The sequence below is a fragment of the Mytilus edulis genome, chromosome 3 (genome assembly GCF_963676685.1).
Source record: "Mytilus edulis chromosome 3, xbMytEdul2.2, whole genome shotgun sequence".
Taxonomy (NCBI): domain Eukaryota; kingdom Metazoa; phylum Mollusca; class Bivalvia; order Mytilida; family Mytilidae; genus Mytilus; species Mytilus edulis.
The window spans coordinates 55,105,455-55,166,402 of record NC_092346.1 but is presented as its reverse complement, the minus strand read 5'-3'; the positions used below and the strand labels follow the sequence as shown (position 1 = coordinate 55,166,402).

Sequence of the window (60,948 nt, the reverse complement as noted above, 5' to 3'; positions counted from 1 at the left end):
AAACTTGCAGCAAAGATGTTATACCACTAAGATGAGGTGCAAATTTTTTTATGTACACCAGATCCGGATTTCGACAATAAATGTCTCTTTAGTGATGTTAGGGATCGAAACTGTATTTGGAAGGCCACATAATTTATCTCAATTTAGGATAGACTCTTGAATTTAAAGAGTCAAAGTAGGATGAACGGATCATATAAACTGGAGGGTAAATATGATACAAGCGCAAACGAAAAAATATAAACAAGTCTAAATTGAAAACTACGTTCAAACCTATGATTGCGTTGGATAAAAACCGCAATTTTTATACGTGTGCATGTAAAACAAATTTCGTTGTAGAAGGGTCTAAATACAGCACAAACAACATTTTCCAAAAGACCGAAAAAGTATAGAATGAAATTCAAAACAGTGTGTCTGTGGCCATTGATTGACACATTAAATTCATCCATTAACTGGGACAATTTAGGTGAACGTTTGTATGTAACGACCACTGCTGTACTTTTTAAAGACACTTAAACTATGGGGTCACCAAAGGTTCTCAACACCTTAATAAAGTAATTCGAAAAATTAATCAGAAATAACACGATGTTTTTTTTATTTATATCAATTATATAAATCAAAACATAAAGGTTATTCCTGATTAATTTTTCGAATTATTTTATAATTAAAGGCGTTAAGAAACCTTTGGTGGCCCCACAGTTTAAATGTCTATCGTAGGTACGTCGTGAACAGTGGTCGTTACAGACAAACGTTCACGTAAATTGTCCCAGTCAATGGATGAATTTAATGTGTCAATCAATGGCCACAGCCACACTGTTTTGAATTTCATTCTATTTTAACAAAACGCATTTGACTAACAGGTCGAACAACTGATGTTCTTAAACCCTGCTGACTGCCATTGGCGATTGCCAAATAAATTGATCACAATATATATATATATATAACTTCAATAGTCGTAGTGTTACTTTGTCACGGAAGGCGAATCTAGAGATAGACATGAGACACGTGTTTTTTAAGCGTGTGTAGATGTTATATTATTATTTTTATACACAAAGTTTTACATTGTATATATATATATTCAATAGCTTTTATTGGATTTGTACTATATATAGCTGTAAGTAAATGCGAGAACTCCCGCAGGTCTGTAATTAGTGTTTTTCTGTTATTGGTGTGTATAAATACACATTAATGTCCTGTGTTTTTGTTAGACGTATTTCTATGTGTATACATCTGATGGGTTTAGTCTTTTTTGACTGATTTTAGCTCACCCTACCCCAAGGGCAAAGTAATATTTTCTCATCACTTGGCGTCCGTCGTCGTCATCGTTAGCTTTTTAAATTTTGAACTTCTTCTAGAGAACAACTGAATGGACAAAACCGAACTTGTCATAAATGTTCCTTATGAGGTGCAGACCAAGTGTTGTTACTTTGTAGCCGATCAAACATTTAAGATGTCCACCAACTGGGGACTTCGTTTAACAACGAACCCTTATTACAATACAAACACATGTCTTCTTTTAGAGATCTCCACTAAATGGAATGAAACCCAATCTTATTAAAAACCGATCTCTCATCGCTCCCGTTTTCTGATCACTCACGCGACATAGCAGAAAACGGGAGCGATGAGAGATCGGTTTTTAATTAGATTGAATGAAACCAAACATGGTATGAATGTTCCTTATGAGATTCCGACCAAGTGTTGTTACTTTGAAGCCGATCCATCATTCAAGATGGTTTCCAGTTGAGGAAATTAGTTTAACAAAGGACCCATTTGAAATACATTTAAAAAGTCTTCTCTTGAAGAACCACTGGATGGAATGAATGAAACCCAAAAAGCATGATATTCCTTATGAGGTGCTGACCAAGTTGTAACTTCGTAGCAAATTCACCAACGCAGCTGCCAAGTTGAATGATGCCAGAATCTGGTCGAACACAAATGGTCCCCGTTTCTAGGCATTTGATGAATATTTCTATTTCTGCCAAAACGGCTGTGTTATCTGCAGCTTTATTAAAACCAACAAGATATATAGCAAAACAATTTTCATTACAAAAATGATAAAAATCTACATTCAAGACTTAAATCGTCTTTAATTTTCATGTCAAGTGCCTATATTTCATTGCAATCCAGCATTACCTTGAAGCTTTTTTTATGCAGAAATATATAATGTCAAAAGTACAGTTTGAAAAACTAAGTTAAACGATTTTAGCATTTGCGTCATTCGTATTATATTTAGACATGACAACACACAAGCAAGAACATGAGGCATGGTACAGATAATAATGTGACTGAATGTATATATATATATATATTTCAGGAAAATTTTATTTCTTAAAATAAGTTAAAAACTCCCCTTTTTAAAATTTAAAACAACACTCACCTGCTTTGTGTGCAATACATTGTATTTAAAAGGCCATGTCAAGGGATATTTTTTTACACTCCAAATAATCTGCAGAGATGTCCAAATTGCTTTGTACGTTCATGATGTTCATGATGTATAATTACTGTGTAACAGGTAAGACAATTATTACAAAATCTATTTCTTTACGGTGCATTACATCTGAGCTTATTACAGTTTTCACATATTTAATGGATGATGATGATACGTTGCAAATGTTAGATGTAAAAGCAGTTTCTTCATGTTATACTCTGGCTTGGTCTGTAGGAAATGGATATAAAAAGTATGTACGAGGGACCTTTTTCATCTGTACCTAGTATTTTTTTTTATTTCTAGAAATGCTAAGTAGTTGACAAATTTGTTTATCAATATCGCCTCTTCGTTTATAGAAAATGTTGGCATTCATTTGCTTCAAGTTTGTATAACCAAGTTTTAATTTACTATTATTATTAGAAATTTGATTAGTTATAGGGTAAGATATGAGTTAGATATTACTATCTATAAACCACTTTCCCTCTCATGTTTTGATACTTTGTTTGTATGCATATTATCTAATTTCATTGGAATTTATTTGTTGTTATTCCGAGTTCAATTGTTTAAAGCTAGACAGTATATATATTAACAATTTTGGAGGTTTATTCAATGCACTTAATTGTCTAAGATCCTTACATTAATAACTTTTCCTATAACACAATCTATAGGCGCTTAGCAAACCGTACTCAAAAACGCAGTTGCGTACACATCGATAATTTGACAAAAATAAAAAAAATATGGTAAATCTAGTTAGAATAAATCTGAAGAAATAAAATAGATTAGAAAAGTATTATACAAGTGTGTTTATGAGGTGTTTATAGTCAATTGTAGCTATATTCCGTTAAAAACCATGCATGTTTCATAGATAGTTTCGAGTTTTCTCCCTTTCTCTGATAATGGGAAATTTTCAAAATTGCATCTATAGAATAAATAGAAACCGTACTGGTGAAAGTTATTATTAATAGATGGAAATCATTGAAACTTTAGATGAAGACTACTTCTGAACTTGATCAACTCATTTGAAAATGAGACGTCAATGGATCAACAGTATTCTTTTATTTGCATTATGCAACTATTCAATAGGTATGTTCATAGAATCTTCATAATTATCATATAATTTATAAATATTTTTGAACTTCTTGAAAATCATCAGAGTTCTTACTCTTAACTTTTTTTTAATTCGAAATTCTATTAAATTGCTTTAATGTGTACATATAGATTTAAATCTGTTTATCAACTCCGTTGACATAGACTGTATAAGCTTCATTTACTCTTGTAATATTTCTTTGAGCACATAAAATGTTAATGTGTTTCTTGTTAATTAAATCAAGGAGTTATACGTCCATGATTAAATATAATAAAAAAGTTGTGATTTTTCCACAATTTAATATTTTTATATCAGGGGTACGGACAAAACACTGTCTTGGAAAGGATAGACGACTCCGGCCCTACAATGACTTGAATGAAGGATGTTGTAATAGTGGAATTTATAATAAAACTGTTGGAGCAGACAACTTTGCATGTTGTGACGGTAATAAAAGATTGTGATATTTTACATTTGTTTTTCATTTTTTATTTATGTACGTTATATAAATGTTGCAGATTTAATTTCCATCCTTTTATTCCGGTATACTTGTTGAATAAGCAACCAAAACAGTCAATTAAAATGCACATTGGAAATGAAAATTATACTGGAAAATTGCATAACTAAGCTCTCGCAAATCAACATTTCATGTAAAATTTTATAAATATAAAAAAAAGAAGATGTGGTTTGATTGCCAATGAGACTGTCCACAAGAGACCAAAATGACACAGTAATTAACAACTACAGATCACTGTACGGCCTTCAACAATGAGCAAAGCCAATACCGCATAGTCAGCTATAAAAGGCCCCGAAATGTCAATGTAAAACAATTCAAATGAGAACACTAACGGCCTTATTTATATAAAAAATGAACGAAACACAAATATGTAACACATAAACAAACGACAAAGTTTATATCAAAGGTTACATATCTTTTTTTTTAAACGGATATCACAGGTTTAGATATCACAAGAGCAAGGTCTTGGAAATCTGTATGCTCTTTTCTCTTGAAATGGGATCATTTTAGTTATTGTCCTTGGATAGAACAAATATGTATTGCGGCAAGAGATATTGTAATGTACTTTTATTTTGAATTTACACCGTTTTTTGTTTCTATAATATCTAGCTTTATTCTTTTCCTCATATTGCAAGTATGTTCGCATGCAGTTGTCTTTTTGTAGCGCATTGTTACTGTCTCATTGACTCCACGCTTCTATTCATGTTGTATATACAATGTCTTGTTCCAAAATTTTGGGGTGGATAAGTTTGCCTACCAACCTTTAATTCTGATAACATTAAATGTTCTCAGTATTTGAGCAGAGCAGAAACGTTTCTTGAAATTTCATATTTAAGATCCAATTATGATTTGTCCTTGTTTTAAAAAGCGTAATTTTAGAGAGCTTTAATTTGATGAAAGATTTTATAATTCTGGTGTTCAAAGTGAAACTAAAATAATTCAGAAGGGTCAAAGCAGGAGGACGATTGTGGGATGTGTTGTTTGTTAAAGAAATTTCCGGGTCAGTATGGAACAACAAAATTGGATGTTTTTAAAGCACCACTTACCTGTACAAATGTTCTAGATTACGCGGTTGCTAGGAAAGTTAAAACCTTCACAAATATTGTGCCGAATGCATATCTCTTTCCTGTATCAACAACTATAACAATTTTACTTGTTAAATTTGAACAATATAAAAAATGCAGTTTCCACGATCAATCATGTAAAAAATATTTTTGCAGCGTGTTTTTGAAACTGAGAAAGACTCAAATATATGACTATAACCTTTTACAATTACAGGCAGTTATCAGGTTTATAATATACGCACACATTTCTGCTGTGAGAATCAACTAAGAAGAATCCAGGACGAAAATCAAAGTTACGAATGCTGCCAAAATGAATTAAGAGACAAAAAGATAGGTGTTTGCTGTGAAAATGTTTATTACGAACACGGTAGGATATGTTATTTTTATGCCCCACCTACGATAGTAGAGGGGCATTATGTTTTCTGGTCTGTGCGTCCGTTCGTTCGTCCGTCTGTCCCGCTTCAGGTTAAAGTTTTTGGTCAAGGTAGTTTTTGATGAAGCTGAAGTCCAATCAACTTGAAACTTAGTACACATGTTTCTTATGACATAATCTTTCTAATTTTAAAGCCAAATTAATTTTTTGACCCCAATTTCACGGTCCACTGAACATAGAAAATGAAAGTGCGAGTCTCAGGTTAAAGTTTTTGGTCAAGGTAGTTTTTGATGAAGTTGAAGTCCAATCAATTTGAAACTTAGTACACATATTCCCTATGATATGATCTTTCTAATTTTAAAGCCTAATTATATTTTTTACCCATTTTCACGGTCCATTGAACATGAAAAATGATAGTGCGAGTGGGGCATCCGTGTACTTTGGACACGTTCTTGTTTTTATATGTTTTAATGAAAATACCAAAAAGTTATAAATTGAAATTAGGTAAAACAAACTACATGTACAAATATGATTTATGTTAGCATCGTGAGATAGATTTATCTCTCCAATTCTCCTCATAACGGTAGCTCTATATGAAGGTGACATCAGAAACGATCGAAATGTTTAGTGCATTAAAAGCTAGGTTCACACTGCCGATCAGATCAACTCGATGATCCCGATAGTCCAAATTTCCACGACCAAGCGCGACCAAATTCTTGATCAAGCCTTTTTACGACACCTACCCGACTGCTATCCGACTGTACACAACCTTAACCGGACCATTTACGACTCCTTAACGACTCTATCACGACTCAAACCCGACCACTTTATTAATCGAATACATATTCGATGATTCCGACCAATTCACGATCTCTACACGATCTTTACACGACTAGCTAGACCAAATCAACTTTACTCGATCTTAGCAAGATCTCGGCCAGACCAGATCGACTTGATCGGAAAGGGGTCGTAGGGATAGTCGGGTATTGGTCGGGGATGTACAATTTCAGTATTAAAACATTTGATTTTTTTTTATATCACCCGCTGCAGCGGAAGGAGGCATAAAAGTGTTACCCTTGTCCGTCCGTAAATACGTATTCGTACGTCCCATCAATTAGTTTCCGGTCTTCAATTTTATTTTGCCTCAACCAAATTTTATGAATAGCATTTACCATAAAACACAGATCAAGTGCGAATTTTTGTTGTGTCACTTTTACCGTTGTTGAGTAATGACTCTTTATAACGTTATATGTAAACTGAGTCATTGTCTGTGTCAAATGGACACGTTCCCCGTTTATTTGGTTATATTCAGTAGTTCACCTAAGGTCTGAGTAAAATTATACATGTAAAATATCTACATGGAAATAAAGCAGTTGAATTGTTTAGCAAAATGGTTAGAGCTCAGATAGACAGCTTAATAGGTGTGACAGAGCTTGAAGAGAGCGTAGAAAACGAAGAAAAACGGGTGGACAGCAAAGGGTGCCGAAAAATCTAGATGATGCAGTGATGACAAGGCGACCACTGTGTAGGAGTATAAATTGTTATAAACTACGAGGAAAATTTAAAACGGGAAGTCCCTAATCAAATGGCACAATCAAAAGTATGAGAGACTTGCAGGAGCTGAACAAAGAGGACCCAATGGTTATAAAAACTTCCTGAAAGTAAAGTAAGACGCTGATTTGTTATGGGAGTTTTACTGCTCTTTTCTTCAAAATGAGCTAGTCACTGTATTAGAACTGATGTAAGATAGCAATATACATAAATATTACCATCCCCTTTTTCTTGCTTTCTCACAAATTTAGCCTACTGTTTGTGTCATATATATGTGCATATGTATGTAATCAGTATTTTTTGTATAGATCTGATACCCAGTAGTTGAATTGTTCAAGATATTTCTTTTTGGTGTATCCATGGCAACAACCTGCCATTTTTACTAATTATATTGCAAAAAGGGGTTAAAGATGTCACATATTTTCCCAAGATTTGACCAAAAATCAAATTTCAATCCCCTGGAGTACACCTTTTCTGAAACTGTTTGCGTATATCTATCACGAATTCAAATAAAAATCATTTGTCTTTCGTCTCATTTTTTTTTAATAAAATTGTATCAAAAAGTGTATGAAACATTCGACCCTTCGGTGAAATATAGTTGTTAACTTCTGTGTCATTTGGTGCCCTGTGGAGAGTTGTCTTGCATCTTCTTATTTCTATACTGCAAAAATTTCTGGACAAAATTTCTGGACATACGGAAAATACGGACAGTCAAACAAAAATAGCCCATTAAACAGCTTAAATACAATATTGATGTTCTTAAAAACTAACTTTGAAGGCTAAATAAGTCATCAACTGTCTGATAATAAATTTTAATGCACAATTATTCTAGCCTACTGTTTGTGTCATATATATGTGCATATGTATGTAATCAGTATTTTTTTGTATAGATCTGATACCCAGTAGTTGAATTGTTCAAGATATTTCTTTTTGGTGTATCCATGGCAACAACCTGCCATTTTTACTAATTATATTGCAAAAAGGGGTTAAAGATGTCACATATTTTGATCATATTTGAAAAATTCTGTGGGGCCAAAATGCAGAATCTACCTTTCCTTCCGAAACACCTGCATGAGATCATCCCAGGTTTTATTTGGTTTCGTGTTGCTAAGTTTTTAGTTTTCTATGTTGTGTTATGTAGACTTCTGCTTGGCTTCTCGTCGGCTTTCATTTTTCGCTATGGCTGTGTCGGTTTGACCTTTGAGTTTGGTTGTTCCTTTGGTGTCTGTGTTTTCTCTTTTAAAACTTTACACCTCCTTGCAAAAGTACAGACGCGTACTGTACATGGAGATATTTGTGTACATTTAAAAAATAAATAGTGACAATATATTTTTGCAGAAGCAAAGTTATGAGAGTTAATCAGAGCTGCACTCATTTTTTAGAGAATTGTGTAGTAATCATGTAAACTCGTGTTCGGTCGAATAGAGATCGGAGGGTGGTCGAATGTGGTCGCATAGAGATCGGGTATTGGTCGAGTTGGTCTGGGATGAAAAAAATATAGAAATCGTAGTGATCATGAAGCGATCGGGCATTGGTCGAGTTAATCTTGACCATATATCGGACAGTTTGTCGCTGATCGGGAAATTATTGGATATTAGTCGAGCAAAGATCGAAATGATCGAGTACTGATCGGTAAACTATTTGTATTCCGACCAAACTCGATCTCTACACGATCCTTTCCCGATCAATTCGACGGCTACTCGACGAATTCTCGATCTCTTCTCGAGTGACTGGCTTCTCGATCCTTACTCGAATGTTTTTGACATGTCAAAAACTCTCGGGTAGAAAGTCAGATCGATGACGACCAAGGTAGACCACCCCGAACATTCATGTCGATTGAGACAGACCAGTGTCCCGATCGCTTAATTTGTCTTGATCGAGGTTGATCGAGTTGGTCTGATCGGCAGTGTGAACCTAGCTTAAAGCTAGTAGTAATGTTCAACATTTTTTGAGCAATCGACCTCCCTCATACATGGCACAACGGTGTATCAGCGCAACATAAGAATACACTTGCAAAAATCTGTTGGAAAGGGCTTAACTCATCAGATTGTCGCGACGCCCAACAAAAAACCTAAGAAGTAATATGAAAAAAAAGTAACGATCTAAATTTAAAGTTTTAAAGAGTACCAGAAGTAACTGAAAGTATCCAAAATAAATATTAAGAGTACATTTCCAACGGATTATGTGTATACATGAACATAAAAACTTCTAAGCATGAACTTTTTGCAATGTGAAAATAAATGTATGGACAGGATGTAGGTTTTTTTTTAACTGTATGTTGGTACATAAATATAGTTATGTTTTGATTTATCAAAAGCAAAATCATTGTTAGTACCGATAAAAACAATATTCAAATATATTACTATAGTATTGAATTGATAACTTTTAAGAAAAAGTTTTATTTGAAAGACCAATAAATTTTCATGGACCATATTTTGATTTCTGGCCTCTATAAACAACATCACCGTACACATTAAGATTTGGTATCCCGTTTGTAATTGGGTTTCTACAGTGAAAGTTCAGGCATGTAGCAAACGTTTTTTTTTTTAATTTCTAGGTAATTGGGATAATTGAGATGTAGTATATCTTTTATCAATTGTCATTAAAAAAAAGGGAGAAAAGGGCATCATTGATTTCTATAGCGGAAGTTAAAAATTAAAGGACTGGCTAACATCTTTATAAAAAAAAAGTGACATAAAAACCAAAAGTGGAAGAAAGACGGAAATAACATGACCAAAAGAAAAGACGAAAAGACGATATCTAGATATGAATCACAACATTTTTATGTCTTGTTTAAAGTTTAATCTTGTATATTTGCAAACATGCTACAAAGTCAGACATACCGTTAAGACAATAGCCAAAGATTAATACAATTATTGAACTTGCAAATCTTCAGTTGGATGTTCTTGGTATGGATTAGTGTTTTATTGAATTTGTATATTGTTGTTTTTTCGACAATTTAGTTGATATTGTATGTTATATCATCGTGATTAATTTATACATTTAGGAAGAAAGGAAGAATGTTGTGGACAACTATTAAATAAAAGAAACCAGTATTTTTGTTGCAAGGATAAAAGTTCTATTTCTGCAAAACTTCATCAGAAGACATCAAACCAGACATGTTGCGGAATAAATTCGTACAAAAAGAAAACTAACAACAAGGAGAATGGATGTTGTGAAGATGTACCTTATTCTACAATAACATCAGATTGTAGCAATGGTCATGTTGTTCCAAAGGGACATGCATGGTGTAGTGTTGGTGAGAAAATACAAATAACTCTATGTACAAAACAATAAACAAATAATAATAAAAAAATAAAACAAATAATAGGATAACAGCAACCAACGACGACCACTGAATTACAGGTTATCAAATTATTGCTTTTTATAATCTTCTCCACTTTTTTCAAATATTTGTTTTCTTTAATTTTGTTTATTTCGTTGAAGTCTCCTGTTAACAATGTTTACATATAATTCAATTACAAAACAGATGCTATATTTTGTGGATATATTGTGTAAGAACGCAACTTTTAACTTATTTATTTTCCTTTTTAATAGCTAACACACATTACAATCAGAAGAATATGTTGTGTTGCAACACTAAATTAGTCCGGAGACAAATATCAAATGGACAGTGTTGTGGTGACAAAGAAATAGACGGCTTTAGGGAGGAGTGTTGTAATAAGATCTCGTATGGTGCGCTCCATGAACAATGCTGTGGAAGTAAGTAAAATTACTCATACAAATAAAGCCTTATTTCAAATGATAGTATGACTAGATTTATTTCACTTGACTGGGCAGGGTTTAAGAAGTTCGCCTATTTAAGACCAGTCCATTTATAGTCGTCAGGAGTTTTGGGATGAACTCATCAATTAAGTGTCCAGTTATTCGTCCCATATCATACACTCAGTTGTTTTGTATATATGTGTTTGGTGACACTGATACATGTATGTGATTAGAATTCAATAATAATTATAACGGCAATCGTCCTTATAACAGTATAACACACATCTTCAAATAGACTGTCCTTATGCAAATTAAAACGTAAGCTCCGCCCGATCAGTTGAAATAACATTGGTTATACGATCGGGAAGATTATGGTAGGAATTGTATTGGCATCTGTCTGTAGTTGAACAATGTATTTTGACCTTAAGATGATTTTTTTGGGGGAATGGTCTTTTGGTGCCATAAAATTGTTAGACCCCTGCTACAACGGATTAACTTCTGTTTGTCTGTCTGTCCGTCCTATAATGTGTAATATTATTTCTCCAATAATTATAACTCCTGGCTTCCTAAAATTTTGTATTAAGCTTCATTTAAGGGTACTTTACAGTCCTTCGCACGCAATCAAGTAGTATACGTGTCCATATATGTAGTTTTGATAAGCAATGAATTATATTTAGCTCCTATAAATTGTATGTTGGTTAAAAAATAAGTCAGTACGGATAGCTTTATTAGACAGTTAATTCAACTGAAGATGACATGTCCTTCGCAGTGCAGCATGAACACGAAAGGCGACAAGACTTCAAGTATTAAAATCAACATAAACGGGCATATATGTTGATTCATTTCGCAGATAGTGGCTCTGAGTTAAATCTAATACATATATATATGTTTAAATTAAAAACCTTCACAAACAGTTACATAGCCAAAAATGAGAAAAAAAAATTAAAAAAGATAGCACAAATATTTAAAAAAAATATACATTATTTTATATAGACAAAATTATGGGTAAAAAGTATAAATGCTGCGGTGGACTGAGGCTGGATACATCTAAATATGTATGTTGTGGTGAAGAAAAGATTACCAAAATCACTGGCTACGAAAATAAATGTTGTTTAGTGAATGGTTATATAGAACTATACGATGTCTCCAAGCAAACTTGCACTCAAAAAGGCGTTGTTACTAGGTACGTTAATATTTAAGTCTGGGCAATACGAACTTTTTCAACTTTTTTTACAGCAGGTTTTTTTTTTCCTTTAACGATTACTACCTTTTTAGCTCACCTGACCCAAAGGGCCAAGTGAGCTTTTCTCATCACTTGGCGTCCGTCGTCCGTCGTCGTAAACTTTTACAAAAATCTTATCCTCTTAAACTACTGGGCCAAATTTAACCAAACTTGGCTACAATTATCATTTGGGTATCTAGTATAAAAAATGTGTCCAGTGACCTGACCAACCAACCAAGATGGCCGCCATGGCTTAAAATAGAACATAGGGATAAAATGTAGATTTTGGCTTTTATCTCCGAAACCAAAGCATTTCGAGCAAATATGACATGTTGTAAAATTGTTTATAAGGTCAAGATCTAGCTGCCCTGAAATTTTCAGATGAATCGGACACCCGTTGTTAGGTTACTACCCCTGAATTGGTAATTTTTAGGAAATTTGGTCGTTTTTGGTTATAACTTGAATATTAGTATAGATAGGGATAAACTGGAAATAGCAATAATGTACAGCAAAGTAAGACCTAAACATAAGTCTGCATGACTAAAATGGTCAATTGACCCCTTAAGGATTTATTGCCCTTTATAGTCAATTTTCAACAATTTTCATAAAGGAGTAGGTTCAGTAAGACCCCTTTTTGGCCCCAAAATATAGCTGTTTTACAAAATTGTGAAAATGTAATCTTTAAGCTATCTTTTGGAAAGTAGAATGCTTCTGCTATATAAATATGGGCTGTTTTTGACCATAAAATGCATATATATCGGGCACTAGCATCATTAAGTCCTGCTAAATTACTGGAATCTTCACAATTTTAGCATTTTAGTCAAATTTTAGACGGTCTCCGTCTTAAATGAAAGTGGCCGCATTCGTGTTCATTCATAATATTGAAATGGAAGTTGTATTTGATGATGATACATAATATATATAAAAGTTGAGGATGAACACCGATGCGGCCACTTTCATTTTTGACAAAAACCATCTGAAAAGTGACGTTTTTTTGGCATATTTGATAGATTTTTCTTATTTAAGCTTGAATCGGAGCGTTTTTAATGACTAAATCAGTTAAAATCTTTCACATAAAGTAATTGAATCAATTGAAATAGACACTTAAGTGTTTAAAAAGTGTCTAAAATCTTTCGATTGATGAACTTGAAATTTGAGGCCAAAATCGGCCCTTACCGGACCTCCTCCTTTTGTTTTTATGCCCCACCTACGATAGTAGAGGGGCATTATGTTTTCTGGTCTGTGCCTCCGTTCGTCCGTCCGTCTGTGCGTCCGTCCGTCCGTCCGTTCAGGTTAAAGTTTTTGGTCAAGGTAGTTTTTGATAAAGCTGAAGTCCAATCAACTTCAAACTTAGTACACTTGTTGCTTATGATATGATCTTTCTACTTTTAATGCCAAATTATACTTTTGACCCCTATTTCACGGTCCACTGAACATAGAAAATGAAAGGGGGGGTTTCAGGTTAAAGTTTTTGGTCAAGGTAGTTTTTGATGAAGCTGAAGTCCAATCAACTTGAAACTTAGTACACTTGTTGCTTATGATATGATCTTTTTAATTTTAAAGTCAAATTAGACTTTTGACCCCAATTTCACGGTCCACTGAACATAGAAAATGAAAGGGGGAGTTTCAGGTTAAAGTTTTTGGTCAAAGTAGTTTTTGATGAAGCTGAAGTCCAATCAACTTGAAACTCAGTACACTTGTTGCTTATGATATGATCTTTCTAATTTTAAAGCCAAATTAGACTTTTGACCCCAATTTCACGGTCCACTGAACATAGAAAATGAAAGTGGGAGTTTCAGGTTAAAGTTTTTGGTCAAGGTAGTTTTTGAAACTTAGTACACTTGTTGCTTATGATTTGATCTTTCTAATTTTAATGCCAAATTAGACTTTTGACCCCAATTTCACGGTTCACTATACATAGAAAATGAAAGTAGGAGTTTCAGGTTAAAGTTTTTGGTCAAGGTAGTTTTTGATGAAATTGAAGTCCAATCAACTTGAAACTTATTACATATGTTCCCTATAATATAATCTTTCTAATTTTAATGCCAAATTGGATTATTACCCAATTTTTACAGTCCATGGAACATGGAAAAGGATAGTGCGAGTGGGGCATCCGTGTACTTTGGACACATTCTTGTTTTAAAAATATTTTCCACTGTAACTACTGGACCAAGTTCATTATAGATAGAGATAATTGTAAGCAGCAAGAATGTTCAGTAAAGTAAGATCTACAAACAAATCACCATCACCAAAACACAATTTTGTCATGAATCCATCTGTGTCCTTTGTTTAATATGCACATAGCATGCATAGACCAAGGTGAGCGACACAAGCTCTTTAGTGCCTCTAGTTTCATATCAACATGGTTGATTTTATAAATTATGAGGCGGGAATGATGATTCGATTATCCTCTTTTCTCTACTCGTTAATATCACCCTTCAGAAATAGTCAAATCGTTAGTCTTTGAGCAACAGGAACATTATTTATGATATTCTCTTTTCTCGAAGTCAAAGTCTTAAAAACTTGAGCAGTCTTGACCTGTTTGTGATATACGATTCATAGTATATTTGACAGTTTGTTGTTAAATATAAAAGAAACAAGAACAAGAATTAGTACACGAATATTATTTTCAATGTTCAGTGGACCAAAAAATTGGGGTAAAAACAATTTGGTATTAACATGAGTAAGATATTACAATAGGGAACATGTGTACTCAGTTTCAAGGTGATTGAAAAAAAACCTTGACCAAAACCTTTAACCTGAATTAGGATAGATGGACGGACAATCGAACGAACGGACGCACAGACGAAAAACATAATGCCAACAAGGAATTTGAAATAACATACTTCATGTTATTACAGTTTTAGAAGTTACAGAACAAGTAAACCAGATATGTGTGGATGGAATACCTACAACAAATTTGTTGATTTGTGTTGTCAAGGAATACTTGTCGAGAAAGGAATTGTTCATGAGATGCAATGCTGTGGTGTTCAGCCATATTTTACTAGAAATCAAACTTGCCTGGATGATATTATGCGTAATAACAGGTATTGTATTTCAAAGAATATCTAGTTAGGTTAGGAATACATTGAATATGCATTGAAACTTTATTGAGGTGATATGGCTCTTTCATATATTGAACACATTTCAAATTGATTCTGATTGTTTTTTTTATATGAAAAATAGCAAACAGTGTTATTTCACATATTTTATTTGAAAGTTTCAAGTGTTTAAATATAAGATAAACAACAATAATACTTTACTTTACTAAAGCTACACACGTAGTTACATTTACAATCTTCCCCGAGGCCCTCAGGAAAAGAAGCCTTGACCAAAAAATCGGCAAATCACGGAAAGTAAAGTGTCTGGCTAGGATCGTGTTTTTTTTCGAGTGAATCTGTCCATATTTTTCGAGTGTAAATCGGGCTTTTTCGAGTGATAAAACATGTGATAAGATCAATTAACTGCTATTTCGTAATTATTTGGCCCTTACCAACTTACTCCTTTAAACTTTTCAACAACAAAAAAGTCGGATTGAATGATGATATCTTTTTCTCTAAAAATACTAACCTTGTTTATTAAACTAAAGCTTTTATATCAAGTCTTGTCAGAAAAGAAGTCTGTTTGTTAACATTTTTAATCATATTCAAGAGTGGTTACACTCGAAAAAAACCCGATCAAATATTTCGAAAACCACGATCCTAGCCGGACACCATACCTACCGTGAAAATACAACAAATAAAAGCAAAACATTAGTGGAAAATAAAAGGTTATTAGTTATCAAAGGTACCAGAATTATAATTTAATACGCCAGACGCGCGTTTCGTCTACATAAGACTCATCAGTGACTCTCAGATCAAACTAGTTATAAAGCCAAACAAGTAAAAAGTTGAAAAGCATTGAGGACCCAAAATTCCAAAAAGGTTGTACCAAATACGGCTAAGGTAATCTACACCTGGGATAAGAAAATCCTTAGTTTTTCTAAAAATTCAAAGTTTTATAACAAGAAATTTATAAAAATGACCACATCGATGATATTCGTGTCAACACCGAAGTGCTGACTACTGGGCTGATGATACCCTCGGTGACGAAAATCCACCAGCAGTGGCATCGACCCAGTGGTGTAAATACATATCAAAGGTACCAAAATTTATAATTTAATACGCCAGACGAGCGTTTCGTCTACATAAGACTCATCAGTGACGCTCAGATCAAAATAGTTATGAAGCCAAACAAGTGAAAAAGTTGAAGAGCATTGTGGACCCAAAGTTCCAAAAAGTTTGTACTAAATACGGCTAAGGTTATCTACTCCTGGGATAAGAAAATCCTTAGTTTTACTAAAAATTCAAAGTTTTGCAACAGGAAATTTATAAAAATGACCAAATCATTGATATTTATGTCAACACCAAAGTGCTGACTATTGGGCTGGTGATACCCTCGGAGACGAAAATCCACCAGCAGTGGCATTGACCCAGTGGTGTAAATAGTTATCAAAAGTACCAGGATTATAATTTAATACACCAGACGCGCGTTTCGTCTACATAAGACTCATCAGTGACGCTCAGATCAAAATAATCATTTAGTCAAACATATAAAAAGTTTTAGATCATTGAGGACCCAAAATTACAAAAAGGTTGTACCAAATACGGCTAAGGTAACAATTGGATGGAATAAAAATAAAACTATATGACTGTTATATTTAAATGAGGTAGGCCCAAGTATTCGATAATCACAGAAAAAAATGAAGTCGGTAAAACTGAATTTTGCAGATATTGAAAAAAAATTACATACATTTTTGTACTTATATCTTTACTTTGGGTTTATTATTTCAGTGTCAATTCTTTCAAATATAGTTGTGAGTGTGTCACTTATTTCAAATATATTGCATAAGATAATTCTTAGTTGTATTTTGAAACATTTATTATCTAGAATGTACTAGTTGCAAATACGGCTATTTCATAGTTAAACCATAGAAATATTTTGCTATGACTACTTTTACATTATTTTCCTGCAAATAAACTCATCATAGATACCAGGATTGAATGCAATGCATCTTCAAAATTTTGCTTTTATCGCTATATAGAACACCATTTTGTTGCTGTCTTTTGTTTGTTTGTAGACATGAAACTTTAGATAGTTTTGAATCAATAATGACGCATCGACAACTCAAAATTATAATCAGTAATAACTAATATACAAGCTATTAATCTGGAAAGTGGCGGATCCAGGAGTAGAGAGCGAAAGCCCCTCTTTGATCTTAAAAAAAATAATGTCTTGTTTTTTCACGATTTATTTAGAAAATTGTCCAAAATCCGTTTTATTGAATTACACATCCCTTTCACTTTAGATACTGCTTGGCAAAGCAGATTAATAGTATTACAGATAAAATGCAGGATTCATCCTGAACTGAAAGATTAATACTAATAAGGAACAGCCTATAGATATTATATCTGACAAAACAATCTTTATGTTTTTCATGAATCTTCTCCGTATCCGTAAAAGAAAAAGACAAATTTATTTTACCAAATTGCTCGTTATATCCTCATGATGTTTTGTCCAATTTTGACCGAAGCGACACGAAGACTCCATATGAGAGTTATGCCACTTTCTGTATTTGACATAAGTTAACTATTATTGTATAACATGATTGTGAAGTGGTAGAGACCTTATATGTGTTTCTGTTTTAGGTCTTGGGTTCACTAAAATGAAATTGAGGTCAAGGTCAAAGGTCAAGATCATATTCTAAATTTTGACGTTTTCTTGTCTTATGAACTCATCTGTCACCTTTAAAGATATATATTAAAGAACTAGTGCAAAATGAATGACAGGTTGTGATGAAGATATCAAACATTTTGCCGGAAACAATCCAAAGTAATCTTATAAGAGTTATTGCCCCTGAAATGTTTTGATTTAATTTAATTTAATTATTTCTTAAACTTGGTACAGTGTGAAAAAGCTATCATGTGAAATCAGAAATGACATTGGTTAATCCGGAAGTCGACGGGTTTTTTTTCAGGCAAAAATATATAGAAACATATATTCATTGAAACAGTATGAGATAGCAATAAACAGCTAGGAAAAAATATTAGAATTTGCCCTTATGAATTTTACCATCCCCTTTTCATTGCTTTCTTGCAATATCTTCCCTAGATTTTATATCCAGTATATAAAATGGTAAAATATAATTTCCTTTGGGTGTATCCATGGCCACAATATGTATTATTTGTTATAAAATATTGCAAAAAGGGGTGAAAAGATGTCACATATTTCCCCAAAATTTGGTTAAAAGTAGAATTTCAATCGCTTGAAGTAATACCGTATCTGAAACAGTTAACATATATCATTCAGCAAATCCAGTGAAAATCATATGTCTTTCATTTCATTTTTTTTTGTAAAATTGCGTCAAAAACTTCTTGTAGAAAAAAGTGTTTGTAAAGATTACATTAATTTCTGGACCTATGGCCGGTCTAGCTATGAAAATACGGAATGTCAAACAGAAAATAGCCCCCAAAACATATAAAAAATAATCTTGATGCCCTTATAAACCATCTTTGAGGGCTAAATTAGTACTCAGCTGTCTAAAAATGAATTTTATTACACAATAACTTTCCTATTTGAAAAATCCACCGGGGCCAAAATGCGAAACTAAACTCCTTACTGTGTATTGCTACCTGAAGAAACCTATGATTGGGCGCCAATAATAATTTTGAGTTATTCGGAAGTATAGCTTCTCGTTCGTTTAGAAAATTGACGAGGAAAGACCTTCCATTGTTCTCTGATCAATTGGATTTCAAATTCTATCATTTTCTGTTTCGAACTTTCTTTTCCCTTGCATGTTTATTATATAATAAGAACTAAGTTTTCTATATATAAAACAACAGAACTTGCTTATTTCATCTATATGTAATACGTATAAGTAGATACAAAATGTATCCATTGGATTCTTTTAAGTATTGTTTGATGAATTGACCAAAATATAAAATTATTGTATCCCTCTTTTTTAAAAAGTAGTTGCTGATGAATTAATAGACTTAAGTTCCAAAAAATAAAGACAATTGTTCGATTTGAATATTGAATAAGGTATTTCCAACACTATAGAAGCAAACAAAAAAATGGTACACGAAGAACTTTTTTATTTTATAAATTAAAGTGAATATTGATAATTGCTGTGATTGTACATGTGTTCGATTGAGATTGCTTTTAAAATCATTTACATTCTTGGAGTGGTTTCTTACAGGGAAAATTCGTAACTTTATTTTAAATCTTTTTTTTTCAGTAAATCTTTTAATAATCCTCCTTCTTGTTCATTGTTTTGTAAAACTGTATGGCTTGGAAATGATATGCTGAAAGTTAAGGAGCTGAAACAGAAGATGTTTAAAGGTAAGTTTACATCAATTGTTAGTTTTGAAAATTTTAAAAGAAATCATAGTTACATTAAGTAATGGATCGGGGGATTACATTTGACAAGAAAATAATTAGTTTGACGTTTGTGGATTGTCAAGATAAATCATCACTTTGTCCTAAAGTTTTGTGGAGGTTTACTAAGCCGAGATTAAAATTTTCATTCCGAAATTATTTTAGATTATGAAAGTTATTGACAAGCAAATCATACAAAATGATTCATGGTCTTTACAAGGGAAATGTAGGTACCAAAAGATTTTTCAATCTCGTATGTCGAAAATGGAATTGAAAATGACATTATATATTGCAAAAACGAATAACGACCAAAACACAAACAACAATATAAAAAAAAAACACAACATGGAAAACTAAGGAGTCGACTGAGCAACACGAACAAAGCCGAAAATTCGTGTTGATCTCAAATGCGTTGGAAGGAAAAATAGATCCTGCTCCACATGTTTAACCTATCTTGTTGATCATGTTAGTACGAACACCGATGTTGAGAAGTCTAAATGGATGGTAACATTTCTAAGAAAATAGGACGGGATTATGATTACGACAATTGTCATCTGTGAGACAGATATCCATAATGGTCAACCAACTCGTGATGGTGTTCGTAAAATTATCAAAGGGACGATATCAACTTTTCAATTTTGAACTCTTGCATGGTTAGTTTTCGTGTAAGCAGCAACCCCCTTTCAAGGAAATCATGATATGAAAGGCAAGTTCTATAATATTGTATCAACTGGGAGATGTAAACTCGCGACTGCTTAGAAATTTATCCACAATTTTAGAAAAAGAGAAATGCAGTTTCCAAACATTAGAAAATATTTACTGAGGAGGACAATCAAGAATCATAAGTCTAAAAAGAACAAACAATATAATTGACCAAACGAAAAGCTAAAAAAGATTATCGACAGCCCTCAATATACCTTACTTTCAACTAAATATTCCACAACATGAAACCAACAAAATCTGAGATAAACTTACCTCTGAAGGAGTATTCAGGTCCTGTTCTACCTAAGATACAATATAAATCATATATGGCAATCACTCAATGTGCGACTGCTCCCTGGAATAAACCTCAAGGAAAAAATGTCTATAAGATAATGTATACCTCATAACTTTTGACAATTTAAAAAGTTTTCAACAGTTTACCATCTACATATGGCTTTCGATATATTTTCTTTAAATGTTTCTGTTTATTTTAGAGTACGCTATTCGGAGAATCAAAAAATCCCTACAAGGAAATGTAAGTTGGAAAATAAAAAACAGAAGAACAAAAAATAGAAACAGAAGAAGAATAAGATCCAAAAATAATAAAATAGATATGATTAAGAACAAGTTAACAAGAAATATGAATAATTTAAAACAGAGAAGGAATGCAAATAATATTATAAAATTTCCTTGCGATTGTAAACGTTTTTATGGAAATAACATTAACAATGTTATGTTACTAACAAAAACAAACTTACCTTTCAAAGAAATGAATGGTGAGTATTATCTTTATAAAAAAAGAAGAAAACAAAAGAGGAGTAATTAGTAATGTAATTGTAATTGTAAAAAGAGATTAATGTGACAGACTTTTTGTAGGAACCATTTCTAATATAACTCTGATGCACAATTTTATTTTGTTCTCAAAACTTTAATTCTTCGTTTCATTGGTACCTTTATAAAAAGTCCTCATTTTAAGAATCTAAAAGGAAATTGGTCAGTGTAATATTTTGAAAATGTTTTGTAAAATATATATATTCAACCAAACCATGTGACCAGTGGTAATGATAAAGTCAACTTAGATATCATACAAACTGGGTACCACTAGAAACTCGATCTATTGGTTGAGGACGACGTAGAAAAAACACTCATCATAGATACCAGGATATATATTTTGTCTTCAAATTGCATCAAATACGAGAATTATCATGATTTTTATGCATGCACTTTTGTTTTAATCTATTATATCGGTGTCATGCTGGTTTACCCACTTTATTTCCAGGTATATAAAACGGTCTATTCTGCATATTCTTCATATTTCAACATTTCTGTTTCATATGTAAACTATCAAGAAATTTGTTTTAGAGTGTGTAAGTAGAATTCGATTAAAACACCATTAACTCATAAACATAAGTAATCATAGTAAAGACTGTGATTTGAGTGGTGTTCTTCAACTAATGCAGTTCAATAAAATTCTGACCAAACTTTCAATTATTTTTAATTCAAACCAACGTGTCAAAAATGTTCTAGCATATGCGCAATCGAAAAAAATAACCTTTAATGTTTATGTCTTAGAAGGCTGAATGTGTCGCATTGCAGATGGTTTTCTCGTAATCTTGTAATATGGTTGTTTGTTGAAGTAGAATGTTGCATATATGATTTGTACATGAATATAAAGGAGCCTTTTTTTTAGTTGTGCTGATCTATTATAATTGTATGTCGTGAATTAAAAACAAACTCATCATATATACAAGGATTAGAGTTTAGTACGACAGGCGCGCGGTTCGTCTTCAAGAGAATCACCGGTGACGAGAGAATCAAATAACTTACAAAGGTCAAATGCAGTACAAAAATTAAGAGCATTTATGACCAAATCACTAAAGATTTTCCAAATATATATAAGGTAATTTATTTCTGAAATCATTTAACAAAATTTTGTTATGAGATATATTTCTCAGTTTCATTATCAATATTTGTTACCTAGATTCACTTTGAGTACACGATTTTTTTTTAAATCAGAACATGTTTAAACATCTATTCTGGAAATATCAATATGTATTTCTTGATATTTAAACTATGAAATCTGAAATATTTGAACAGGCAGAATATACCATACAATCATAAATTGATTAAGCTGTTTTATTTGCCTTTATAACTGTCAGTTTTACTGCCGAAGTTCGTTAGATCTCTCTGGGTTTTTTCATCCATTAATAAGTGGCATATACGATTTAGCCAACAATGCGGAAAGGGGCGTTAAACACCAACAATCGATCAATCATTTAAAGTTATTTTGAAATTAAATCTATATTATCATCTTTTGTATTGACACTAAATCTCTATTAGATCTTCTTAATGTTGATATAAAGTCCTGAACTGTAAATCCCGTGCCTGGATTAATACATTTATGATCTTTCAAAATAGAAGAAGACAAACACAAGCCCATTTGAATTTCAACAATTTTTTTGTTTTAAATGCCCGATCTTAGAATAGAGATATAGTAGCAAGTGTTGATCTTTTAGAGATGAAGCATTTTGTCTTCGTCAACCATCTGCTTCTTTTTAGCTGTAGAAAGTGTAGAATTAAATTTTGCACTGTAATGTATTGATGCTTTGGACCAAACTATTATGATTTATTGTAGTTTTCTGTCATGTCTTATGTTATCGAAGATGCCAAAATAGTGAATCAATATATATTGAAATTTCTTTGTGTTATTTATAAATGTGGAAATTCTTTTTCTATGGATGTACCAAGTAATATTTGAATTCCTGGGTTTAGTTTGTAACCCGGATTTGTTTTCTCTCAATCGATTTATGACTTTCGAACAGCGTTAGAGGTGGCACGGTAGTATTTCCTGGCCCATAAGGGATACTGATAGCCTTTTTAGAATTTTTACCACTTTCTAACACTGCCAAAAATTCTACATTCACAGTTAACTAAAGTACTTTCATTTTACTATTCAGAAATTAATGTGTATCATGACCGTTTACTTTTTTTTGCTTTTTCTAAAAACCTAAGGCCACTAGTGCTTTTATGTCTTTTATCGTGCAGTGAATACAAAATTCAAAAAAAATCTCAAAAATTCATTTTCATCTGTATGTAAAATCATTTCATATTTTTCTACACCTGATTCATCCCTCAGTTTGGGAAAGTATTTTCAGTTGATACTGTATTTTTTGTCCAATCACACTGCTCAGATACATTGACTTAGGTAGGGTACAAACAAGAGCAGCCTAAATTCTGGAATGCAAATACTACCGTGCCACCTATACAACTCAAACGAGGGACCCCATTTAAAAATATAATCATTACAAAAATTGTTGGTGGGGCCAAGTTCAAGGAATCAGTTTCGCACTACGATTATTTTAAAGTTTTTTTTAACCTTTATTATAAATTTTAGTTCATTAGATTGATATAATAATGTAAATATACATATTTTAGAATTATAATAGTTTTAAATAGTATAACTTTAAAGAAAATTTCATTTCAATTAAAATAGATTGATATAATTTATCATAATCATACTGATGAATGTTAAATAATTATGTACACATGGATTTACTGTTTTATTTTTGAGATTGGGTTTGTTTTGTACACGTTTAGGCGACTGTGTATATAATATATGTATATACAACTCGTCTAAACATCAACCCAACAATGTTAGATCTGTAAATTTGCTTTCGCAAATATATATAATATATGTATATATATATCTTTTTTACATGATTTGATAATTTAAATACGTTTTGTATTTAATATATTTTTTTTAAACATTTTGATAGTTATATGTACATCTAGACGTGAAGTATTTATTAAGAACGATATTTATATATATGACGAATATTTTGCCTGAGTATATATTTTGACAAATTTAGTGTCGATGCAACACAGATTTGTTATCCCCACGCAGTGTTAAACCGTCATCAATCAATCCTTTCATACTTCCATATGCTGGAATCTATGATATTAAAGACCACGTGATTATATCTTTCTTCATCTTGTATTTAATCTTTTGTGATCGTGTTTTTTTTTATAAAGCTGCGACAATCAAATCACTTTTTGTAAAATGTCTTTCTTATGAATGGCATTCACCAATATTCATTATACATTTTTTTCTAAATGGCAAAATACAAATGTTTGTTTGTATTATATCAATTCTCATTATATATATATCTAATCAAACTATTTATTGAACAGACATAGCGTAAAAGCGTGAGGTTATTTCATATTATTTCTCAGGTATGATTAATTATTTTACAAGATAGTTATTTCTAAACATGATTTTTTTTCATTTCCCGGACTTCTTTCTGTTGTTACCCTGTACAGCAGAGTCTAATTATGAACACTATTTCTTAAACTGACTGAAAATGTGATTTAGAATATAAATGAATATTTCCTAGAGGTTTTTTATATTTTGTTTTATTGTAAATATTAGCTACATTTAGATTTTTTGCTCCGCCATGATTTTTGTTACCACGAATCAATCACTACTTCCACATATTCTATGACATATCTTGCAATTGGGCCAAATTTTAAAAGCTCATTTTCAAACTAAAAAGATTTATAGAAATACAACGAAATTTTTGAAGAGCATAAGTCAACATGTTGATGTGTCTTTTCTGAATTTATATTGTTATTGTTGTCTTATTGACACATGCTCCACATTTTCCTTTTGTTCATATCAAGACAACCCCTGTCTCACACAAATGACCAAGATAAAAACCTTCATTTTACCGATAGACATTTAAAATTGAATAAATTTACATAGGAGTAAAACAGATTGACAAGAAAATATGATAATTTTGTTTTAATAGTAGTTTTTCTTTTGCTCATTTTAATTGTCTAATTATCTAAGACATAAGATTTTTTATTATTTTCCCTTGGTATCTTCTCCCTGTTTTCGTTATATGTCCTGAACAAACTCGATGTGTTTTGTTTTATAGACAAATTCTACAAACGGTGGCTGAATAATTTGTCGCAAGAAAGTAATATAAATTTGAAAAATTTACATGTTCGAACTACTTTAAGTGTTCTAAATATGATATATTAATTGCGTGTGAATGAAGGCGACAATATTTTACCGATGTCTCAATCGATTATGAAGAGACAAATCAAGGACAGGCGGAAAATACAAGTTAACAACGTCACATATAATAAGTGGTGTTTGATAAACTTAAAAAATTAAAACAAATGAAAAAAATAGAGAACAGTGAATGTTTTAAAGAGACAACAACCCGACCAATGGCAGAAAACAGTCCAATGTCACCAATGGGTCTTCAACATAGCGAATAAATCCGAACGCGGAACAAATATACCAATTTATTTATATAAAATTGTATTTGACCAATTGACCGTTTTCATTAACCTTCGAGCTTGTTATAATTTATAGTGCATAAACTTTTTTCCAGTATCATGATTTTGTCAACCCATCGACAACTAACCCAAAGCATCAGGAATAGTCAACCCGATGTATCGAAACGGGTTGCTCTTTCGGTTCAGTGTTATTCAAAAAAGCGTCTAATGTAATTTTAAATATTTGAATACAACCCATTAATCAAATCATTTGTATTAGTTCGTTTATCAAATTCTCATTTTAACATTCACAATTTCGGGAATTTTCACAAAGTGCGTCAGTCTTTTTAAAACCACAAAAGATCACATTCATTGACTAAAAACGTGAGAAACATTACAATCTACTTTATATGAGGGTCTGGATAGGGCACTTTTTAAATGTTTAGGACATTTTTCGCCATCTTTCAAAATAAGGCTTATCTGGAAAATTTCATGAAATTGATCGTACTATTATATTTTCATGCAATTTGGAGATTTCCCTATCTAATCATTTTATTTTCCTCGGATATTTTAATCTTTTAACACCATATTATCATTTGTACGATATCGTTAATTTTTGTTTTACACTATTTTTTATTTTCTATACCCCAATTAAACCCTCATATAATAATAAGGAAGGGAAGCATTCTTTAGGAAGTAATATGAATTGAAAAGGTTAGATACTAGAATGGACGTAATTTAGAATGTCGTATATTTTATAAATAGTCCCAATAAAACAGGATTTTCCAACTAAGTATTGCCTTAAGATGTTTATTAGCCCGTTCCAAAATTAATATGCTACTACGAGGGTGTTTAACGACCTTGGCTATCCTCAAGGGTCACGCACGGTCGGCAAATAAATATGAGGGGAAAATACAGTATAACAATGACGTACTGAGATTTTCAACACATTTAATATATATAGCTTTTTTTATGTTTTTAAGCTCAATTGTATTTTACTGCCATATATATATGTGTTCTATTTATTATCATGATTCATCTGTTTTTGTATGATAACTTTATTTTATTTTTATATTGACAGAATTTAAAAAAAAAACGTGTATTTTATTTTTGTAAACATTAAAAAAAAATACCTTCTCAGAGTCATATTATTATTTGCTGAATCTTTACGTATTTGAAAGTGTCTTTAGTGGTAAATTGAGTAAAACAATCTTCCATTTACTTTAATGCTTATCTATGTCTTGAATTGAATTTATACCTGATTTACCTTTAGAAATTGAAAGCTCTCATACATCATTCATGAAAGTACTAATATAGCCCTATCTTTTGCCACAATAAAAACATGGGGTCATGCGGCATTTTTGGACATTCACATAACCTTTTTTACAAACACTGTAGATTCGCACAACATTCCCTTACCGACCCCCATTTTTAGTAAAATATAATTGGTTCATTCCGCACTAATTTATTTCATTTTCTTAACTCTAGTTTTGATTCATCTATCAAAAAATCTTTATTACAAATATAAAAAAGAAGATGGGGTATAATAAACAATGAGACAACTCTCCACAAGAGACCAAATGACACAGAAATTAGCAGTTATAGGTCACCGTACGGCCTTCAAAAATGAGCAATACCTTATAGTCAGCTATAAAAGACCCCTTAATGACAAATGTAATGCAATTCAAACGAGAAAACTCACGGCATTATTTGTGTATAAAATGAACGAAAAACAAATATATAACACATCAACAAACGACAACCAATAAATTACAGACAAACATAAAGCCTATGGCGGGGTTAAACATGTTAGCGGGATCCCAACCATCAACTTCACCTTGGACAGTGGTGTAACAGTACAACATAAGAACGAACGATAAAAATCAGTTGAAAAAGGTTTAACTCATCAGGTGGATACAAATAGAAATACTGCACAGAGTGGAAACACTATCAACCAATCAGAAGAGCACAGGATTTATACAGACAGCTCTCCCTCAAATTGCCGGTCCCTGATGATGTATATATTTTTTTTACTAAATCACAGTATACCGAGGGCAAAGCCTACTACAAAGCTGAAAAGTATAAGGAACTAAAATTCTGAAAAGTCCTGCTAAAGATGGCAAACGGAGTTTATGTCTGTAGAAGAATTAGAAGAATATATATAGTGTTCAGTATAAATAAGTATTTTTTTGACAGTCAATATACAGAAAATCAACATATCATTGATATTTTATGTCAACGTAAAAGTGCTGATGACTGCTTGGAAATAAAGCCACAAAGAGGTAGGGCTAATAATCATTGGGTTCATATCACACTAGCATCTATATATTTTTACTCAAATCAACATAGTAACAGCGCTGTGTGTGTTAATTGAGCCTTTTCCAATATCTTTGTTTATTCCTACAAAGATCTGTAAAGCCCCAATCCTACTAGACCACGATCGCATCACGCTCGCCGCGATCTAAAATAAATTCAGATCGTGGTGAGGTCGCGGTATGAGCGGCATGAAAATGTAAATTTCCGTTACTTTCATGATGCTACTACGTCCTCATAACGCTTCTACAACGATCCCGCTACGAGTATACCACGTTCTCACCGCTCATTCTGCGACCTCACTACGCTTATCAAGATCTTTCTACGCTCATCACGTTCTCACTACGACCATATCACGAGTTATCCGATTGCAACATGATCTTACCACGCTTCAGCTGCGATTATAGCACGTTCTTACCACGATTATAATACGCTCATACCGCGATCTGACTAAGTTCTTAGCAATAACGTCAACATCGTGTTCCATATCAATATAGTTCCATACCATTCCTTCTATTTCTGATTAATTCGTAGATTTCGCGGAAACAATACAGTCATGCCACCAAAATCTACTAGAACATGTGGGCGTGGTGGTAGGGGTTGATGTAGAGGCAGAGGGAGCTCTGATAGTAACGAATCTTAATCAAGAGATGTCGGACCGACCAATCCAACCTAAATTACAACCTATTGCGGGTCCATGAAGCTCAAATGACGAAATTTTAGTGAGCAATAGGAGAGATGACACAAATGTGTCAATATATATAGAAATATGTGGTATGAGTGCCAATGAGACAACTCTCCATCCAAGTAACAATTTATAAAAGTAAATCATTATAGACCAAGATACGGCATTCAACACAGATCCTTGGCTCACACCGAACATCAAGCTATAGAGGGCCCAAAAATTACTATAGTAACACCATTCAAACGGGAAAACCAACGGTCTAATCTATATAAAAAATGAAGCATGGTTGAGCCGTTAGAGAAAATGGACGTTCGCGGTGAGAACGTGATAGTCGTAGTGAGGTCGTAATAACGTCGCTGTGAGATCGTTGCGCAGTCTCTCCGAATAGAATCACTCTTTCGTTACGCTCTCGCTACGATGGTACAGCGACTTTAGTGCGCTCTCACTACGCTTCTACTACGACCTGATTTTGCCACGACCGCACCACGATTGTTTTGAACATGTTCAAAGTTGGCCACGCTCATCACGATCTTGAAGACCTCACCACGACCTTGATACGACCTTGATACGACCTTACTACGATCTACACGATCGTACTTCGATCATCACAATTTGCATTTTTTTCACAGATCGTAGTGCGATCGTGACCTAGTGGGACTGCGGTATAACGTATATTCCGATGATTGCATAAAACCGCCTTTTTAATAAATGTATTCCAAAAATATACGTAATACAACTCTTAAATAAAAACCAAAATTCGGATAAAAGTAAAGCTATATAGTCCCTTTTGGATACATATAGATATCCTTCGATTCAAATTTTTCAATATAGTTTATCTAAAATGTAGAATTAACATTTCAGTTTCAATTAATGACGATTATTTATGTATGTGGGGGGAAGGAGAAGGAGGAGTTTTTGTGGTTATAAGCCGATTCGTTTATTCTACAATAACGAAGATTTATTTTCAACTATGTAACAGCATTTGACTGCAATTTGTGTGGCTGCATATTAATTTTCTTCTCTCCTCTCCGTCCAATCAAAGTGTCCGCCTAACAAAGACAGTTATAAGAAACCAAATGAGTAAGCAGATTTTATGTCAAAAACGAACCAATCAAAGCTCAATTTATATTTAAGGCAAGGGATAAATCAAAATGTAATAGTAATACAATAACACCGATATAATAAGTTCTCAATGCAAGGGACTGTTCACTCCAAAAATGGGCGTAGCTTCCAATTACAATGGATTGTCTCTTTTGTTAAATGGCAAAGGAGAAATATAACCTCTGTTACTGAAAAACAGACAAAGACAGAAAACCAATGCGCATATGTGGATTTATCTACATAATAGAATATCATTCTGATTTTTTGAATCGAAAGATCATGTTCTATTAAGAGAAAAGACAAAACCATCAGGTCAGTATTGTATTTGGGAATTTTCATCATTACTTTGTTGATCCATGTGTAAAAGGGGGTTATGTTGTCCACCAGCAGTAGTTGCTCCGTTAAAATTCATTAAGGTAAAATCTACCGACATTTGCTACAAAATAATCCATTGGAAACCTTCATAGGGAGCCCAGAATATGAAAAGGTTTAAATTATATTACAAATGCATACAAGGGAAATTAAAAAACGGAAAGTCCTTTATAAAATGGCAATATCAAAAGCTCAAACACATCTAATGAATGAATAACAATTATCAAATTCCTTGGTATAGGCATTATCTTTTGTAGAATATGGTGATCAAATACTGGTTTGATAGTTAGGTAAACCTGTCATTTGTTTGACAGTCGCTTGCAATTCCTTTATATTGACAAACATAGGAGCGCAAAACAAAACACACATAAGCGGTAAAAACGTCAAAAATGGAGTACGATAGTCAACATGAATAAGGAGTTCTAACGACTGCACATAATATTGTGTGGGATGCAGTTTACATTATGAATATAATAACTGTCCACGGGGACACACTGGCCTCCAAAAACTCGTAGCTTATCCCAGACGTCAATAGGGAGTTTCACATTCAAGAAATAACAAATATTACTATTGCTTCAATAGTCCATAACAAGTTCCATAACGGCTGCTATAACATAACTTAGATGAAGCATGTGTGAATGAACGTTTACTGACTGCAGATATTTATTCCATTTATCTTTTTAGCATCCGAATTGAAAAAAAAAATCCCTTTATTTGAATAATATTGAAAAAATAACGGACCAATAAATTATATCTACATCTCTTTTGTAGAACTGAAATGCTAGTACATTAACCATCGAAATCTATGACATTTCTGCATATACACCCATATCGAAAGAACAGAATATTGAACATTCCTTATAAAAAAGGAAGAGAAACATTTTCCAATCAGGTAAATGCAAGAAAAAAATGAAAAAGAAAGTTAACCTCGTTATGAATACATTTATCATGATAATTTCTGTTATTAAGTCCACCAAAAAACAATGGTCAATATCAACTTTGGATTTAGCAAGACTGAGTTGCTGGTGACTGACAACTTTCATTTGTAAATCTATACAAATATGTATTGTTTAAAATACTAGACTGACTAATTTTTCGTAGGTATAGTTAATGAAATGTTAGTTACAATGGTAAATTACCAACTTTCTTTTATTACGAAAACACATTTTGAGAGTTTAATTTTTCTCAAAAGTGAAAGTCATTTCATTTTATACAATTTATAATGTGTTATTAACATAATGCTTGATAATTAATCATATATCTTTTCAGGAAAAATGTTTACTATGAATTCAATGAGGTATTAAGCAAAAAATAAACCACTTCTTGGTATACCACTCCGACCATTTTAACAAGAAAGTTGCACCAATTTATATTTAGAACTGGCTCCATTCATTTCACGAGAAGAAAATTGAAATAGTCTGTATTCTCGGGGTATTACGTAAGTGTATAGTAACAATTTAATAAAATTCTTCAAATATTTTTGAATAACTGATGTCTTAGTATACTGTCTTGCCGTTGCATATACAGATTTTCTTGAATTGTATCATTTACCAATTAAACATAAATCATATATTGGGTACATAAATGAACAGGTAGTGATTCAGACTTGAAAATATATCTTATGCACATTAATAGAGAACAAGGTTCACCATTATAACCTAAAAACTAATTTCTCTAAAATACATACACTTTATACCAGTTCATGTATATTATAAATTCGACTAGGATTTTAATTTACAAGGATTGTCAGTTTGTCATCGTGTACTCCGCCCTCCTCAACCAATTAGAACTTACTATCATAATTGGGTTTCCCCTTGCGGGATCATTATGAATATAAATTAAAAAATATATGTAACATGTTTCAAGTATCATCATATTTCTTTTCTAAAGGTTTATAGGTATGTTAAAATTCACGACCATATTAATCAGAAAACATAAGGTATTTGTAACTACCTGAAATATTTAATTGTAGAATATTATTTCAACTGTATCAGATTTCATAAATCAATTTTGATGTTGTAAAATTGAATTCCATGGTATTTAACCAAATTTAATCAAGACAAAGATTGTGTAATATTTCTTTTTTTATCCATAGTCACATCCGACATGTTAAAATCAGAAACAAAAAATGTTAATGCAATCCCATAACTTAATTAAATAAAATAGTACTAATTAATAATAATGAAATGGTACTATTTGATATAAAAATTATAGTCTCATCAAGTACCAAAGAAATGCAAAACACAAACTCTAAATAAAATTAACGGTATTCTAATTACAAACAAATTATAACTAAGTAATCAAGAAATTATATTTTAAACATCTTGAACAACGGGTTTATTTTATCTTTTGATTTTGCCATTTAATTAGGGACTTTCCGTTTTGAATTTTCCTCTGAATTTTCCTTTATAATAGAGGATATTGAATAGATTCTGCTAAATTTATATACAACTTATGAAAACTATGTGCGATTTATAGATGGATATATCTAATATATATATATATATATATACATATACAGATACATACATATATATTTATGTTGAACTCTAGGTATTTATTACTTTTGTGATTTTATATTGTCGTTGGGTATACATGTATCAACAAAAATAGCGAACTTCAATGTTTATTCAATACGGTGGAAGTCCATAAGCCTTACAAAACCAAACGCTCGAATATATCAATTAACGGAATAAATGGAAAACAAGTGGGTTGCTATCTTACACATGTATACCTAACGTTTCATGTATTTCTAACAGAAAAATAAAAAGGAATTTAGGTTAAGGGATTCCAAGTCACGTGCCATGTATATCTTAAACAAAAAATTATTAATTTCAAATAATATATGAGTGTAATGCTTATGCTTATATTTGATGTCAACATTGTACTTGCTAACGGTATCATTTATAAGTTTATTCTTTCCAAAAAGTTATTATTAAGTGCTTCTCGGTATGATAAATTACAGTTTTTGTTTTTGTGGGTTTTTATGTCATTTTCTGTGAAAACGAGTTTTTATCTTTTTCAGGATTATTTATTAATATTCTATTCGGATACTTTTATCTGGTTTTGAGTTTCATTTTTATTATCTTACCGTGAATGGAAAATGTAACAAACAATAGTTAACTCAAAAACCGAAGGAGTTTAGATTCTAATCTTTTTAATTAGACGATAGAAGTATTATATTTCATTTTAGTACAATGGTTAAACTGAAAAATAATACCGTTACTTCTGAGTACGGTCTTTAGGTGGCACGGTAGTATTTGCATTCCAGAATTTAGGTTTCTATTTTGTGAACCCTACCTAAGTCAATGTATCTGAACCGTGTGATTGGACAAAAAATACAGTATTAATTGAACACACTTTCCCAAACTGAGGGATGAATCAGGTGTAGAAAAATATGAAATAATTTTACAAACAGATGAATGAATTTTTGAGAATTTTTTTTTAATTGTGCATTCACTGCACGATAATAGACATAAAAGCACTAGTGGCCTAAGATTTTTAAAAATAGCAACAAAAAAAAAAAGTAAACGAGCATGATACACATTGATATGCATTTCTGAATAGCAAAATGAAAGTACTTCAGGTAACTGTGAATGTGGAATTTTTTGCAGTGTTAGAAAGCGGTGAAAATTCTAAAAAGGCTATCATTATCCCTTATGGACCAGGAAATACTACCGTGCCACCTTTACAAGTATTCAAATGGATTAAAATATTCTATCAGGAGCAAGTAAGATGATACATTCGTCTTCATAAACCCTTGAAGAACATAGGAATTTACTTTTAAAAAATTCATATGTAAAGTCAGTATCGAGTAAATGCATTAGTAAAAGAGGGACGAAAGATACCAGAGGGACAGTCAAACTCATAAATCTAAAATAAGCTGACAATGCCATGGCTAAAAATTAAAAGGATAAACAGATAAACAATAGTACACATGACACAACATAGAAAACTAAAGAATAAACAACACGAATCTAGTAAAATGCAATAACTAATGATATGAAAAACAACTATACACAAAAACATAGAATATACTATAATTCTTATATCATTTGCATATCTATAAATACTTGAATTGGATTGGTCAATTAGAATTTTTCTCTAGGTTTACAATTCAATAAACCATGTTTCCGAAACTATTTTCGTAATCTATTCATGCGCGATACACATTCTTGCAACGCTACTGGGATTTTCAGCAAATTGAGATTACAAAACAATTGCATAACAGTTGTTTCTATTGTAATGCATATATAACAAACAAAAAAAAAGAATTAAAATAAATGCACTAAAGCTTCGAAAATGTATAAAAATAAAATTAAATAAAATGCCGCGAAATGTCATGGAGGATTTGGCGAATTTACGTCATGGCAAAACACGACGTCATACGAATAAAAATTTTCAAGGGAAAGATTATTTCGTTACGTGTACGCTTCAAATTCGGATAATATTTAATTAAAATGGAGGTTTTGAGGTAGGTGCTATTTCATTTTAGATTCTGTTGCATTTATTAAACATTTCGGTTATGGTTTTTAGAAAGTAAAGATGGCGGCGTACTCATTAGTTACGACATGCCGTTGTGCTTTTGATTATGAATATAGCAGCCATCAAACAAATAATGTAAATAAATAATCGCGTATGTTTGGCTGAAGAATTATAAGGATTAAACACATTTTTTCTAGAGGTTATTGATGTGTAAACCGGGTCTCTTACTCACAAACTTGACATAAAAGTCCTTCGGACTTTTATTCAGTTTGTGAGTTAATCGCCCCGGTTTACACATCAATAACCTCTAGAAAAAATGTGTTTAATCCTATAATGAATAAAACTTAGCGTGTCATACAAATTAAAGTAATGAATTGCGTAAAAGAAATGTTTTAGTTTTGACAACTAGTTGGTTTTCAACAATATGTGATTTAACATTCACTTTTTCATCGATGGGGTCTCCGATATCCATACTGTTAGACCATCCGCTTGTAATATTTAATTCAAACCAATAAAATCTTGTTGGCTAGCCAAACATTACGCTTTTATGGCAATGTTAAGTATAACACTGAAATGACAACATTACATGACTACAATATAAATAAATGGAAGAACATTCAGGACAGAAAAATACACAAATTAGTAATACAATAGAACATTACGACATGCTAATAGTTATTAAAGGTACCAGGCTTATAATTTTATATGCGTGTTTCGACTATATAAGACTCATCAGTGACGCTCATGTCAAAATAGTAAAGAAAGCCAAACATTTTCACTACAATAAGTGGTTTCGTTAGTCTAAAAAAGAAATACCGAACTCCAAGAAAAATTAAAAAAGAGTATGAGCCCATAAAATTTGCGGTCGCAACAACATTGACGATTATTAAAACGCGGTACTAAATCTGATAATGGAGTTTTGAAATTTGAGATCACGTCATCAATTCACTCTTTGCCTATTTTGTAGTAATTGTTATTTAGGATGGCAGTAAAATTGCTCAACACATGTGTTTTGATTCAGGTATAATTTGTCAAATTTCTCTATCAAATTATAAAATGTTAATTGACATTAGAAATTACATTAATCAATCCAGTATTTTTAGAAAGGCAACAAAGAAAAAAATTGTTGAGATTATATTGATATTTGAGTTTTTTTAATATTAATTGCATTCAGTTATGAATCTTTTCCCTTGTGTACTGATTCAGCAACCATACATGACCGGGGGGTCCTGATCCCGATCCCGAGCTTAATAACATGAAATACCGAGGTCCCAAATTTAACGGAATTTAAATCCCGACATCCCGAAATTCGAAAAAAGAATTCCCGGATACCGAAAGGATCAATCCCGAATCCCGGGCTTAAAAAAACACCCGACCCCGGAGTCCCGATATAGATTAATTAACAAACAAAATTTAAGAATGTCACAACAGTAAAAAAATAAAAACTTACAATAAAAAACTTTTGTTTATATTACATTATATAATGATAAAAGCTGCACTGACATTACATAAAACGATAAAAAAAAAGTCGTTGATCTATTTGATGAGATCTTGACAAAGTTATTGACAGTAATCGGATCTTTTTCCGTTTACTTTACCTTTTCCGGTCGTCAAGAGGTATATACTTGTGTGCGTAGGGGGAAATTATAAGTTTCATTTGTTAATTTCGACGAAAGATATTGATTTCTTTTAATAAATTGTAAACCAATACGTTTTTCCATGTAAATGTTCATTGAATCGTGTTACCAGACGGTCGAGGTTGATACCGCTGCTGGAGGACTGTTAGTTCCTGCTAGTAGTCAGTGCTTCGTTACTGGAATGATTTATGAAATGACTTCCTAAAACAATCGTTGATAAATTATAAAATGATGATGAAACTTCTCTGATGTCTTAAATTTATAAGGTTAATTATCCTTTTCCGAAAAATTAAACATTATACATGTATATGTTTTTTATATGTTCTTTTTTGTTTTTTCGAAATGCATTGATTTAACACGAAATTTGCTTTACGTGTATTTTTGCGAAATGGTTACAATCAAATACATGTACAGCTTACTGTAATAACACGACGGGTGCATCATGTGGAGCAGGATCTGCTTACCCTTCCGGAGCTCCTGAGATCACCCCAAGGTTTTGATGTGTTTCGTGTTGCTTAGTCTTTAGTTTGCGATGTTGTGTCTTCTGTACTATTATTTGTCTGTTTGTCTTTTTTATTTTTAGCTATGGCGTTGTCAGTATAGTTTGACTCTCCCCTGGTATCGTTCGTCCCTTTTTTACATGCTTAGTAAACCATTGAAGAATCAAAACCGAAAGTTATAACTGTTCACACATGTTTTCCTTGTGTATCGTATATAACATCAATTCAACTGTGAAAATAGAAACGAAAGACACAAAAGGAACACTCCAACTAAGAAAAATAAACTTACAAAGTCATGGCTAAAGACTAATGAAAAGAAACCCAACAGATAAACAGATAAAAAACAGCACAAAAAAACTAAACAAAAAGCAGGGAAACTAAAGACTGGGGATTTGTGTTTTCAAAACTGAAAACTGTTTTATTAAGTTCCGAGCCATATTTATTTTCATAAATGAGAACCCAATTAATGTCTACATATGTGTTTACTTGCAAAATTACGTGTTCAAACAACGAAATGTGTATTATAGTGTGTGATAACATTGTGTGAGGGAATTCGACGTTTGATGTACCACTGTTCACTCCAGTGCAATTTATGACAATACCACTGCATCAATCAGAATTATTTTTTTTGCAGTGTTTTAAGAAATGATTTTGCTTTGTTGTCGCGTATTATTTGTGAAACATTCAATGTTTTAAAAAGGCGAATTTTCTTTATAAAGTCAATGATTATGTTGACTTTTGAAGGCCAAACTTTCTACAGCCTTAAATACGCTAATGAAAGATCCAAAAACTATACCAATACATAACGACATGATTATGAAATTATAACAAATCTATTGGTTAACAAATTTTTACTCGTTATTGCAAAATAATGAACTTAATATATCTGACATTTTCTCCCTACCCAGTTTACCCCTATACATTTTTATGATGTGGACTGGTCATTGTTATTGAATCGTAGGCAATTTGATTGGATTAAGTTGTTATTAGTTTACCTTCAAACTTGTTTATGCTTTTCATACATGACTATTGATTAATTAGAACGTGCATGAATGTGACCGGTAACTAAAATGACCTTCAAACTGGACACTGGACGAGTCAATATTATGTTTTATCAATGAAAGTTAATGTATGAAAGGTAAGAATTGCCACTTATTCGATTTTCACAAAATTTTCGGAATATACAGTTGGAAAGGTTATTTTTTAAAAGCCTATTGTGAAGAGTAAAGAGAAAGTTTACAAATAATACGTTTTGTTCCATTAAACAAGTCATTTTCGTAAGAGAAATACCGAAATATATTTTACGCACGACTATGGCAGGTAAAATTATTATTTATCATAATAAAAAAAAAAGCATTTTTCAGTCTCATTGGAATATGTTGATTACAATTAATCCCAAACTTAAGAAGTAAGTAACTAAAGTCAAAATATGTCCGATCTGCCTATTTCTGCACATCAAAAGTCAATACGATCGTTTTAAAGTCAATTTCGTCTACCTCACAAAATCTTGTTAGGCACTATAATAGAATCTATCAATTTATCAGTAATTCTAAATGTGGATAAAAACTTTAATGAATTAAAACAATCATACCCTAGATAAATCATAGTGTAAGTTAATTGATTATTTTGAGATTTTTATAATAGTATTAACTAACCAGGTTCCGGTTTTCAGAATATTGCCATGAATTTTCAAATGTCAATGTATATATATATATAAAAAAACGCATATTGTTTAAATGATAATGTTTACTGTAAAATTATTATTTAATAGTTTTGGCCTAAGACAATCTAATTAAAAACCGATCTCTCATCGCTCCTGTTTCTGATATGTCGCGTGGGAGATCTAACGAAACCCGCTTTGAGGTCACATGTGAGTGACCTCGTAGGTGTGTCTTTTTCGACCAATGAAATTGAGTATTCCACGATCTTGGAAGTTTAACGCAAGGCAAAGGGATGTAACTCATTTTATTTACGACGAAATCGTCAGTCAAAATAATTCATAAACTTTTTTGATTGGCTTATTAATAGGTCGTCAACTCATTTGCATATCTTTATAAATTCATAACTTTTAGTTCACTCACATGTGACCTCAAAGCCGGTTTCGTTAGATCTCCCACGCGACATATCAGAAACAGGAGCGATGAGAGATCGGTTTTTAATTAGATTGGGCCTAAGAGATTCAGGAAAAATCTTGTCGTCAACCTCCGAACCAAAATGCTAAGTTTACAAGTATGCTAACGTTGGTGTTTATTTCTAGATAAAAAAAAAAGCCCGGGTAGTGGCCATAATTATCTTTAATAAAACCGGATATATTTTTTTTTAAATATAAACAAAAATTTAGTTGTAGTGAAATAATGGCTAGTTAACCTTAGAAGTATTTGGCACAACTTTTTGGAATTTTGGATACTCAATGCTCTTCAACTTTGTAATTGTTTGGCTTTATAAATATTTTGAAATGAGCGTCACTGATGAGTCTTATGTAGACGAAACGAGCGTCTGGCGTACTAAATTATAATCCTGGTACCTTTGATAACTATTTAGGAATCATTACATCCTAAATGATAATGCATTTTGCCAAAAAGAAGTTATTTTTTAGTCACTTAGTGTATCACAACTGTGGACAACAAAATTTTCTGACTTAAGCTAAATAAGAAAAATATAAATATGAGGACTAATATTGATCCTCCGTGAAAGTAGTCATTCGAATGTTATAGAAACCTATGTAGGCCCTTGTTGTTTTGTGGACTTCGTAAAGATTATCTTTACATTTATATACATATTATAATATGTTTCTCTTTTATCAATCTCTGTCATTTTTATCCCACAAATAGTAATAATACACTCCGTTTGTGTAACATTTGTATTGTTTTAGTGGCAAATATGAGTAAGCATATTTAACCTTGAATCTAGATTCAAAAATTTCCAATTTCCAGTTTAACCTTCATTATCAATTATTAGGTCATGCTTCATCAACTGATCCAAAAATTAACCTGATAATTGAAGTAAAAAAGGAAATAATACACAATGAGTAATGATGAAGATGCGAGGTTGGAATTCTATCTTGATTGTAATTAAATTTTTCAATCAGCTCTCCAACATATTATGCCGTTCATTAAAACTATAAAAAGGTAAAATATATATATATATATATATAACAAACCTCTGCAAATAATTTCTTGATTTTTTAAACAATGGTTCTTTGTTTAATTGCTTTATGATACTTTAGGTCCACAAACATGTGTTTTAATTTCATGCATATACATGCATTCTGTTCTTATTTCAATATCGTTCTATTTTTCAATATGTTCCAATGTATACAAATGTGTTCTACCATCTAAATTTAGACATTAAAATACGCCTAATCGTGAAGTATTTATGAAAACACCACCAACAACCACGTTTATTAAATCTTTTAAATTAGTTCTTATTTATTGTACATTATTTCTAACGGGAAACGAATGAATATTATTGATTAGACCAGAAATTCTTTTTTTCCTTATACGACAAAGGCATTACATGTGCTATTTGTGAATTTGTAAAACGGAATATTCGAAACAATCAAAAAAACAAAACATATGGTGACCACTTTTTTTCTCCTCATAACTATGTTAGAACAGTGTGTATATCAGAAGCACACCCTTATGAATGAATCTTTATAATGTGATATTCAAACACTCACTAGGAAATGGCTTATGGCCCTAGAAGACAGTTATGTCATAGGGGGTCCTAGGTGGTCGAGTGGTCTAAGTAGTCACTAGCCAGTCAACACTGAGGCTGTGAGTTTGAAGCCTGTTTGTGCGAGTGCACTAGACTCGAAGCTTAATTGGCTAGAATTGTCAGTTTTCCTTTCGAAGGTCGGTGGTTTTAATGGTTCATAGAAGACTGTTTTTGTCCATCTGATGAGTTAAGCCTTTTTCAACTGATTTTTATAGTTCGTTCTTATGTTGTACTGTTATACCACTGTCCCAGGTTAGGGGGAGGGTTGGGATCCCGCTAACATGTTTAATCCCGCCACATTATTTATGTATGTGCCTGTCCCAAGTCAGGAGCCTGTAATTTAGTGATTGTCGTTTGTTTATGTGTTACATATTTGTTTTTCGTTCATTATTTTTTTACATAAATAAGGCCGTTAGTTTTCTTGTTTGAATTGTTTTACATTGTCTTATCGGGGCCTTTTATAGCTGACTATGCGGTATGGGCTTTGCTCATTGTTGAAGGCCGTACGGTGAACTATAGTTGTTAATGTCTGTGTCATTTTGATCTTTTGTGTCTCATTGGCAATCATACCACATCTTCTTTTTTCTGATGAGTCTGATGTAGACGAAACGCGCGACTGGCGTTTTAAATTATATTCCTGGTACCTTTGATAACTATTTTACACCACTGGGTCGATGACACTGCTAGTGGACGTTTCGTCTCCGAGGGTATCACCAGCCCAGCACTCCGGTTTTGACATGAATATCAATAATATGGTCATTTTATAAATTTCCTGTTTACAAAACTTTCTTTTCCCAGGGGTAGATTACCTGAGCTGTATTTGGCACAACTTTTAAGGATATTTGGGTCCTCAATGCTCTTCAACTTTGTACTTGTTTGGCTTTTCAACTGTTTTGATATGAGCGTCACTGATGAGTCTTATGTAGACGAAAAACAATATTGACATCTTATGTTTGTGGCATAAAATCGTGGCCACACGTTAATTGTTTTCTGTTTAGTATTACATTTATATTAAGATCCATTTTGTTACATCTTGTGATCAATTTTATTTGGCAATCGCCAATGGCAGTCAGCAGGGTTAAAGAACATCAGTTGTTCGACCTGTTAGTCAAATGCGTTTTGTTTCAATATACTTTTTTACTTTTTTAGTCTTTTGGAAAATGTTGTTTGTGCTGTATTTAGACCCTTCTACAACGAAATTTGTTTTACATGCACACGTATAACAATTGCGGTTTTTATCCAACGCAGTCACAGGTTTGACCGTAGTTTTCAATTTAGACTCGTGTATATATATATATCTATAATACTAAAATTACGAGGTCCAATTTGTCAGCCGTCATCACGTAAAAACGACGAATCACAGAATTCAACTTTATATATAACTAATATAGTACAAAGGTGTAGATTAAAAATTACACCACTCCAGGCCCTTTTGTTTTCCACGTAATTAATATTGCCAATAATTAAGAAGTTTCGGGTCGAGTCCGCTACCGATACCAATAGTATATTCACCTGTTACCTATCACCTTATCTGTACGTTCCGCATCTGACAGGCGCACCACCAAACGTTGTTTTCAGGATTAATATTCTATATACACGGGTCATAACCACAGGGTTGACACTACTAAATTGTCAAATTGTTACCTATTGTAGTATTTTAATTAGTAATCTTTCTAAGATAACAATCCGAATACTAAAAATCTGGACTAAAAAGAAGGCGTATAGGTACAGTTTTCAATTTGTTAGTGGGCATGACGTAAAAAGCGAAGCAAAGAATTCAACTGTATTCATAACTTATATAGGACAATGCTGTTGATTAAAAAATACTCCATTCCAGGACCTTTTGTTTTCCAAATAATTAATATTATTGTTTCAGTTCGACGGGTTCAAACAGAAAGACTTGAAAGCAGAGAAAAACTGTGTATTTTATAATTATCGGCATGACTTTATCAGATGACAATACTAATACTTAAATAAGGCTTGCGCATAGTTATATACTTTAATTCAGTCACGTACCCGTGTGTTCTAGTATATATATATATATATATAAAGATCACTATAATAAATGTTCTTGTGTATAGAAATATATATAGATTACTAAAATGTACAGTATGTACAGTAGTCGAGGATGAACATTTGAGAGAAGACCGTCTAGAGGAACTACAATCATTTTTGATCAAGCAAAACTATCCAGAGACTTTAATAGAAAGGGGAATTCAAATGGCAAAACAGATCCCAACCAACCAACTACGCTCCACCTGCGAGGAGCAGAGTAATAACAACGATAAAATACCGTTCGTTATTACACATAATCCCCGGAACTTTAAAATTATTCCCGTTGCAAAGGCAAATTTACCTATTCTTCATCAGGATGAAAAGATGCGCCGTTTAATTAATACAGAAACACTTCTACAAAGTAAACGGCAACCACAAAACCTTAAACGACTATTGACCCGAGCACGATTCGACCAACAAAGAACATTCAGTGTGTCAAAATGTCGAGATAGTCGTTGTGGAGCATGTCCGTATATCCATGTCGGCAAGGGAATGGACATACCTAATGGTCTATCACTGTTTACCAACGAAGACATTACCTGTAAATCCGAGAACTTAATTTATTGCATTAAATGTAATAGTTGCCAGGAAATTTATATCGGCCAAACAGGGAACAGTGTAACAGAAAGAGTGCGCATTCATAGACAACATATAAGGCAGCCACAATACAGAAAAATCCCCCTAAGCAAACATTTAGACGAATGTGGAGGGGGATTTTTTAAAATATTCCCATTTTATAAAATGAATATGGGTTGTGACATTACACGAGAAGTAAAGGAAAAACATTTTATTTCAAAATTTAAATCACGATTGAATGCAAACTATGCATTTTCTATTGTGTAATAATGACGCTCCATACTTCTATATATAGACTAAGTGTAATACGATTTATCTCCCTTTATATACTCAACGACAACTATGACGTTACATACCTACCGTTACATAGTTACGTTAATCATGTATAGTTTCACCTGAAGATTGTTATTTAAACATGAAAGTACTAGTGAATTAAAACTATTCATACCGGAAATGTTGGATTTTTTAGTAATCTATATATATATATATATATATAACTCGTCTAAACATCAACCCAACAATGGTGTAATTTTTGATTTTATAAAAATGGATAATTACCACGTGAATCACTGTTTACATTTACTCGGAAGAAATTGTTCCGAGTATTCCTTGTTTTGATTGGTCAATTTGTTACCTGGATACAAGACGCTCTTATATATTTCTTTGTTTCGGGATTCGCGGTACATTTGAAATTTTTCATTGAAATTATTTAGCTCATGTGTTTATTAGAGCTGTTTGGATGAATATATTTATCATTTCTAATGGCTAGACGCTATATTTGCTCTTTAACATTAACTTTACATGTTATATGTGACTGTCAGTGGTACAGTCGAGTGTTTGTCCTGTGCTGTGAAATATATCTGTTTGTCTTGTGTATATATTGTGCCGTAATAAAATTGAGTAACTTTGATTTCTTTTGTGAGAAGCCTGGTAATTTTAGATCTGTAAATTTGCGAAGATATATCTTCATTGCATGCATGAAATGTGATATCTTATCTACGAACAGATGACTGTATTTTAAACAGAACAATTAAAAAATTTGCAAGATTGTACCATCCTACAAAATGACTTAGACTGCCTAGCCAAATAGGACAAATACTTGGGGTATGCCTTTCTACCCAGAAAAATGGAAATCGCACAGTGTAACAAGATCGCAGTCACCATATAAACATAACTATGTTCTTAAAGGCCACATATTAAATTCATGTCAACACCGAAATGATGACTACTGGGCTGGTGATACCTTCGGGGACGAAACGTCCACCAGCAGTGGCATCGACCCAGTGGTTTAAATAGTCATTAAAAGTACCAGGATTATATTTAGTACGCCAGACGTGCATTTCATCTACATAAGACTCATCAGTGACGCTCAAATCGAAATATCTATAAAGCCAAACAAGTACAAAGTTGAAAAGCATTGAGGATCCAAAATTCTAAAAAGTTGTGCCAAATACGGCTAAGGTAATCTATGCCTGAAATAAGAAAATCCTTAGTTTTTCGAAAAATTCAAAGTTTTGTAAACAGGAAATATATAAAAATGACCACATGATTGATATTCATGTCAAAACAGAAATGATGACTACTGGGCTGTTGATACCTTCGGGGACGAAACGTCCACCAGCGCTACAGTGGCATCGACCCAGTGGTTTAAATAGTTATCAAAAGTACCAGGATTATAAATTACCAGGATTAAAAAATAAGACTCATTTGATATTCATTTCAACACCGAAGTGCTGACTACTGGGCTGGTGATACCCTCGGGGACGAAACGTCCACCAGCAGTGGCATCGACCCAAAATCAGTTTATTTAGATATCTATCCTGTTTGTAAAAATGTATAATTGTGTTTATCTTTAATTTTTGCACATGATTTTTTTTTATTATTGCACTCACAAAAATTGTTATATTTTAATAAGTGTCGGTTTTTCGATGCGCTGACGTAGTATCCAATGTGCTGATGGACCGTCATACGATGTAGATGTAGATGTAGATATTTATTTGGTATGAAGTAAACTGTAATAACTTAATAGTGAAATTTATTTTTTTAAATAATTTAATTATTCTTCTTCTTCGAGGTAATTAAAGGACCCAAATTAAATAGTTGAATGTATGAGGTCCCGTAATTATTGTAAATAATAGCGTATTAATTCAAAGAAAAATGTAATGTACAATAATGTTTTGTTATTGGAAATCAAGTTTAAATGATTACAACGAATGCTGTATGTAGGTTGGAATAAAACCACTCCATATCCCACACGAAAATTCGCCAAAATAATTCAAACAAGGAGTGCAATGTGAAAAAGTGTTACCCACATTCAAAATATACTTCCTAGTTCGGTATATTCAGCGAAGAGACATTTGTTATAGTTCCAATTATAAAATCGGTATTTAAAATGAAATGACTTGTACTTTTCAATTATAGTGTATTCATATGTCGTTCCGGTGTCTATGACACATGTACATTATTTTAACTCACAAAATACGGCGGTATAAGAACCAGAGTGATGTTTATGTAAACTACCTCTGGGTGTGACTTTGGTTATGACTGCATAGCTGAATGTGTTTACAACGTCAGTGTATATGACTTTACTTATAGTGCATACTATTCTGATATTGATTCCGATAGCTACCATTCCCAATTTCCCACTGTTTATACGAATACTATATATGCATAGCGCCCAACATACCTTGTTTTAAGTCTGGTTCTTTAGAAATTGCATTTATAGTAAACAATAAACCTTAACTTTAACAAGTCGAGTAGTTTTTTCTCTGAAATCCATGGATCACCACATAAATAAATCTTGTTTAACTTTTATATCATTTATCTTAATAATACTGACTGCACCAAAATCGTTTTCTTAATTCAATTTTAATCAAATGATTTATTTTGAAATTATATACAATGAAATTATCTTGAACTCATGAATTTTCTAAAATACAATGTTTAACTTTGAAAATTAGAAGGTGTATACTGGAATCATTGCAAATTACAGGGAACTAATTATTATAAATATCCACCACGGAATTTTCCTTTGACGTCATCAGTCATCAAATATATAGATAGAAAAAAAAAGTTTATAACATATGGTCAATCCCATGCAGATGGTAGGATGTTGTCAATAAGTATCATCAGTATTTCTATTATATTCTGTGGTTTAAAAGGTATGTGTAAATCATGACCATATATGGTCGACATTTTATATCGTTTAAATGCCTATGATGTGTGTATTTATATATATAAGTTTCACCTGATTCTATTTATATGTTGACAAATGTTTGTAAAAAGATCACAAGCTCACCGAAATGCAATATAAAAATAATAAAAATGAAGAAAAAAAGATAAAGACTTACAGCTATTCAGATAGATATCTGTCACAGCACATTTGTCCGATATTTTATCTTAATATCATGACGGGATTTTAAAAATATAGTTTTATTTCTGAAATAATGTCTTGAATAATTTTATTTTTAATGACAAATTCTAAAATAAAAATAAAAAATATGGAGGGGATTATTGTTGGGTTTTTTTTTGTCTAAAAAGATCAATGTTAAATTTTATATGAACATTGTTTAACTTCGTTAAATTCGAAAATTAAAATTAACGAATTATTTTCCACAGGCAAAGTTGACCGTATATTTATTTGGCAATGCCTTGTATGACCCTTGAGTCTTATAGCTTCTTATGTTTTTTCGTTTCTGCAAATTATAATATGTAACTGTTGGGTTATTACCGTTCATGGTGAAGGTAAATCGAATCAAAGCACGAAGTTTACACAGTTTGGCTTATATATAGAATCTGATTGAATTACCAGCTTAATTTCAACAAAAAGAGAGAAAAATTTAAAAAAATAAGTTAATAAAATCAAATTATTTAAGGAAACAACTAAGTTGTTTTCTCTTAGTAACCTAAAAACAAAAATCTTCGCGATGGTAATGTTAAATGCAATTTAAGCATTTAACACGAATCAATCATTGATTTTTATCAACGAATACAGTAAAAACTATTTGTCCTGTTATATGACATTACTCGTCATCGCTAACCACGTGTTACGATCCACTCGCCTTCGCTTCACCCTTGGCAGATTAAGCCATCATTTGTGATAACAATGTTGCGCCATCTATCGGTTGAGTAAGGTAACGCCAATTACGAATACATTATTCTTCACCAATGGTAACACTTGAACTCTCTTCAGTGTGCGTCTAAAGTCTACAAACTTGGTGAAGCAGTACACAAAAATTTACTTTGACATTCCAACATTGTACAGTAAACATCCACAGGAACTTCTATTAGTTGACTAAAAACATTTAGATTGTCACTTAATATCGTCGTATGTTTTTGGGGTTAAAGACTTGTTGCATAATCAGCATGTAGCAATTGTTTACCTACATTATTTACATTAACGCGATCATGTGATAGGCGCTTTTGATTGGATGCTGCCATTTACGACTGTAACCAATGAAAAATATTATCTTCTTGATCCAAAATTCTCGCTTAATCCGCAAAGGGTGGAGAAGAGGGGAGTGGATCGTTACCCTTGTCTAGTGAAGATGGCCGATTACTGCATTTCCATTGTTTTTTAATTTCTTTTCGTTTTTAAACTTGCAGTTATAATCATGCACGAAACAAAATTATCTAGAAAAAGAAAAAGTAACATATATGTACTTTGCAATGAAACATACGTACTAGGAAGTTCTATTGAATAATACCGAGTTTTTGTTTTTTGTGTAGTGGACTGATTTCTGTCTTCTGGTTGTTGTTATTTTTCTATCTTATCTTTGTCTTTCTTAATAATATTTATAGTCCCTTTGGAAAGTGGTGTTCCTTTTTATATCTCTACCTGTGTGATGTTTAAATTCGAACGTCAAACGCGCGATTCTACGCAATAGTTAATGTTAATCTAACCATTCGGTCCCAGTTCTTAAATTTTTTCAATCCTTTATGGGTGGATTTAACATACATAAATGAACTACAAAAATAAGAAAGCAATGAATGAGGTTACTTAATTAGATATATGCATTTTTGTGCTTCTTTGTTAAATATTTTTTTTAATTTCATGTGATTATGATTTGAACATAACGTTGATTGATATATCCCAATTTTTTAAAACATTTTTACCTATTATGTTTGTTTGTTTTGTTCACGCATCGTTATCAATATAATGGAATTTGATGCGACTGTCATATAAGTGAAAGGTTTAGGTAGCTTTAAACTCAGGTTCAATCATCCATTTTCTACATAAGAAAATGCCTGTACCAATAAAGGCAACAAAAGTATACCACTGTTGGAAAGTCATAAATCAATTTAGAGAAAACAAATCCGGGTTACAAACTTAAACCGAGGGAAACCCATAAACTATAAGAGGAAAACAACGAAACATCAGAAACACTGAAGTGCAACAAAAAAACAAACGACAATGCAACTAACAGAGAATCGAACTATGCAATAACCCTTACATATTCCTAACTTGGTACAGGAGTTAGGAATATGACTGTTGTTATCCATTCGTTTGATGTGTTTTGGCTGTTGATTTTGCCATTTGATTAGGGTCTTTCCGTTTTTTATTTTCCTCGGAGTTCAGAATTTTTGTGGTTTTACTTTTTATACAGTAGTAGTGTTTCAAGTGATGTCCCTTTTAAGCATTAAGTGAACATAAGTAAGGAGGATTTTTTTTTTATTGAAATTAAGTATAAATTCTCGTGAACTATGTTTTGCCATTCGTTTAAACCATGAGGATATGAAAATTTCCAGAGAGGCATCTCTTTTTTTAAAACACATCATTGAATAAAAAGGTTATAAAACAGATTTCTATGTGTGAAATTCACGTAAAAAGTGTCGTAAATATGCAATTTTAATTTAAAATTGCGATTCTCAAAACTTGGTGTAGAATTATATTTTATTGCATTCTGTATAATAAAAAAAAATGAGCATCTGATTTTTACGTAGAAAAGGTTTGTACATCATTTTCACTTTGTTTCGTTTCTTTTTCAGATTAATTTGTAAGAATATTTAAAAATTGCCAAGTTATCATTAGCTTAAATCAATGGTATATTAAATTTGAATTTAATTAGCTTTCCTGCATTAAAATAAACTGCATGACACATTTGAAAAGAAATATCGGAACAAAATAGAAAATCTTAATTTTATTATGTGATTTATATTGTATTAAAACCATTTTTGTTTGAGCATTTTTAACACCTTTTCATTCTACACGTCTTTAAAACTTCATTTCAATCCTAAAAGTAGTTACCAACGATACCAGGCTTTTAATTAAATACGCCAGATGCGGGTTTCGTCTACATAAAACTCATCAGTGACGCTCCGATTAAAAACGTTAGAAAGCCAACAAGTATAAAGTTGAAGAGCATTAAGGACCAAGATTTACAAAAAGTTGTGCCACATGCGCCTAAGGTAATGTATGGCTGGGACTAAAAAATCCTTGGTTTTTCGAATAGTTTAAATTTTGGCAAACAGTTAATTTATAAAAATATTCGAAAAAACACCGAAGTGCTGACTACTTGGCTAAGATACCCTAGGGGATGAAACTTCCACCAGCATTAAAATTAAAAATTATGAAAGTATCATTTGTATTGCAGTTGTGTTTGCTGGTCAAGACTCATCTAATGAATCTACCTGTATCGGACATTCCATCCAAAAATACCAAATAAAGACCGCTATATGTTGTCGCCATGGAATTGAACCAAGATACAGTGGTGATGGCCAAGAACAAGCCTGCTGCTTCAGTACGTTTATCTAAATAATTTTTGCTTCGTCTTGATGTTAATCTGTCAATGAGAGAATATATATATATCAAAAGAAATGCTTTCATTGATTGAAAAAGTCAATGTTTTTTAGATAAGTCAGGAATATGACAGTTGTTTCTATTCGTGCCATTGGTTGACAAAGCCTAACAATGTATTTTGTCATTTTTAATGGATTAAGCATTTTTGAATATAGTTTGAAGTTCAATTTTTTTGTTAACATTTTCTGCAGCTTAGGCTACTTAGAATTATGACTACATAATAAATGAGAGGCGAAAAACTAGAAAGGAATATCAAATTCTTTAGTCAAAGATAATAAGATAGCTTTTGCTTATTTGATGTAATATTTTTTTTTATACATTACGTATTGGTAAAAACTCAAAGGTACACCAAAATTTTCATCATTCAAATCTTACTTAATTATGTTGTCGAAAAGAACATGACATAAAATTCAGCCATACCTATTAATGTACAATTCCATACATAAAGCTACATTTAGTACATTTTTACATTGCAACTGTAAAAGGATTATAATTTTATTATGATTGTTTGCCTATTGTAAATATATTCATAACCTTCGCGTTCTGAAAGTGATTGCAGATTTTTTTTACCTTTGACAACAACAAGTTAAAACAAAGTGTGTGAAAAGGCGGATTGGCTGAAGTTTATATATGTCAAAAAAAAGGAAGTTTCATCGAAGTATATACGAATAATTAAAGTTCATCGATCACACCTAAGTAAACTTTTACTTATTCTAAAATTGCATTCAAAAGCTGCCATTCATTTATGAACGATCCTTTAACTTTGAAAATTTGTTGACTTCTTTTATATATCCCCAAAAAAGAAAGTCTCTTCGAAGTTTATACAATTCATGGATCACTCATACACAATTTTTTCTTCTTTTGAAATGGCATATAAAAATTGCCATTCATCTATGTTCTATCCTTTAATTTTGCATGATGTTTAGCATATGATTCACATTTCTAAATATACATAGGATATTTAAATGGACATTATGCAAAGATCTATGCATCCATCTTCCACCATTTAAATTTAACTGGATTTGACCACAGGACATACAATAAGAAAGTAATGTAAAGTCATATGTTATGACAGGAAGCTCATTTTGTCTTCACTTAGTCCAAATGCTTTTCTTTCCTTAAAGACAAAGTATCGTCAGCATCACTCGTTTTCTTGCCGTTTTTTTTTTAATCTCTTTTGATTGAGTGAATTCGTATAAGGATATTGAAATTGAACACAATATAAAGTATAAGATGTTTTACCAAAATAATAATCATGAGGGTGTGATCTTTAAATAGACCAGACATATATAATTGACACCGAGCTATGTTGTGAGAAGTCAGTGGTTTTTAAGATAACAGATAATGGGAGAGAGACAAAATGCTGTGGTAGTTTGCGGTATGATCCTAAAGATGAGACAAAAATGTGTTGCAACGGCAAATTACATGATAAGAAACTTGGTAGGTATTCTTTAAAATATTATATGTATTTATATGATATCATGTCGAAATTGTCGAATTTATATTTTTTATCTTTCTAAAATTCAAAATTTATTTATCCAGTTGATTGTTTTGAATTGTTATTTACTGTCTAGGCTTGGTCATAAATCTGAGTTGTACATTCTCAAATTTAAATTAAAATTAGTAATTCAGGAAAACGTTTGAATTTTTCCCGATTAAATTTAACAGACAGTGAGACAACTATCAACAAATCGTTCGATTGTGTAAACAAATACAGGTCGTCCTATTTACATGATAGATTTTTTTCATCTCACACAAAAGCTTTTAAACAAAGGGTTTATATGACAAAGGTACATAGTACACATGACACAACATAGAAAACTAGAGAATAAACAACACGAACCCCACCAAAAACTAGGGGTGATCTCAGGTGCTCCGGAAGGGTACGCAGGTCCTGCTCTACATATGGCACCCGTCGTGTTGCTTATGTGATTACAAACCCGGTAAATAGTCAAAGTTGAACTAAAAGGTAGTTTATGTATAGCAAATTCTGCATGACATTTCAGATAACCAAAGCGTCTGTTTTCCTTTTCTCTCATTTTAGAAGCCTTCTAAGTTTTCTTACTATTTTTTTTGGTGGTCTTTTCTGAGTAATTTTCAACTTATTTTTTTTTTTTTTGGGGGGGGGGGGGTAGTAAATATCAAATACATGTGGTATTTTTTGTATATTCCTCTTATCGATAATATTTTGTAATGCGTGTATATTAACGGTTGAAGGTGAACGACGTTGGTGCTGCGGACAAATTAAAATAAAAAGTAATGAGCGATGTTGTAAGGATTTACACGGAGATGTTGCAACCCATAAGAAGAAACCACATATGAAATGTTGTCAAACTGAGTACTACAACAAACGGTCGCATTACTGTTTTAGGAATAGAAAAGTCCTTCCATTACATCGAAAACTTTGTGGAGACCAGTTATACGACACTCGTACTAATAAATGTTGCATGAAGAAACTGTATAATAATGTCAGCGATAATGATCCTGACTACGATTGTTGTGGAAATGTGGTTTTCAATAAGGCTACGAAGAAATGTTGCAGTCTAAGTAACTTAATCCCAGCGGAAACTACCTGTTGTCAAAAAGGTACATTAAATGTAAACTTAAGATATCAAAAATTGTGAAAGATACTTGCTTAATAAATACACTTCATCATGTACTCCCGAATGAAAGATAGATGGTAAATCACCTTCTGAATATCATCAAGACCTTAACCTGAAGAAGTTGATTGATTTTTTTTGAAACAGTAATTAATTGTCTTCAAGTAAATGTCTACTTCATGGGTTAACCTTTGCTCAGTTCTCGGAGCACAAAAATCATGCTCGAAACATGAAATCTTACATTTTGATTGGTTGATTTTGGAGTATGAGTAAAAAAATTGACTCGAAAGTTTTATAACTTCAAGGCCTTATCTTCGTATTCTGATTTATTTACTCTTGGTCTTCATTTATTATATTCTTTATTAAATCAGCATAAAACAATGAACACAAAATTTAATGATTTTTTACCACACCAATAAAAACTTTATAAATTTTGTGATTCCAAAGCTCTGTTTCTGGATTTGCCATCATCAAGAACACTTAATTGAAAAAATGCAATGTTTGTGAAAACTACAGATATGTTCTTTTATTATTATCATAGGGTCTTATAATACAAAGACAGAAAGATGTTGTGATAATGGACCTATAAAACTCCAAAAGCATTCAGAGCAGTGCTGCGGTGCTACATTATATGATTCAAAAGCTCAGGGATGCTGTGGGACAAGCTCGTTTAATATTTCAACACACACCTGCTGCGCATCGAGTAAGTAATATTATTTTTCTAGTTGCATTTAGTTTTGAAAGGTCTGTAATAATCCTAGACTTAACCATCAATCCCATTTTTATCATAAGAAATATTTGTTTTAAACATAGACAGATTGTATTATATTTTGGTCATGCAGCTCTCCGACTTTTTTAAGTTCTTATACATCCCTAGCTTTTAAATATTTTGCTTGGAGCGATCATGATCATTGTAAATTGCGAAAAGATATTTTGAAGCAACAGCCTTGTTAAGTGTTTCATTCAATTTACGGATTCCATTTCTTTATACGGTTTCTATTTTTTATACCCTTCCTACGATAGAAGATGGGCATTATGTTTTCTGGTCTGTGCGTCCGTTCGTCTGTCCGTTTGTCCATCCGTTCGTTCGTTCGTCTGTCTCGCTTCAGGTTAAAGTTTTTGGTCGGGGTAGTTTTTGATGAAGTTGAATTCCAATGAACCTGAAACTTAATATACATGTTTCTTATGATATGATCTTTCTAATTTTAATACCAAATTAGAGTTCTGACCCAAATTTCACGGTCCACTGAACTAATAAAATGATAGTGCGAGTGGGGCATCCGTGTACTAGGGACACATTCTTGTTTAAATACGGTTTATGATGTTCACATTAACGTTCGAAGTGCTGCTATATGTTTACAGATAAAGTAGTATAATTCCATCAACAATCTTTTTTATTTTATTTCAACCGTAACAATTAGCATTTTCTTATATTTTTAAGGCGGTAATATGGTAGCTAAATATACTGATGATAAGTGTTGTGGGACCACGACTTACAATAGTAAAACGAAAGTGTGCTGTGCTTTTGAAAACAAAATAGAAATTGTCAATAAATCGGAAGATAACCATGATAGCTGCTGTTCATCTGGAAGTATGAACGTGACAGAGTCCTATTCTAAAAACACTCACTACTGTTCCCTTGGAAAAGTGATTTCAAATGATATTGAGATGTGTGGATCATTTGAATATAAAAAAGACAGCGATATATGCTGTCAAGGCGTATTTGAAAAAGACGGGAAATTGAATGGAAAAAAATGCTGTGGAGTAGGAACTTTTTCAAAGGCAACACATCACTGCTGTACACACCAAATTTACTCCAGAAAGGAGAGAAGAAGGTATTTTTTAATATTTATTAAACACGTATATAGCATGAAAAGCAATAATTCACACAAATTTAAAACAATGCTTAATCTTAACGATTTGGTCAAACAATGGTTTAATATGTTTGTTTAAAGTGTTCTTTTTCAATTAGAAAGTCGGCCTTAAATTATATGGGATCAATTTTTAAGACGATGAATCGATGCTCACAGTTACTTTTAAATGTTTCAATGTAAAAAAAAAAACGAGTAGTGAGACAGATCATGATACCAAAAAAACGAGAGAATCGAGTTGCATATTGTATAAAATTTTCAGTTGAAAAGCTTATAGGGCAGTGATGGAATGTGTTTCATACTTTGTATTAAAAATGTATGTAGTATGTTACATATTCAAAGCATTACGTCTAAATTAGACGGTAAAGGTTATTCCATTTTAAGGGAACACCTGTGAAAAACTAAAACGTTTCCATACAACTTTTGATGTTATCTATCTAGTTGATGTTTTGTTCGTGACACCTGTGCTTGCTGGACTTAATGCCCTCTCATGACCTAATGAATTGTTTATCAAAACCAGTATAGGTTAAAATGGAAAACTTTGATGTGAACCATTTTTATCTTGCGGCTAAAGCTCATTAATTGTTTTTAATATTGGATTAAGAATTTAATATGAAATTTTAACATTTAATTTTTTCATAGAAAGATGTTGAAGATATATTTTCATATCTCCATATATAATGATCAATTCCGTAGCATACATTATTTCATAAAACAATCATCCATTTAAGTACAAAAATAAAAGTAGGGAAATATTTATTGTTTATTTGTCCTGCTTCTATTCTGGGCGAAGTAATAGAGTTACATATTTCATGGATCCTATTGATAGATATATGGATATTTTATTCTCAAAAAAACAATCAATAAAGGTATATAGAAGGAAACATAATGTTTAACATACAATGCGTAAGGTGATAGCTGTAGAAAAATATGAAAAGTACAATACAAAAATAAAAAAAACAAATGTCCAACCTAGTTTTTTTTAAATCTAGCAAATATCATGCAACTTTTTCAAAGACGAAAATATGTTTAGCTAAATTCTTGTTTGACTGGTATGAAAAGTCTGAAAACCCGACAATTAATTTTCTATGCAGCATGGCCATTTATACTCATGTTTGTGTCTGATACACATTTCCTTGTTGTTGAACTAACAAGATTGATAAACAATAGATAAACTAAGTAATTATTTATGTTTAAATGATATTGTATTATATTGATGTTGTTTAACAAATCTTTAATTATGTTTATTTCTTTGTAGGTGCGGCACAGAACCTTCAAATGAATTGCAAAACAGACGACCAAGAAATATGAAGACTTCCACTAAGGGAGTGTGTCGAATCTGTAATGATTCAAAACGATTTTTCGTCAAAGCTTTAAAATCAAATGGCTTTGATGTTTGCAAACGACAAGGTAATAGCCTTTAAATGTATGTCTTCAAATTTCATTTAATTATTGCCAATGTAATCTTTCTTTGGCCCATAATGCTTATAAATTGCTCTCTATGGCTGCTCTGCAGCGTTCAAGTTTTCGCGAATGAATATTTTTCACGAATGATCAGTTTTCGATTTTATTAATTTTATTCACAAAAATATAAAGTTTAGAGCGGATTTAAAGACGAGAACTGTAAATCATATTAAAATTGTATGTTATAGGCAATCTTACAGGTATAAGTAAAAGTTTGCAAACAAATTATAAAGTATAAAGAAGTATTCTCTATTTGTCCTACATTATCAAAGCAATTTCCTTTCAAACAACGTAATTCAATGTGTTCAGTTGTTTAAAACCATGTTATACACAAACATGCAATTTTATTGTGTTATTTGGTAACATCTATATAGGTTAATCTGATGGGGGAAAACCATATACCAGGCTTTATTTTTTCAAGTTTCGTCAATGAAAAATGCATAAACTGCATGCATATAATAAATAAAGGCAACAGTAGTATACCGCTGCTCGAAACTCATAATCGATAGAAAGAAAAAAATCCGGGTTATAAACTAAAACTGAGGGAAACGCATTAAATATAAGAGGAGAACAACGACACAACATTCAAATGTAACACACAAAGAAACGAACTAAGCTTTAAACAAAATCCGATGAGAATAACAAATATAACATCAAAACTAAATACATGAATTTGGGTTAGAAAAATACCGTGACAGGTCTTATAGTGATGTGAATTCAAACTCAAATATGAGAGGGAAAAAAAACGACACAACAGAAACACAATATTAAAATGTAACGAACTATAGTATAAAAATGGCCATATTCCTGACTTGGTACAGGACATTTTTTAAAGAAAAAAATGGTGGGTTGTAATATACAAGAGTAATGTAAGACAGTTTATGTCAAATACACAATAACTTATTTCATTGAAATCAGTTCATGTGTGATGATTATTCGACTTACATACGCACAGTTCGTAATTCTATTATGCGGTTTTTGTGTACTGTCCTAAATTATTTTGACATTCGTTGTTATTCTGTGGTTAACATGTCGAAATGTACTATTGTATTATTTATTTATGTGTTTCTCTGGTCTGAGTGTTCTTGCATTTCTTTGTACGGTATTCCTGTCATGTAATGTTGTCATTTTAGCAGTATATTCAACATTGCCATAATGCGCTAGGTATGACTAGCCAATGTTCAACCCGGCATTTTTTCTTAAATGTTCTGTACCAAGTCAGGAATATAGCAGTTGTTATTTTAAATTTTTTTTCTATGTATGTTGTATTTTCGTTTGTTTTTTTTGCATTTCAGTCTGTTTTCCTCTAATAAATGACGTTTTCCCCTCGGTTTTAGTTTGTAACCCGGATTTGTTTTCTCTCCATCAATTTATGACTTTTGAACAGCAGTATACTACTGTTGCCTTAACATACATTTAGGTGACATTTTTATGTAAACAATCTTAATGTATAAATTATATTTATTTTTTTCAGCATTGAAAGTCAGGATAATTAGTCAAAGGCGTCATTCGGGTAAACGTAGAATAAAAATGATCATTCAAACAGACCTATATTCTGAAAAAGACTATGAAAGAAAGGAAATAGAAGTTTTACTGCCTTGTTCATGTCGTCGCATACGTGCATCTAAGGCGATATTGATAACTGAATTGGAAGATTTTCGTGAAACTGTTAGACTTGGTGACAGTGATATTCTTCTTCCATGGTACTCGAGGGTAAGAAAACATGTTCTTCGACAATGGAAAACATGTAAAACAAAGAAAAACGACTTAGTAGTAAATAATATGTTAGAAATCAAATCATTTATAGACTACAAGTACAATAAACTAACAGAAAACAATCTAGAATAATGGTGTTAGGTATCTAAAAGACGCTTTCATTTAAAATATGAATGTTTTAAATTATCCATCAAGATTTGCTGAAAGTCGATATTAAAGAAATCGTTGGTTGTTTGAAGTGAAAAAGACGAAAGTTTGACTTTTGTACTAAACGGTCTATTTTAATAGTAAACAAACCATTTGAAAAACTCAACAAAAGCCCTGACACAAAATTTTGACCTTGAAACCCATATTTTAGAGAGTGGATAATGATTTTGATTTACGTATGTTTTGAGTGAAAAGGAAAGCAAATACAGGTTCTTTTTTTTCTTAATTTTGATTGTTTATGCTTTCCTGTAAAATTATCACTGAAACTTCCTCGGATTTCTAAAAATAAATTGTCAAGTAAAACATGTGGCGGTTAAGTAACAAAGTGGACCTGAAGAATATTAAGGGGTTTAACGAAACGCGGTTTTACAAGAATTTAGAACCGAATTTTTCACACACAACAAAATATCAGAATAATCGTTTATTCTTTTTTTTTTGGAACTGATGACCATGTCAGCTATTTCAATTTCCATTTGAAAATCTTTGGATTTATCTCTTTATATCTATAATGGACTGATGGCCAATGTTACGTTATGTATGAATATAACGATATTTGTTTTCTACCGTCTTTTTATATCTAAAAGCGCTTCGGACGCATGAAATTTATATTTTGTTGTTTTCAGTTTTTTACTGCACTGGGTCGATACCTCTGCTTGTGGACTATCAATCTCTAAGGGTATTATCAGCTCTCTATTCAGTACCTCGGTACTGTAAACATTTATAAGTATCCTTTCTAAAAATGTGAGTCTATAAATTTAAAAATTATAAAGAAACAAAGGTATCAACTCCCGCAACCTAAAATGACCTTAGATGGATTTGGCTATTGTAAGACTGTTTTTGTCATATAACTCTTAAACTGTTTAGGTTCTTAATCCATCCTTTGGTTTCAAATATTTGTCTTCGAGCGTTCCTGATGAAGGTAAATCCAGAAAAGCGCTTCGCTTTTATAACGTGTTTTCATTTTTTACCATCACCGACCATCCCTAAAAATGATTAATTTCTGTTTATTCTATCAGCATATTATACAAATTCAAATTTTTACTGTTGCTTTTCTTTTCTTCGGGATGTTGATTTCGCTAAAGTGCTGTTATTATTGCTCCTATGGTATGTTTTAACCTAATAAGGACATCTTTTTTGAGTGCGAGTTTGCATTGTGGGAAATGCATGCAGAGTTAAAGTCACTTACCCTGCCAAACCACCAAATTGTATAGGATAAGAGTTGCTCAATGTACAGTGTTTTGTGAAGTGTTTATAACAATGTTATTCATATATTCGTAGTTTTTATTTTTGGCATGGTTTGTTTTGTACAATTCATAACATTTTGTTTTTAATTCCCCATATCTATCGTATCACCTTCTAACATGCAGTGCTATACTATGCTAGTTTCAAAACATTTTTTTTAACCTTTTGATAACCTAGTTACTGGTACACGAATTTGACTGTGATTGTGTGTCTTTGAATCAGATTCGAAGTCCGACTCTACCTGTGAATGCACTGTCCGTAATATTAATGCATAAGACTCTTGATATGCAGAGTTAGATGATCAAATAACATGCACATTCTTTGATTATTACAATAATCATTGCTAAAACGTTGTTAACGATTACAGAACTGGATAGTTAAAATATTTAATCCAGAAACAAGTTACCGTCATTTTCTCTAACATACGAATAACTAGTGAAATTTATGAAAAAAAGTATTATACAGTATTTTTATTAATACAAAAGTGATTGTATTCAACAATCAACAACGTTTTCCTGTCAATCATATGTGATGGTATAACTCATTGGTACTTAGAAAGATGAACTAGGAATGACATGAAGCTACTTCAATCCTGAAAAAGACTTTAGATAAAACTAATTCTACTAAAATTTAAATCTTAAAACAGAATACGTATGTAAATAGGGAAGAGAGGTAGTACTTTTCACCTACGAGAAAAAATATAAAATACAGATGCGGTTTGTTTTTTGATACCATCTAGTAACATTTGCAGCTCATTTCACTTTGATATTACCGTTTAAAGCGTTCGATTATTTTCAAAAAGGAGTAGATTTAGCAATGATGTGACGAGAAACCATCCTTGTGTATTTTGTACGTGCTGATCTAAAAGCATACATTCATCTAGAAAGAAAGTAAAGTGTCAAATGATAAAATTATCACTTTTTCTAAATCCTTGAAGGTGGAGAGAGAGAGAGAGAAGTTGATGTCAATCATATGTAAATATCTTTTTTCCTTGTTAATTTTTATTGTTTTGCTCAATTTATTATTTATTGATATTATATGGGTTATTGCAATTTTATGATATTGTAGGGCAAGTTTTTGAAATATTTAAAATAATATATTTATATAAGTAGATAGAAACAAGGCCAGTTAAAAAAGATTTTCAAATTATTGAAATAATTTTTGTAACCTTAATGTCTTTTTTGTTAAATTGTTTTATCATCTATGTTTGTTTACAGCTATGAAAACTATGTCATCCTTTATACTATCTTGTATAATATTTAGGCAGTTCAAATTTGAAATGTTATTTTTTAGATAATAAAATCAGAAAATAAACCAAAAAATACCAATATGTATTCTTAGATACAAGCTGAAATCCATGTTTTTATGCTTGCTTCAATAAGTACAAATACTATTTTTCTAAAGATCTTAGACCGCGACAACTTGACATATAGACGCTGAACCTGTCGTCCAAATCGAGAAGAACTCTGTATATGATAAAATTGCGAAAGGAAATGGGGAATGTGTCAAAGCGACAACAACCAGACCATAGAGCAGACAACAGACGAACGCCACCAATGGGTCTTCAATATAGCGAGAAACTCCCGCACCCGTAGGCGTCCTTCAGCTGGCCCCTTAAAAAATATGTATACTAGTACAGTGATAATGGACGTCATATTAAACTCCGAATTATACACAAGAAACTAAAATTAAAAATCATACAAGACTAACAAAGGCAAGAGGCTCCTGATTTGGGACAGGCGCAAAATTAATGAGTTAATCTGTTGTATAGTTTGGTCTTATGTTGTACTGTTATACCACTGTCTCAGATTAGGGGAGGGTTGGGATCCCGCTAACATTATTTATGTATGTGCCTGTCCCAAAGTCAGGAGCCTGTAATTCAGTGATTGTCGTTTGTTAATGTGTTACATATTTGTTTTTCGTTCATTTTTTGTACATAAATAAGGCCGTTTTTTTTCGTTTGAAAATGTTTTACATTATCATTTCTTGGCATTTTATAGGTGACTATGCGGTATGGGCTTTGCTCATTGTTGAAGGCCGTACGGTGGCCTATAGTTGTTAATTTCTGTGTCATTTTGGTGGTCAGTTGTGGAGAGTTATCTCATTAGCAATTATACCACATCTTCGTTTTTATATTCTCTGTCCATAACATGTTCTATGAGGCTGACTTCATACAGGAACTTCTTACGATGAAAAATAAGAATTTAGCAATGTCTTTTAACTTTACTTTCCGCTATATAGA

General features: G+C 32.0%; 2 protein-coding genes across 4 annotated transcripts; both read left to right on the top strand.

Moving 5' to 3' along the window:
• The first annotated feature begins 2,429 nt into the window (after positions 1-2,429).
• LOC139514359 (galaxin-like) lies at positions 2,430-20,920 on the top strand. Of its 2 annotated transcripts, none has more exons than XM_071303472.1 (9): positions 2,430-2,509; positions 3,828-3,956; positions 5,305-5,457; positions 10,022-10,273; positions 10,573-10,737; positions 11,734-11,923; positions 14,824-15,009; positions 19,239-19,342; positions 20,575-20,920. In XM_071303472.1, the coding sequence occupies exons 1-9, from the start codon at positions 2,452-2,454 to the stop codon at positions 20,904-20,906; spliced, it is 1,569 nt and encodes a 522-aa protein (XP_071159573.1). In that variant the 5' UTR covers positions 2,430-2,451; the 3' UTR covers positions 20,907-20,920. The 2 variants fall into 2 exon arrangements, with proteins under 2 accessions (XP_071159573.1, XP_071159572.1); XM_071303471.1 differs by lacking the exon at positions 2,430-2,509 and adding an exon at positions 3,413-3,508.
• Positions 20,921-45,886: 24,966 nt separating this feature from the next.
• Positions 45,887-60,028, top strand: LOC139514357 (uncharacterized). Of its 2 annotated transcripts, XM_071303469.1 has the most exons (8): positions 45,887-45,968; positions 49,401-49,547; positions 50,885-51,046; positions 51,824-52,192; positions 52,748-52,909; positions 53,648-54,041; positions 55,336-55,487; positions 57,016-60,028. In XM_071303469.1, exons 1-8 carry the CDS (start codon positions 45,917-45,919, stop codon positions 57,387-57,389), a joined length of 1,812 nt encoding a protein of 603 aa, XP_071159570.1. In that variant the 5' UTR covers positions 45,887-45,916; the 3' UTR covers positions 57,390-60,028. The 2 variants fall into 2 exon arrangements, with proteins under 2 accessions (XP_071159570.1, XP_071159571.1); XM_071303470.1 differs by lacking the exon at positions 50,885-51,046.
• The last annotated feature ends 920 nt before the right edge of the window (positions 60,029-60,948 follow it).

Coding starts and splice junctions, on each gene's coding strand:
- LOC139514357 (XM_071303469.1), top strand. CDS start 45,917: ATGTTGTCAATAAGTATCATCAGTATTTCTATTATATTCTGTGGTTTA. Junction 52,910..53,647: donor ACACACCTGCTGCGCATCGA/GTAAGTAATATT, acceptor TATATTTTTAAG/GCGGTAATATGGTAGCTAAA. Junction 54,042..55,335: donor TCCAGAAAGGAGAGAAGAAG/GTATTTTTTAAT, acceptor ATTTCTTTGTAG/GTGCGGCACAGAACCTTCAA.
- LOC139514359 (XM_071303472.1), top strand. CDS start 2,452: ATGTCCAAATTGCTTTGTACGTTCATGATGTTCATGATGTATAATTAC. Junction 5,458..10,021: donor AAATGTTTATTACGAACACG/GTAGGATATGTT, acceptor TTATACATTTAG/GAAGAAAGGAAGAATGTTGT. Junction 11,924..14,823: donor CAAAAAGGCGTTGTTACTAG/GTACGTTAATAT, acceptor ATGTTATTACAG/TTTTAGAAGTTACAGAACAA.